The sequence below is a fragment of the Passer domesticus genome, chromosome 9 (genome assembly GCF_036417665.1).
Source record: "Passer domesticus isolate bPasDom1 chromosome 9, bPasDom1.hap1, whole genome shotgun sequence".
Taxonomy (NCBI): Eukaryota; Metazoa; Chordata; class Aves; order Passeriformes; family Passeridae; genus Passer; species Passer domesticus.
The window spans coordinates 11,460,307-11,529,559 of record NC_087482.1 but is presented as its reverse complement, the minus strand read 5'-3'; the positions used below and the strand labels follow the sequence as shown (position 1 = coordinate 11,529,559).

The 69,253-nt window shown below is 54.4% G+C and overlaps 6 long non-coding RNA genes across 7 annotated transcripts; all 6 read right to left on the bottom strand.

The window, feature by feature from the left end:
- Positions 1 to 19,479: 19,479 nt before the first annotated feature.
- LOC135308380 (uncharacterized) lies at positions 19,480 to 20,309 on the bottom strand. Its single transcript, XR_010368818.1, has 3 exons — positions 20,235 to 20,309; positions 20,046 to 20,147; positions 19,480 to 19,587 (listed from the first exon to the last, which is right to left on the bottom strand). It is a non-coding gene; the product is annotated as an uncharacterized LOC135308380 (long non-coding RNA).
- A 481-nt stretch (positions 20,310 to 20,790) lies between these two features.
- LOC135307153 (uncharacterized) lies at positions 20,791 to 21,595 on the bottom strand. The gene is made up of 3 exons (XR_010367880.1): positions 21,521 to 21,595; positions 21,332 to 21,433; positions 20,791 to 20,902 (listed from the first exon to the last, which is right to left on the bottom strand). It is a non-coding gene; the product is annotated as an uncharacterized LOC135307153 (long non-coding RNA).
- An 11,196-nt stretch (positions 21,596 to 32,791) lies between these two features.
- Positions 32,792 to 34,761, bottom strand: LOC135307152 (uncharacterized). The gene is made up of 4 exons (XR_010367879.1): positions 34,687 to 34,761; positions 34,498 to 34,599; positions 33,949 to 34,056; positions 32,792 to 32,850 (listed from the first exon to the last, which is right to left on the bottom strand). It is a non-coding gene; the product is annotated as an uncharacterized LOC135307152 (long non-coding RNA).
- Positions 34,762 to 34,840: 79 nt separating this feature from the next.
- LOC135307572 (uncharacterized) lies at positions 34,841 to 36,242 on the bottom strand. The gene is made up of 3 exons (XR_010368301.1): positions 36,140 to 36,242; positions 35,574 to 35,681; positions 34,841 to 34,918 (listed from the first exon to the last, which is right to left on the bottom strand). It is a non-coding gene; the product is annotated as an uncharacterized LOC135307572 (long non-coding RNA).
- Positions 36,243 to 36,884: 642 nt separating this feature from the next.
- LOC135307434 (uncharacterized) lies at positions 36,885 to 37,689 on the bottom strand. The gene is made up of 3 exons (XR_010368153.1): positions 37,615 to 37,689; positions 37,426 to 37,527; positions 36,885 to 36,996 (listed from the first exon to the last, which is right to left on the bottom strand). It is a non-coding gene; the product is annotated as an uncharacterized LOC135307434 (long non-coding RNA).
- Positions 37,690 to 49,996: 12,307 nt separating this feature from the next.
- On the bottom strand, positions 49,997 to 51,325 carry LOC135307183 (uncharacterized). Of its 2 annotated transcripts, none has more exons than XR_010367904.1 (4): positions 51,025 to 51,325; positions 50,751 to 50,884; positions 50,562 to 50,663; positions 49,997 to 50,095 (listed from the first exon to the last, which is right to left on the bottom strand). It is a non-coding gene; the product is annotated as an uncharacterized LOC135307183 (long non-coding RNA). The 2 variants fall into 2 exon arrangements; XR_010367903.1 differs by having other exon boundaries at positions 50,751 to 50,822.
- Positions 51,326 to 69,253: the final 17,928 nt, after the last annotated feature.

Genomic DNA, 69,253 nt, shown 5'->3' with positions numbered 1-69,253 from the left:
GTCTGCTGCTGTGGAATGCAACAGGTGCATCTTCCATTGGTCCATGTGGATTGTTTTCACTTGATGACCAATCACAGCCAACTGTGTTGAGCCTGTGAGCGGCCCAAAACCTCCATTTCAACAGCAGCCCCGGCCTGGCTTCTGCCTGCCCACACCGTGGGCATCCACAGCTCCTCCTGGGCATGGAGCTCAGTCAGTGCTGGTGCTGGGTGGGCTTTGCTGCTGCTGCCACCTGGACACTGATGTATTCTAATGCCATCCTCAAGAGCTACTGAAACCAGGAGGGGCATTGTTTCTTCCTCATCTCCTGTTAATGGGCCCATCAATGTCTTGCCACATGACTCAGAGATAACTCCCTCCCAGAGCCATTTCTGTTTCATGGCTAATCAAGGACCCACAGCATGAGGCAGAATGATATCAGCCCACTGTGAGATGCTCTGCCCATGGGGGAGGAGCTAAGCATCCCCAGCTGGATATAATCTGGGTTTTGGGACACAACAAGCAGTCTTTCCACTGGATTCCCAGAGGAACCGCCGCCCTTACCCACTGCTTTTCCAGAGGATGAGAGCTACCAGATTGTTTCTACAGGATCACCACTTCCACAAGGCCATTTCAGCTGGACTGCTACCACCACCCTAACTAGCAGGGTGTCAGCAGGCTGTATTCTGAGCCTTTCAGTGGTTTTTCTTTTGTATTATTGCATGTATTTTGGGTTTTTTTCCCTTTTCCTAATAAATTGTATTTCTAACTTGGAGTCTCTCACTGGTTTTGCTTTCAAACCACAACACAGATCCTTCTCTTTATTTCAACAGAGGAATGGGCCATTGCCTACTCTGCAAGCGGGGGGGGGGGGGGGAGGGTGGGGTGTCACCTTCAGTGCTGCTTAGAGGGCAAGGCCAGGGGGCTCAGGGGCAGAGGAAGGGATGTGTTGGTCTCAGGAGGGGCTGGAAGGTGCTGGGCTGGTCCTGGGGTCTCTAGAGGAACTCGAGTTGGCTGGGATGGGACAGATGGAGAGAAAAAAGGGATGAAGGCAGCTTGGAGAGGCCCATGGGGAGAGCAGGTGGCAGTGGGATCTACGGGGCAATAAGAGGCTTCCTCGTAGACGGTTGTTCTGGGGTCCTCTTCACAGAAGACTTGAGAGGGCTGTCCAGGCCGTTCCTGCTGCTGGAGGAGCTGCTCACGCTGTCTGGTGTGAGGTGCAGCCACCGTCTTCCAACTCCTGTCCCGAGGTGCTCCTGTGCAGAGAGGAGGTGGCTGAGGCCCCAGCTGCCAGTGGCACACAGGGACCCTCGTGCACAGCAGGGCCCAGAGCTGGCAAGGCTCCCCAGCACGGCTGGAGCTGCTGGCACAGCTGGGCCCAGCTGGACAGCTGCCCCTCAAGGCCCCGGCCAGCAGGGCACGGCTCTGGGCAGGGTCCCTGGCCAGGAGCAGGCCCCAGAGCGCCTCTGCCTTTCAAGGGCAACCTCGGCCCTGCTCTTTCTCCTCCCCACCTGCCTCTGCCTCTGCCCCGTGCCCCTGGAGCTGCTCTTGGCCAGGCAGCCTCAGTGGGAGCCAGCACTGGCTGCAGCCCCAGCGGGGCCCCCAGGACAAGGCCCAGCAATTGAGAGGCCAGTGGAAGCACTGGGCAGCAGCAGAAGCCTCAGCAGAGTTATTTGGACAATCATGGACTGGCCACAACTCCACTGCAGTCTCAATAGGAATGTTCCCTGTCCACGTTAGACTTTCAAAAGAAGCTGTTGGAGGGGGAGAGCAACAAAACACTCACTGTTTTCTGTTCCAGGAATACCCGATTCCAAAGCAGCACAACATGAAAACAAGCTCCAAACAAAGCACGCCGGCCAGTAACCCTAGCCAGCAGCCTGTTCCCTGACAGAAATCCCTTCCAAGGCCATCCTGGGCATTGGGAACAGGTCTTGTGGTGCCGGCTGCATCTGTGGGAGCGATGGGGAGCGTGAGCCCGTGCTGTGCTGCACTGCTGAGCTGGCAGCATGGTGAATACGGGCAGGACGTTCTCTGTTTCCCCCAGAGCTGGGGCCTGCAGGCACCTTGCCGGCCCTTGGCACAGGCTGTGCCAGCCAACAAAGCCCAGCAGGCCGGGAGGAGAGCCCGGGGGCAGCGCAGCTGCTTGGGCAGTGGCTGCTGCCAGGGACACGGGCCAAAGCCATCCCTGAGCAGCCACTGCCAGCCCTGGCCCTCCCTGCCCCGTGACAGCTCCCCCAGCCCCAGGGGACAGGCTCAGGCCCTGTCAGGACCCAGCGCAGCCCCTGCCCAGTCGGGAGCCAGGGCTGGCTCTGGCCCTGGGCTGGCGGCAGGGCTCCCGCTCGGGGCTGCTCCTGTGCCTTGGGCCTCTGGGCACTCAGGGCCAGCTCCGCAGCAGCTGCAGCGCCAGGGACGTTGCTGCACCAGTCGCGTTTCCCCGGGGCTCTGAACCAGCTCCAGAGGCCTGGAAGCCGAGGCGCCTCCAGCTTTGGCTGCTGCCGGGCCGGGCAAGGGCAGGCCCTGGGGGAAGAGCTGCTGCCACACAGCCCCGGCCAGGGCTGAGCCTGGCACAGCAATTACCTGCTGTGCCTGTGCCCGTGTCTGGCATCGCCTTCCTTTCTGCTGCAGGGGCTTCCAATGAGCCACTGCTTCTCCCTGGGTGCTCCTCCTTCTGCACAGCCTTTTGGTCCATCACTTGAAAAAGGAAAAAAGGGACAACTGGATCAAATGGAAATATTCCCCACTGGGGATGTGTCATCTTCATGAGGCAATGCTTGTCAAAGTCACAGGTAAAGATCAGGAAAAATCCCAGGTAATTGGGGCTGGGCCAGTGCACTCCCTTGAGAAAACAGCTGCACCTCCTGATCTTCTCAGAGACTGGGAAATGGCAGGGGATCTCAGGCCCACAGTACAGTTGGGGCACCCTATCAGCTAATGCCAAATTCCATCCTGCAGAGGCTGGGCAGAAGCTGCAGCCAGGCCTGGTTGGGAAACAGCCCTGCAGGGCGTGAAAGCAGCAGCGGGGCAGCGAGGCTGCCATGGATCCCTTCCCACTGTGCCGGGCACGGCATGTCCAGATGTGCAGCCAAAGCCCCTGGCTACTGAGTCCCAGGGGAAGCATGAGGGAAATGCACCCACCTTGTCCTCCGGGTGCTTCCTTCTGTGTTTGTGTCAGGAATTCATCTGCCTCATGAGACATTTTGGCTGCAGTATCTTGGGTCTTTCCTTTTGGAGGACCTTAAGAGAAAGTAGTTCCATTTCCCAGGAATGCATCCCACAAAATCAGGGCTCAGCCTGTGGGGTCAGCAGGGACACACTACTCACCCCTGCCATGGGAGCTGGGTTGGGGCCAAGCATCCAGCCCTGGAGCTGGAGAAGTCCTCCCTGCAGACACACCTGTAACTCAACAGCCACAGAAGCTTCTGCCATCTCTGCTGATCTGCACGGGCACCACTGAGCCGCAGGAGTGGTGAGGGGATCGTGCAGGGCGCGGGCACACACGTGCATGGTTCTGTGCTGGCACCTGCAGCGCTGCCTCCCTGGCCCAGCTTTGGGCTCTGAGCTAGCAGCTCTCCCAGGGGAAAGGCCTTGACCTACCCTCAGCATCTCCCAGAGGCTCAGTCTTGGATGTGGGGCCTTCACCGGCAGGTTCAGCTGCAAAGAAAGGCAGGACAGAAGAGCTCCTGTGGCACTGCAGGAGATCCTCAGGCTGCCCACAAGGCTCAGCCCCGGGGCACAGCCCTGGGCCCGGCCCCTTCCCTCTCTGCTCTTCTCGGTGACTGCACAGAGCACACGGAAGGACACACTGGCATTGCACACAGGAGGAAGATTGAAAGCTAAATGCTCCTTCCTCCCAATGACAGCGATCCTGTGGGATCCCTCAGGGCTCCAGAAGGGAGCAGGGCAAGATTTTCAGAATCCTTCAGCCCTTAAATAATGTTAAGGGGAATGGCTTATGAGTGAGCTCTTGTCACATTGACACTGATTATTCTGTCAAGAAAGGCACACGGAGGAATAGCCTCCAGCATCCTCCAGGAATTTCAAGCCATTTTCCAGCAGGGCTTCAAAAAAATCCAAGTCATGATTCCAGTCTAGAAGGGAGCAGAGATCAGAATGATCTCAGTGGCATTCTGGGATCCCCTTCTGCCACAGAGAACTGGGCACTGCCAGGGGGTCGGCTAAGGCCGTGGGAGCCAGACGCGAATTGACATGCCCATAGTTGCACAGGGGCCTGGGGAGCTCTGGGCTGGCTCCTGGTCACTCTCCACACTCTTTCCCTGCCCTCAGCAACATCCCTGGGAGGGGTGGCTGGAGTAGCCCAGGGCCCCGGGGCTCTCTCCCTCAGACACAGAGGAAATCCTCCCTAAAGCACGGGGGAAAACTGCAGCAGGCAGTGACACAGGTATCCATCCCTCCCTCCCTCTGTCCCTCCTGCCCTCCTTCTGCGGCGACAGCTCCCAGATCCCAAGGGCAAACAGCCAGGCCCTCTCAGGACACACTGGAGCCTTGCTCTCCCCCTCTGTCCTTTCCCCACCGTGGGCACCCCGTGCAGTCACTGCCAGGTTTCAGGACATGTCTCCCATGGAGGGACCCCAGCAGGACTGCTCAGTACCCGAGTGCCCTGAGCCTGCTCGGGATAATTCCCCTGGGCTGTGCCGCTCTAGTCCAGGCTGTGCCCGCACTGCCAAGCAGCAGAGAGGGCAGCTCAAGCCTCAGCAGGGCTCAGGCCCAGCGGCACAGCAATTACCTCCTGTGCCTGTGCCTGGCATGGCCTCTCTTCCTGCAGCAGAGGCTGGCACAGAACCACTGCTTCCTCCGGGAAATGCTTCCTTCTGCACAGGCTCAAAATCCACTTCTGGAGAAAGGAAAAGGCACAGCTGGATCAGGTGGAGTTGTTTCCCATTGGGGAGGTGACATCCTCAGGAGGCAATAATTATCAAAAAAATTTATAAGGATCAGGAAAGGTCCACGGTCTTGGGTCTGGGCCAGAGCACTTCCTCCTCCAAATAGCTGTGTCTCCTGATCTGCTCAGAGACTGGGAAATCGCAGGAGATCTCAGGCCCATGGTGCAGTTTGGGCTGCCTGTCAGCTGATGCCCAATGCCTTCCTACAGAGGCTGGGCAGAAGCTGCAGCCAGGCCAGACTGGGAAACAGCCCTGCAGGGCGTGAAAGCAGCAGCGGGGCAGCGAGGCTGCCATGGATCCCTTCCTGCTGTGCCGGGCACGGCGTGTCCAGATGTGCTGCCAAAGCCCCCGGCTGCTGAGTCCCAGGGGAAGCATGCGGGAAATCCCCCCACCTTGTCTTCTCTGCAGCATTTCCTTCAGCATTTGCCACATGATTTCAAATGGGTTCTGGAATTTCTTGTCTGCCATGCCTTTGGTCTCTTCTGGTGGAGGACCTTAAGAGAAAGTAGTTCCATTTCCCAGGAATGGATCCCACAAAAGCAGGGCTCAGCCTGTGGGGTCAGCAGGGACACACTACTCACCCCTGCCATGGGAGCTGGGCTTGGGTGCAGCATCCAAGGTAGGAGCTGGAGAAGTCCTCCCTGGAGACACATCTGTAACACAACAGCCACAGAAGCTTCTGTCACCTGGTTCCTGCCCGCTTGTCTACAATTCTTCCTTGGTGGCACGCTGAGAACATACCTGCAGGAGGCTCCAAGGGCTTCAAAACTTTCTTCATCCAAGCTGATGGAGAAGCCTTCCCAGCAACCTCATCTAGAACGGAGCACAGATGAGAACATTTTCCAGGGTGTGCTGGGATCCCCTTCTGCCACAGAGAACTGGGCACTGCAAGGGGGTCGGCTAAGGCCGTGGGAGCCAGATGTGAATAGACATGGCCAAAGCTGCCCAGGGGCCTGGGGAGCTCTGGGCTGTCTCCTGATCACTCTCCACACTCTTTCCCTGCCCTCAGCAACATCCCAGGGAGAGGTGGCTGGAGCAGTGCAGGGCCCCGGGGTTCTCTCCCTCAGACACAGAGGAAATCCTCTCTAAAACCCCGGGGAAAACTGCAGCAGGCAGTGACACAGGTATCCATCCCTCCCTCCCTCTGTCCCTCCTGCCCTCCTTCTGCGGCGACAGCTCCCAGATCCCAAGGGCAAACAGCCAGGCCCTCTCAGGACACACTGGAGCCTTGCTCTCCCCCTCTGTCCTTTCCCCACCGTGGGCACCCCGTGCAGTCACTGCCAGGTTTCAGGACATGTCTCCCACAGAGGGACCCCAGCAGGACTGCTCAGTACCCGAGTGCCCTGAGCCTGCTCGGGATAATTCCCCTGGGCTGTGCCGCTCTAGTCCAGGCTGTGCCCGCACTGCCAAGCAGCAGAGAGGGCAGCTCAAGCCTCAGCAGGGCTCAGGCCCAGAGGCACAGCAATTACCTCCTGTGCCTGTGCCTGGCATGGCCTCCCTTCCTTCAGCAGAGGCTGGCACGGAACCACTGCTTCCTCCGGGAAATGCTTCCATCTGCACAGGCTCTCCTTTCATTTCTGGAGAATGAAAAAGAGACAGCTGGATCAGATGGAAACATTCCTCATCGGGAATGGGCCATGGATCCCATCCCGCTGTGCCGGGAACCATGCGTTCAGATGTGCAGCCAAAGCCCCCGGCTGCTGAATCCCAGGGGAAGCATGAAGCAAATGCACCCACCTTGTCCTCCCTGCAGCATTTTCTTCAGCACTTGCCTCGTCTGTTTGGATGGTTCCAGGGATATCTTCTCTGTTGTGTCTTGCATCTTCCTCTTTGGAGGAACTTAGAGAAAAATATTTCCATTTCCCAGGAATGCATCCCACAAAAGCAGGGCTCAACTTGTGGGGTCAGCAGGGACACACTACTCACCCCTGCCATGGGGGCTGGTCTTGTTGGCAATAACCACCAAAGGACGTATGAATCTCCTCCCTGCAGACACACCTGTAACTCAACAGCCACAGAAGCTTCTGCCATCTCTGCTGATCTGCACGGGCACCACTGAGCCGCAGGAGCGGTGAGGGGATCGTGCAGGGCACGGGCACACACGTGCATGGTTCTGTGCTGGCACCTGCAGCGCTGCCTCCCTGGCCCAGCTTTGGGCTCTGAGCTGGCAGCTCTCCCAGGGGAAAGGCCTTGACCTACCCTCACCATCTCCCAGAGCCTCAGTCCTGGATGTGGGACCTTCACCGGCAGGTTCAGCTGCAAAGAAAGGCAGGACAGAAGAGTTCCTGTGGCACTGCAGGAGATCCTCAGGCTGCCCACAAGGCTCAGCCCCGGGGCACAGCCCTGGGCCCGGCCCCTTCCCTCTCTGCTCTTCTCGGTGACTGCACAGAGCACACAGAAGGACACACTGGCATTGCACACAGGAGGAAGATTGAAAGCTAAATGCTCCTTCCTCCCACTGACAGTGATTCTGTGGGAGCCCTCAGGCCTCCAGAAGGGAGCAGGGCAAGGTTTCCAGATTCTTTCAACCTTAAGATTATGTTAAGGGAACTGGTTAATAAGTGAGCTTTTGTTGAATTGATCCTGATTATTTACTCAGGAAAGGCAGAGTGAAAACTTGCTTCCAGCATCCTCCAGGAACTTCAAACCATGCTTCATGAGGACTTCCTGAAAACCCATGTCATGATTCCAGTCTAGAAGGGAGCAGAGATCAGAACCATTTCCACGGTGTGCTGGGATCCCCTTCTGACTTAGGGAACTGGTCACTGCAGGGGTTGGGTAAGGCTGTGGGAGCCAGAAGCGAATGGAGATGGCCAAAGCTGCACAGGGGCCTGGGGAGCTCTGGCCTGGCTCCTGGTCACTCTCCAACCTCTTTGCAGGCCCTTTGCAACATCTCTGGAGGGGTGGCTGGAGTAGCAGCCCAGGGCCCGTGGGGTCTCTCTCCCTCCCACAGAGGAAACCCTCCCTAAAGCCCTGGGCAAAACCATCCCCAGCGCTTCCCAGGGAGCAGGGAGCGCTGTCCCAGGAAAGGGCAGCCAGGCTGCCGGCTCACCTGCTCGCCACGCTTGCAGCGGAGCAGCCTGGGCAGCCCTGGCAGGCAGGGCCACGGCCAGGAGCAGCAGGAGTAGGAGGCGCAGAGCAAGGGCCATGGTGCCTTGTCCTCCGCCAGTCCCGCAGCTCTTGCTGCCACCGCTGTCCCGACACCGCTGTCCCAACGTCAGCACCGCTGCTGCCACCGCCGCTGCTGCCGCAACAGTTGTGCTCAGGGACTGACTGCTGGCTCCTTGTGCTGCTGTGCAACCACGGGGCTCTGGCACCTCTGTGACCTCAGGGCCTGCTGAGAGCTCAGCCAGCTGTGACCCCAGAGCCCTGCTGTGACCTCATGGCCTCAGCTGTACCCCCAGAGTGTGCGCCCGTCTGCATGAATGGACTGCCCTGATTGTAAATGTTTTGCTTCATCAAAGGGCCATTGCTCAGCAAAACCTTTCTTTTGCCTGCTGACATTGCTGGTCAGGCTGCGTCCCTCAAGATGCTCTTGATTGTTGCAGTTCAAATTTATTTTATTGATTCCATTTCAAGTCTTGTTTAAGGGCTCTGTTGTGCCCCCGTTTTTTTCCTGAGTTGGTTCACCTGTGGGTTTTACCCTCCCTCCAAACTGTCCCTCGTGTCCTTCCCCACCCCTTGTTCCAGCTCTTTCCCTGCCTCTCAAGGCAACCCAGCCCCTTGGTTCCCCAACCTTTGGGCAATCCCTGACTGCAACTCCCCTTTGGAATTCCCCTACTCCTGGAAGCCCCACTGGCCCTTGTGACCCATCCTCTCCACCCTCCTACCCCAATTGGCCCCAGACACTTGATGTAATCCCCTCACTCCTCTCCTGAGCATTCCCTATTGGTTCATTGTTTGCATCCACGCCATGACTTGTATGTGTACAAAACCCCTTGGGCAGTACAGCTAGGGGCTTTTCATTCTGTTCTCTTCACCTGGACTAAGCTGTTCCTTGCGGAACCTGAAGACGGGACGCCTCCTCCTTTCTCCTGTGCCTCGTCCCTGTCGTGACTTGTGTCTGGCACTGGAGAGCAAGTGGCACTAAAGGCTCTGCCTCTGGTAAATGCCCATAGCGAGGCAGTTCCCGACTCCTGCCGTAGTGCCGGAGTTGTAAGAGCTAGCCCAGGTTCCAGCACTCACTTCACTAATGTACCGAATGCCCCTTCTTCAGTGCCTGCTCTGGTGCTCTGCCAGCTCACACAGCAGAGTGAGATTCACATACTGCAGCCCAGAGTTAGGTTGTTGCAACATTGAAATGGGTGTGGTTGGCAGGATGGCTGGGCATAAATCACTACAGAACTAAAGCAAATGTGTGCACTGTCCCAGGCTGGACTTGAATAGGCACAGGAATTGTGGAAAGATGAGGACAAGATAGCAGAGACCAATGGAAACACCAGCTGAAAAGGAGGACATGCTAAAGGAGTTATTTGTGCACATTTGGGGGTATATTTTCCTTGGGTGCAAAGCAAAATCAAAAGCTTCTGAATGCCCAAAAGATGAGAACTGTGTGTGGTAAATAGATATGATTCATGCTGACAAAATTGAAACAGTAATCAATATTGATAATTAATATTTGGAAATAAAAAACCAGTTAAAGGAGTCATGCCAAGCAAGAAAGGGAGAGGAGGGGTCCACCCCCAACCTTCTCCTGCAGATGTTCAGAACAGGAGGAAGCAAGAGATAACTATGACTAAATTTCGTTGGAAGAGAGGAGAATTTGGTTGGACACCAGGCAAATGTTGATTATATGAGATTCACTGCTTTAATGTTAGAACACAGTATTGGCTTATACTGTAGCAGCTTGGTGCGCATGTGTAATCCAAAAGATGAACTACAGGACGTGGAGGAAGAGGAGAGGCCTTCCTCAAAGAAGATCCCCAAAGAGTGGTACAACTTACTTAAAGAAGTGTGGAGCATGCGTGGGGAAGGTGATGATGAGGGCAGTGATACAAGTGTGACGAATCGAAAATGGGAGGAGATGGTAATGACATACAGCATAAAAAGGGGAATTTGGGCTTGACACGCTAGTACGTGAGGTGACGGGGGTCCAAAAGCCCTGCACCCCTACCCCACGCATACCCCGCGAGGTTATTTTTGCTTATACGCTATTATCAGAAACAAATTATTCATCATTTAAAGCAAATTATATTGTCAATATTTTGAGTGTATTCAATTGTATATATATTAAGCTACATAATTAAAATTGCTGTTACATTTCATTTTGTTTGGGTTTGTTCTTTCGGTTTTTTTGATTGGATAATTGGGCAAATATAACATGTGGAATGTCCTCCACAGCAGAGTGTCAGACCTCTGGATCTTTTTAAACACTTTTATCAAGGTGGAGCTGTGGCGGCTTCAGCTGGTGCCTCTGGGGGACCTTGAACAAAGAACCCCTGAGCTTTTCTACCCTCCCAGGTGAAGTGTGATAATCTCAGGTCTTCCTGCTGTGTCCGAGTGCCGGGCCACTGGCTGGCACCACAGGTCCCCAGACCCTCTGCTGAGGCATCCCTCTCCTACAGTCAAGTTTAGTCTGTCACATTTGGCTTTTCTCTCTGATCCACCACCAGGACCAAAGATCACACGGTCCTGAGGATGTAAAAATGCCTGTTCCTTCTGGAACATTGCTGTTGTGTGACAGCCGTGCAGGCAGAGCGGGCAGCTGTAGGGATACTGACTCGTTTCCCTGGTGCCAGCCGTGCTGCATCCATCGAGCTGCTGGGTGTTGGAGCTCGCTGGGACGCGGCCCGGCCCGGCACCACGGGAGTTAGGAAGGGTCTTGAAGGAATCCCCACGCGTTAAAGCAGACGATTTAGCCGGGGATTTTAAGTTGTTTCTCAGTTAACCTTGTAAAAGGCCAAAACAAGTCTCCTATGAATTCTGTCCCTGTCAAGTTCAGTTCTGCCCCGAAATGCCCTCAGCATTCTCAGGGCAGTGGCAGGAGCCGGGTGCTGGCCCGGAGCCCCACTGGCTGGGGAGAGCACGGCCCAGAGCGAGCCCCTGCTGCCCGGGATGGCCACAGGCCCGGGGGAGCCGGGCAGGCAACGCCAGGGCCCTGTCCAGGCTCCTGGGGCTCCTCTGGCACCTGTTCCGTCCTTTCGGGCGCTGAGAGGTGCCCGTCCCGCGGGGCTGTCTGTGCCCGGCCCCAAAAGAGGCAGGGCCAAGGCTGTGGCCCCTGGGCTGGCGGTGCCGCCTGCCCGGCGCTCAGCACCGCCCGTGCCGTGCCGATGCAGCGTGACCCGGCGGGGCAGCTCCGCCTTGGCGCCTCGCCACCGCCATCCCGGCACGGCGGCTGGCCCTGGGCCGCGGCAGCCCCGAGCCGCATGGGCCCGGGAGGGACTGCCGGAGCTCCCCGTCCCCTGCGTGCCTCAGCAGACACTCCAGCCCCACTGCGTGCAGCAGGAGGGACACAAAGCACCTGCACGCTTACGAGAGTCCACAGCCCTTTCTACATGTGAAATGAGACCCCAGAACCCCGACATGTGCCTCAGGAGAGATCCCAGCACCCTGCACACCTTGGGAGAGATCCCAAACCCTCTGCATGCCTCACACAGGATTCCAAATCCCTTGCATGACTTGAAGTGGACCCCAGTGTCCTCCATGACTCAGAGGAAACCTAAAATATCCCTGGGTGTGCCGCAAGGGACCCCAGCCCCTCGTGCACCTTAGGGGGACTCCAAAGCCCCCACGTGCCTTACAGGGAAGTCCAGGCCAGCTACGCCGAGTGTTTTGACCTGGAAATCAAGCCTGGTTGCACCTGGGTTGTTGTGTCTCTGGGGCTGCTCACCAGCCCTGTTGAACCCCAAGGCCACACAGCCCTTCCCTTCCCTTCCCTTCCCTTCCCTTCCCTTCCCTTCCCTTCCCTTCCCTTCCCTTCCCTTCCCTTCCCTTCCCTTCCCTTCCCTTCCCTTCCCTTCCCTTCCCTTCCCTTCCCTTCCCTTCCCTTCCCTTCCCTTCCCTTCCCTTCCCTTCCCTTCCCTTCCCTTCCCTTCCCTTCCCTTCCCTTCCCTTCCCTTCCCTTCCCTTCCCTTCCCTTCCCTCTGGCCCTGGCTGAGAGCAGCAGACCCTGTGCAGCACCCTGCATTGGTGATGGCCCATCAATTAGGTCCTATCAAGTGTGTGTTAATTAGGGAGGAGCTTTGTTTTGCCTGCTGACATTGCTGGTCAGGCTGTGTCCCTGGAGATACTCTTGATGGCTTCCCTCTTTTCCTGGGCATGGCACTGGAGGAGGTGTGGGCCCAGATGATCCCACGGAAGGAAATGTCCCTCAGCCCAGGGACGCTCAGCATGGACTGCCCCATCCCCTCAGGGCCCCACCGCTGGTCACAGTGAAGCCATCTGCAGAATAAATAGACTCCACTGTCGCCCTGGTTTTTAATGTTCTTCTAAGCCTTCTGATGTTTACATTCTTGTAGCAAACTTTCCCAAACACTTTATGTAAATAACTTATTGTTTTGCATTCTTTTCTGCAGAGGAGAAATTTGATGGACTGTTGGTTTGTCCAGTGTCATTGGAGAGGTGGCACTTTCACCCTCCAATCCACTCTCACTTTTGGAAATCTGTAAATGTTGGAGTCAGAAATTCAACTGCCTTCTTTTTTACCTTGGAGAGATGCGTGTCTGCGTTGTTTTATTTCATGTCCTATAGCGGCACTCCACAACCTGATGTAGTTGTGAAGTGGGTATGCGTGTCAGGGCCTGGCACAAGCGAGATGGCTCTCGTGAAAACTTGTGCCCCGAGCCCTGGACTGAGCCACATCTTTGTTCACAAACATGTTCCATATGCAATACCTTACACAATCTCGCCATGCACATTCAACCCCTGGCCCCGCCTGTCCTCCCCTCACATGGCGATTAGATCCATGGCCTTCTGGGCACGCGTTGTTTCCTGTGGTGGTCACACTGGGGTCTTTGGTGGTCTCTGAGGTCGAAGGCTGTGGTCTTCCTCATGACTGAACTTTTGAGCTTTTCTCCTTTGTGCATGCACTGTGGTCCCCTGGTGCTTATCTGAGTAGGTCTGTTGGTTTGGATCAGCTTGGAGACAGAGGAGCTCCTTAGTCTAGGCTACCTGCATTCCCTGGTCTTCTCCTGGTGTTATGAGTAAAACAGTTATCTGTAGCTATGATATTTTATTAAAAATCCTTTCCTGGGATTTTTCCCCTCATGAGGAGCTGAGGGCCTCAGGAAAGAAATGGAAACAATAACTGTCTGCTGCTGTGGAATGCAACAGGTGCATCTTCCATTGGTCCATGTGGATTGTTTTCACTTGGTGACCAATCACAGCCAACTGTGTTGAGCCTGTGAGCGACCCAAAACCTCCATTTCAACAGCAGCCCCGGCCTGGCTTCTGCCTGCCCGCACCGTGGGCATCCACAGCTCCTCCTGGGCATGGAGCTCAGTCAGTGCTGGTGCTGGGTGGGCTTTGCTGCTGCTGCCACCTGGACACTGATGTATTCTAATGCCATCCTCAAGAGCTACTGAAACCAGGAGGGGCATTGTTTCTTCCTCATCTCCTGTTAATGGGCCCATCAATGTCTTGCCACATGACTCAGAGATAACTCCCTCCCAGAGCCATTTCTGTTTCATGGCTAATCAAGGACCCACAGCATGAGGCAGAATGATATCAGCCCACTGTGAGATGCTCTGCCCATGGGGGAGGAGCTAAGCATCCCCAGCTGGATATAATCTGGGTTTTGGGACACAACAAGCAGTCTTTCCACTGGATTCCCAGAGGAACCGCCGCCCTTACCCACTGCTTTTCCAGAGGATGAGAGCTACCAGATTGTTTCTACAGGATCACCACTTCCACAAGGCCATTTCAGCTGGACTGCTACCACCACCCTAACTAGCAGGGTGTCAGCAGGCTGTATTCTGAGCCTGTCAGTGGTTTTTCTTTTGTATTATTGCATGTATTTTGGGTTTTTTTTCCCTTTTCCTAATAAATTGTATTTCTAACTTGGAGTCTCTCACTGGTTTTGCTTTCAAACCACAACACAGATCCTTCTCTTTATTTCAACAGAGGAATGGGCCATTGCCTACTCTGCAAGCGGGGGGGGGGGGGAGGGTGGGGTGTCACCTTCAGTGCTGCTTAGAGGGCAAGGCCAGGGGGCTCAGGGGCAGAGGAAGGGATGTGTTGGTCTCAGGAGGGGCTGGAAGGTGCTGGGCTGGTCCTGGGGTCTCTAGAGGAACTCGAGTTGGCTGGGATGGGACAGATGGAGAGAAAAAAGGGATGAAGGCAGCTTGGGGAGGCCCATGGGGAGAGCAGGTGGCAGTGGGATCTACGGGGCAATAAGAGGCTTCCTCGTAGACGGTTGTTCTGGGGTCCTCTTCACAGAAGACTTGAGAGGGCTGTCCAGGCCGTTCCTGCTGCTGGAGGAGCTGCTCACGCTGTCTGGTGTGAGGTGCAGCCACCGTCTTCCAACTCCTGTCCCGAGGTGCTCCTGTGCAGAGAGGAGGTGGCTGAGGCCCCAGCTGCCAGTGGCACACAGGGACCCTCGTGCACAGCAGGGCCCAGAGCTGGCAAGGCTCCCCAGCATGGCTGGAGCTGCTGGCACAGCTGGGCCCAGCTGGACAGCTGCCCCTCAAGGCCCCGGCCAGCAGGGCACGGCTCTGGGCAGGGTCCCTGGCCAGGAGCAGGCCCCAGAGCGCCTCTGCCTTTCAAGGGCAACCTCGGCCCTGCTCTTTCTCCTCCCCACCTGCCTCTGCCTCTGCCCCGTGCCCCTGGAGCTGCTCTTGGCCAGGCAGCCTCAGTGGGAGCCAGCACTGGCTGCAGCCCCAGCGGGGCCCCCAGGACAAGGCCCAGCAATTGAGAGGCCAGTGGAAGCACTGGGCAGCAGCAGAAGCCTCAGCAGAGTTATTTGGACAATCATGGACTGGCCACAACTCCACTGCAGTCTCAATAGGAATGTTCCCTGTCCACGTTAGACTTTCAAAAGAAGCTGTTGGAGGGGGAGAGCAACAAAACACTCACTGTTTTCTGTTCCAGGAATACCCGATTCCAAAGCAGCACAACATGAAAACAAGCTCCAAACAAAGCACGCCGGCCAGTAACCCTAGCCAGCAGCCTGTTCCCTGACAGAAATCCCTTCCAAGGCCATCCTGGGCATTGGGAACAGGTCTTGTGGTGCCGGCTGCATCTGTGGGAGCGATGAGGAGCGTGAGCCCGTGCTGTGCTGCACTGCTGAGCTGGCAGCATGGTGAATACGGGCAGGACGTTCTCTGTTTCCCCCAGAGCTGGGGCCTGCAGGCACCTTGCCGGCCCTTGGCACAGGCTGTGCCAGCCAACAAAGCCCAGCAGGCCGGGAGGAGAGCCCGGGGGCAGCGCAGCTGCTTGGGCAGTGGCTGCTGCCAGGGACACGGGCCAAAGCCATCCCTGAGCAGCCACTGCCACCCCTGGCCCTCCCTGCCCCGTGACAGCTCCCCCAGCCCCAGGGGACAGGCTCAGGCCCTGTCAGGACCCAGCGCAGCCCCTGCCCAGTCGGGAGCCAGGGCTGGCTCTGGCCCTGGGCTGGCGGCAGGGCTCCCGCTCGGGGCTGCTCCTGTGCCTTGGGCCTCTGGGCACTCAGGGCCAGCTCCGCAGCAGCTGCAGCGCCAGGGATGTTGCTGCACCAGTCGCGTTTCCCTGGGGCTCTGAACCAGCTCCAGAGGCCTGGAAGCTGAGGCGCCTCCAGCTTAGGCTGCTGCCGGGCCGGGCAAGGGCAGGCCCTGGGGGAAGAGCTGCTGCCACACAGCCCCGGCCAGGGCTGAGCCTGGCACAGCAATTACCTGCTGTGCCTGTGCCCGTGTCTGGCATCGCCTTCCTTTCTGCTGCAGGGGCTGCCAACGAGCCACTGCTTCTCCCTGGGTGCTCCTTCTGCACAGCCTTTTGGTCCATCACTTGAAAAAGGAAAAAAGGGACAACTGGATCAAATGGAAATATTCCCCACTGGGGATGTGTCATCTTCATGAGGCAATGCTTGTCAAAGTCACAGGTAAAGATCAGGAAAAATCCCAGGTAATTGGGGCTGGGCCAGTGCACTCCCTTGAGAAAACAGCTGCACCTCCTGATCTTCTCAGAGACTGGGAAATGGCAGGGGATCTCAGGCCCACAGTACAGTTGGGGCACCCTATCAGCTAATGCCAAATTCCATCCTGCAGAGGCTGGGCAGAAACTGCAGCCAGGCCTGGTTGGGAAACAGCCCTGCAGGGCGTGAAAGCAGCAGCGGGGCAGCGAGGCTGCCATGGATCCCTTCCCACTGTGCCGGGCACGGCGTGTCCAGATGTGCAGCCAAAGCCCCTGGCTGCTGAGTCCCAGGGGAAGCATGAGGGAAATGCACCCACCTTGTCCTCCGGGTGCTTCCTTCTGTGTTTGTGTCAGGAATTCATCTGACTCATGAGACATTTTGGCTGCAGTATCTTGGGTCTTTCCTTTTGGAGGACCTTAAGAGAAAGTAGTTCCATTTCCCAGGAATGCATCCCACAAAATCAGGGCTCAGCCTGTGGGGTCAGCAGGGACACACTACTCACCCCTGCCATGGGAGCTGGGTTGGGGCCAAGCATCCAGCCCTGGAGCTGGAGAAGTCCTCCCTGCAGACACACCTGTAACTCAACAGCCACAGAAGCTTCTGCCATCTCTGCTGATCTGCACGGGCACCACTGAGCCGCAGGAGTGGTGAGGGGATCGTGCAGGGCGCGGGCACACACGTGCATGGTTCTGTGCTGGCACCTGCAGCGCTGCCTCCCTGGCCCAGCTTTGGGCTCTGAGCTAGCAGCTCTCCCAGGGGAAAGGCCTTGACCTACCCTCAGCATCTCCCAGAGGCTCAGTCTTGGATGTGGGGCCTTCACCGGCAGGTTCAGCTGCAAAGAAAGGCAGGACAGAAGAGCTCCTGTGGCACTGCAGGAGATCCTCAGGCTGCCCACAAGGCTCAGCCCCGGGGCACAGCCCTGGGCCCGGCCCTTTCCCTCTCTTCTCTTCTCTTCTCTTCTCTGTGACTGCACAGAGCACACGGAAGGACACACTGGCATTGCACACGGGAGGAAGATTGAAAGCTAAATGCTCCTTCCTCCCAATGACAGCGATCCTGTGGGATCCCTCAGGGCTCCAGAAGGGAGCAGGGCAAGATTTTCAGAATCCTTCAGCCCTTAAATAATGTTAAGGGAAATGGCTTATGAGTGAGCTCTTGTCACATTGACACTGATTATTCTGTCAAGAAAGGCACACGGAGGAATAGCCTCCAGCATCCTCCAGGAATTTCAAGCCATTTTCCAGCAGGGCTTCAAATAAATCCAAGTCATGATTCCAGTCTAGAAGGGAGCAGAGATCAGAATGATCTCAGTGGCATTCTGGGATCCCCTTCTGCCACAGAGAACTGGGCACTGCCAGGGGGTCGGCTAAGGCCGTGGGAGCCAGATGCGAATTGACATGCCCATAGTTGCACAGGGGCCTGGGGAGCTCTGGGCTGGCTCCTGGTCACTCTCCACACTCTTTCCCTGCCCTCAGCAACATCCCTGGGAGGGGTGGCTGGAGTAGCCCAGGGCCCCGGGGCTCTCTCCCTCACACACAGAGGAAATCCTCCCTAAAGCACGGGGGAAAACTGCAGCAGGCAGTGACACAGGTATCCATCCCTCCCTCCCTCTGTCCCTCCTGCCCTGCTTCTGCGGCGACAGCTCCCAGATCCCAAGGGCAAACAGCCAGGCCCTCTCAGGACACACTGGAGCCTTGTTCTCCCCCTCTGTCCTTTCCCCACCGTGGGCACCCCGTGCAGTCACTGCCAGGTTTCAGGACATGTCTCCCACAGAGGGACCCCAGCAGGACTGCTCAGTGCCCTGAGCCTGCTCGGGATAATTCCCCTGGGCTGTGCCGCTCTAGTCCAGGCTGTGCCCGCACTGCCAAGCAGCAGAGAGGGCAGCTCAAGCCTCAGCAGGGCTCAGGCCCAGCGCCACAGCAATTACCTCCTGTGCCTGTGCCTGGCATGGCCTCTCTTCCTGCAGCAGAGGCTGGCACAGAACCACTGCTTCCTCCGGGAAATGCTTCCTTCTGCACAGGCTCAAAATCCACTTCTGGAGAAAGGAAAAGGCACAGCTGGATCAGGTGGAGTTGTTTCCCATTGGGGAGGTGACATCCTCAGGAGGCAATAATTATCAAAAAAATTTATAAGGATCAGGAAAGGTCCACGGTCTTGGGTCTGGGCCAGAGCACTTCCTCCTCCAAATAGCTGTGTCTCCTGATCTGCTCAGAGACTGGGAAATGGCAGGAGATCTCAGGCCCATGGTGCAGTTTGGGCTGCCTGTCAGCTGATGCCAAATGCCTTCCTACAGAGGCTGGGCAGAAGCTGCAACCAGGCCAGGCTGGGAAACAGCCCTGCAGGGCGTGAAAGCAGCAGCGGGGTAGCGAGGCTGCCATGGATCCCTTCCTGCTGTGCCGGGCACGGTGTGTCCAGATGTGCAGCCAAAGCCCCCGGCTGCTGACTCCCAGGGGAAGCATGCGGGAAATCCCCCCACCTTGTCTTCTCTGCAGCATTTCCTTCAGCATTTGCCACATGAATTCAAATGGGTTCTGGAATTTCTTGTCTGCCATGCCTTTGGTCTCTTCTGGTGGAGGACCTTAAGAGAAAGTAGTTCCATTTCCCAGGAATGGATCCCACAAAAGCAGGGCTCAGCCTGTGGGGTCAGCAGGGACACACTACTCACCCCTGCCATGGGAGCTGGGCTTGGGTGCAGCATCCAAGGTAGGAGCTGGAGAAGTCCTCCCTGGAGACATATCTGTAACACAACAGCCACAGAAGCTTCTGTCACCTGGTTCCTGCCCGCTTGTCTACAATTCTTCCTTGGTGGCACGCTGAGAACATACCTGCAGGAGGCTCCAAGGGCTTCAAAACTTTCTTCATCCAAGCTGATGGAGAAGCCTTCCCAGCAACCTCATCTAGAACGGAGCACAGATGAGAACATTTTCCAGGGTGTGCTGGGATCCACTTCTGCCACAGGGAACTGTGCAGTGCCAGGGGGCCGGGTAAGGCCATGGGAGCCAGATGTGAATAGACATGGCCAAAGGTGCACAGGGGCCTGGGGAGCTCTGGGCTGGCTGCTGGCCACTCTCCACACTCTTTCCCTGCCCTCAGCAACATCCTTGGGAGGGGTGGCTGGAGCAGCACAGGGCCCTGTGGCTCTCTCTTCACATACAAAAGAAATCCTCCCTAAAGCCCAGGGGAAAAATTGAGCAGGCAGTGCCACAGCTATCCCTCCATCCCTCCCTCTGTCCCTCCTGCCCTCCTTCTGCGGCGACAGCTCCCAGATCCCAAGGGCAAACAGCCAGGCCCTCTCAGGACACACTGGAGCCTTGCTCTCCCCCTCTGTCCTTTCCCCACCGTGGGCACCCCGTGCAGTCACTGCCAGGTTTCAGGACATGTCTCCCATGGAGGGACCCCAGCAGGACTGCTCAGTACCCGAGTGCCCTGAGCCTGCTCGGGATAATTCCCCTGGGCTGTGCCGCTCTAGTCCAGGCTGTGCCCGCACTGCCAAGCAGCAGAGAGGGCAGCTCAAGCCTCAGCAGGGCTCAGGCCCAGAGGCACAGCAATTACCTCCTGTGCCTGTGCCTGGCATGGCCTCCCTTCCTGCAGCAGAGGCTGGCACAGAACCACTGCTTCCTCCTGGAAGTGCTTCCTTCTGCACAGGCTCTCCTTTCATTTCTGGAGAATGAAAAAGAGACAGCTGGATCAGATGGAAACATTCCTGACTGGGAATGGGGATGGGGACAATTTCAGGAGGCATCACTTGTGAAAGGAATGGATAAGGATCAGAAAACACCCAGGATTTTGGGACAACCCAAGGCTGCTTCCTTCCCCAAACAGCCCCAACATCTGATCTGCCTGGACACCAGGAAATTGCAGGGGATCTGAGGGTGGGCATGGACTGTGGTGCAATTGGGGCTGTCTGCCAGCTGATGCCAAATGCCTTCCTGCAGAGGCTGGGCAGAAGCTGCAGCCAGGCCAGGTTGGGAAACAGCCCTGCAGGGCGTGAAAGCAGCAGCGGGGCAGCGAGGCTGCCAGGAATCCCTTCCCGCTGTGCCGGGCACGGCGTGTCTAGATGTGCAGCCAAAGCCCCCGGCTGCTGAGACCCAGGGGCAGCATGAGGGAAATGCACCCACCTTGCCTTCTCTGCAGACATTCCTTCAGCATTTGCCACATGACTTCTAATGGGTCCTGGAATTTCTTGCCTGCCATGCCTTTGGTCTCTCCTGTCGTAGGACCTTAAGAGAAAGTAGTTCCATTTCCCAGGAATGGATCCCACAAAAGCAGAGCTCAGCTTGTGGGGTCAGCAGGGATACACTGCTCACCCCTGTGATGGGAGCTGGGCTTTTGTGCAGCATCCAAGGTAGGAGTTGGTGAGGTCGTCCCTGCAGACACATCTGTAACAAAACAGCCACAGAAGCTTTTGTCAACTGGTCCTGACCAGTCAGTCAAACATTACGCCTTGGTGGGACAGTGAGAACATACCTGCAGAATGCTCAGAGTGCTTCACAACTTCAGAGCGCCAGGCTAATGGAGAATCCTTCCCAGCATCCCAGTCTGGAAGCAAACCAAGATGAGAACTGTTTCCATTGTGTGCTAGGGCTGGCTCTGGCCCTGGGCTGGCGGCAGGGCTCCCGCTCGGGGCTGCTCCTGTGCCTTGGGCCTCTGGGCACTCAGGGCCAGCTCCGCAGCAGCTGCAGCGCCAGGGACGTTGCTGCACCAGTCGCGTTTCCCTGGGGCTCTGAACCAGCTCCAGAGGCCTGGAAGCCGAGGCGCCTCCAGCTTTGGCTGCTGCCAGGCCGGGCAAGGGCAGGCCCTGGGGGAAGAGCTGCTGCCACACAGCCCCGGCCGGGCCTGAGCCCGGCACAGCAATTACCTGCTGTGCCTGTGCCCGTGTCTGGAATCGCCTTCCTTCCTGCAACAGGGGCTGGCACCGAAGATGGAGTGCTTCCTTCAAGAAATGCCACCTTCCACTGAAGCACTATGTCCATCTCTTGACAAAGGAAGGGAGACAGCTGCATCAGATGGGGCTGTTTCCCACTTGGGCGGTGGCATCAGAGGTAATATTTGTGAAATTTATGGTGCAGGAAAATGGCCAGATTACAGTGGCATGATGAGAGCACTTCCAGCTCCAAACAGACACCCTTTTCCTAATCTGCAGGGCTGGATATAGTGGGGGATCTCAGGGTGTGTTACAGTTTGGGCTGCCTGTCAGCTGATGCCAAACGCCTTCCTACAGAGGCTGGGCAGAAGCTGCAGCCAGGCCAGGCTGGGAAACAGCCCTGCAGGGCGTGAAAGCAGCAGCGGGGCAGCGAGGCTGCCATGGATCCCTTCCCGCTGTGCCGGGCACGGCGTGTCCAGATGTGCAGCCAAAGCCCCCGGCTGCTGAGTCCCAGGGGAAGCATGAGGGAAATGCACCCACCTTCTCTTGTCTGCAGGGGTTCCTTAAGCTCTCGCCTCATGTGTTTGGATGGTTCCAGGGATATCTTATCTGTTGTATCTTGGATTTTCCCTGTTGGAGTACCTTAGAGAAAAATATTTCCATTTCCCTGGAATGGATCCCAGAAAAGCAAGGCTCAGCCTGTGGGGTCAGCAGGGACACACTACTCACTCCTGTGATGGGAGCTGGGCTTGAGTGCAACATCCAAGGTAGGAGCTGGAGAAGTCTTCCCTGTAGACACATCTGTAACACAACAGCCACAGAAGCTTCTGTCACCTGGTTCCTGCCCGCTTGTCTACAATTCTTCCTTGGTGGCACGCTGAGAACATACCTGCAGGAGGCTCCAAGGGCTTCAAAACTTTATTCATCCAAGCTGATGGAGAAGCCCTCCCAGACACCTCATCTAGAATGGAGCACAGATGAGAACATTTTCCAGGGTGTGCTGGGATCCCCTTCTGCCACAGAGAACTGGGCACTGCAAGGGGGTCGGCTAAGGCCGTGGGAGCCAGATGTGAATAGACATGGCCAAAGCTGCCCAGGGGCCTGGGGAGCTCTGGGCTGTCTCCTGATCACTCTCCACACTCTTTCCCTGCCCTCAGCAACATCCCAGGGAGAGGTGGCTGGAGCAGTGCAGGGCCCCGGGGTTCTCTCCCTCAGACACAGAGGAAATCCTCTCTAAAACCCCGGGGAAAACTGCAGCAGGCAGTGACACAGGTATCCATCCCTCCCTCCCTCTGTCCCTCCTGCCCTCCTTCTGCGGCGACAGCTCCCAGATCCCAAGGGCAAACAGCCAGGCCCTCTCAGGACACACTGGAGCCTTGCTCTCCCCCTCTGTCCTTTCCCCACCGTGGGCACCCCGTGCAGTCACTGCCAGGTTTCAGGACATGTCTCCCACAGAGGGACCCCAGCAGGACTGCTCAGTACCCGAGTGCCCTGAGCCTGCTCGGGATAATTCCCCTGGGCTGTGCCGCTCTAGTCCAGGCTGTGCCCGCACTGCCAAGCAGCAGAGAGGGCAGCTCAAGCCTCAGCAGGGCTCAGGCCCAGAGGCACAGCAATTACCTCCTGTGCCTGTGCCTGGCATGGCCTCCCTTCCTTCAGCAGAGGCTGGCACGGAACCACTGCTTCCTCCGGGAAATGCTTCCATCTGCACAGGCTCTCCTTTCATTTCTGGAGAATGAAAAAGAGACAGCTGGATCAGATGGAAACATTCCTCATCGGGAATGGGCCATGGATCCCATCCCGCTGTGCCGGGAACCATGCGTTCAGATGTGCAGCCAAAGCCCCCGGCTGCTGAATCCCAGGGGAAGCATGAAGCAAATGCACCCACCTTGTCCTCCCTGCAGCATTTTCTTCAGCACTTGCCTCGTCTGTTTGGATGGTTCCAGGGATATCTTCTCTGTTGTGTCTTGCATCTTCCTCTTTGGAGGAACTTAGAGAAAAATATTTCCATTTCCCAGGAATGCATCCCACAAAAGCAGGGCTCAACTTGTGGGGTCAGCAGGGACACACTACTCACCCCTGCCATGGGGGCTGGTCTTGTTGGCAATAACCACCAAAGGACGTATGAATCTCCTCCCTGCAGACACACCTGTAACTCAACAGCCACAGAAGCTTCTGCCATCTCTGCTGATCTGCACGGGCACCACTGAGCCGCAGGAGCGGTGAGGGGATCGTGCAGGGCACGGGCACACACGTGCATGGTTCTGTGCTGGCACCTGCAGCGCTGCCTCCCTGGCCGAGCTTTGGGCTCTGAGCTGGCAGCTCTCCCAGGGGAAAGGCCTTGACCTACCCTCACCATCTCCCAGAGCCTCAGTCCTGGATGTGGGACCTTCACCGGCAGGTTCAGCTGCAAAGAAAGGCAGGACAGAAGAGTTCCTGTGGCACTGCAGGAGATCCTCAGGCTGCCCACAAGGCTCAGCCCCGGGGCACAGCCCTGGGCCCGGCCCCTTCCCTCTCTGCTCTTCTCGGTGACTGCACAGAGCACACAGAAGGACACACTGGCATTGCACACAGGAGGAAGATTGAAAGCTAAATGCTCCTTCCTCCCACTGACAGTGATTCTGTGGGAGCCCTCAGGCCTCCAGAAGGGAGCAGGGCAAGGTTTCCAGATTCTTTCAACCTTAAGATTATGTTAAGGGAACTGGTTAATAAGTGAGCTTTTGTTGAATTGATCCTGATTATTTACTCAGGAAAGGCAGAGTGAAAACTTGCCTCCAGCATCCTCCAGGAACTTCAAACCATGCTTCATGAGGACTTCCTGAAAACCCATGTCATGATTCCAGTCTAGAAGGGAGCAGAGATCAGAACCATTTCCATGGTGTGCTGGGATCCCCTTCTGACTTAGGGAACTGGTCACTGCAGGGGCTGGGTAAGGCTGTGGGAGCCAGAAGCGAATGGAGATGGCCAAAGCTGCACAGGGGCCTGGGGAGCTCTGGCCTGGCTCCTGGTCACTCTCCAACCTCTTTGCAGGCCCTTTGCAACATCTCTGGAGGGGTGGCTGGAGTAGCAGCCCAGGGCCCGTGGGGTCTCTCTCCCTCCCACAGAGGAAACCCTCCCTAAAGCCCTGGGCAAAACCATCCCCAGCGCTTCCCAGGGAGCAGGGAGCGCTGTCCCAGGAAAGGGCAGCCAGGCTGCCGGCTCACCTGCTCGCCGCGCTTGCAGCGGAGCAGCCTGGGCAGCCCTGGCAGGCAGGGCCACGGCCAGGAGCAGCAGGAGTAGGAGGCGCAGAGCAAGGGCCATGGTGCCTTGTCCTCCGCCAGTCCCGCAGCTCTTGCTGCCACCGCTGTCCCGACACCGCTGTCCCAACGTCAGCACCGCTGCTGCCACCGCCGCTGCTGCCGCAACAGTTGTGCTCAGGGACTGACTGCTGGCTCCTTGTGCTGCTGTGCAACCACGGGGCTCTGGCACCTCTGTGACCTCAGGGCCTGCTGAGAGCTCAGCCAGCTGTGACCCCAGAGCCCTGCTGTGACCTCATGGCCTCAGCTGTACCCCCAGAGTGTGCGCCCGTCTGCATGAATGGACTGCCCTGATTGTAAATGTTTTGCTTCATCAAAGGGCCATTGCTCAGCAAAACCTTTCTTTTGCCTGCTGACATTGCTGGTCAGGCTGCGTCCCTCAAGATGCTCTTGATTGTTGCAGTTCAAATTTATTTTATTGATTCCATTTCAAGTCTTGTTTAAGGGCTCTGTTGTGCCCCCGTTTTTTTCCTGAGTTGGTTCACCTGTGGGTTTTACCCTCCCTCCAAACTGTCCCTCGTGTCCTTCCCCACCCCTTGTTCCAGCTCTTTCCCTGCCTCTCAAGGCAACCCAGCCCCTTGGTTCCCCAACCTTTGGGCAATCCCTGACTGCAACTCCCCTTTGGAATTCCCCTACTCCTGGAAGCCCCACTGGCCCTTGTGACCCATCCTCTCCACCCTCCTACCCCAATTGGCCCCAGACACTTGATGTAATCCCCTCACTCCTCTCCTGAGCATTCCCTATTGGTTCATTGTTTGCATCCACGCCATGACTTGTATGTGTACAAAACCCCTTGGGCAGTACAGCTAGGGGCTTTTCATTCTGTTCTCTTCACCTGGACTAAGCTGTTCCTTGCGGAACCTGAAGACGGGACGCCTCCTCCTTTCTCCTGTGCCTCGTCCCTGTCGTGGCTTGTGTCTGGCACTGGAGAGCAAGTGGCACTAAAGGCTCTGCCTCTGGTAAATGCCCATAGCGAGGCAGTTCCCGACTCCTGCCGTAGTGCCGGAGTTCTAAGAGCTAGCCCAGGTTCCAGCACTCACTTCACTAATGTACCGAATGCCCCTTCTTCAGTGCCTGCTCTGGTGCTCTGCCAGCTCACACAGCAGAGTGAGATTCACATACTGCAGCCCAGAGTTAGGTTGTTGCAACATTGAAATGGGTGTGGTTGGCAGGATGGCTGGGCATAAATCACTACAGAACTAAAGCAAATGTGTGCACTGTCCCAGGCTGGACTTGAATAGGCACAGGAATTGTGGAAAGATGAGGACAAGATAGCAGAGACCAATGGAAACACCAGCTGAAAAGGAGGACATGCTAAAGGAGTTATTTGTGCACATTTGGGGGTATATTTTCCTTGGGTGCAAAGCAAAATCAAAAGCTTCTGAATGCCCAAAAGATGAGAACTGTGTGTGGTAAATAGATATGATTCATGCTGACAAAATTGAAACAGTAATCAATATTGATAATTAATATTTGGAAATAAAAAACCAGTTAAAGGAGTCATGCCAAGCAAGAAAGGGAGAGGAGGGGTCCACCCCCAACCTTCTCCTGCAGATGTTCAGAACAGGAGGAAGCAAGAGATAACTATGACTAAATTTCGTTGGAAGAGAGGAGAATTTGGTTGCACACCAGGCAAATGTTGATTATATGAGATTCACTGCTTTAATGTTAGAACACAGTATTGGCTTGTACTGTAGCAGCTTGGTGCGCATGTGTAATCCAAAAGATGAACTACAGGACGTGGAGGAAGAGGAGAGGCCTTCCTCAAAGAAGATCCCCAAAGAGTGGTACAACTTACTTAAAGAAGTGTGGAGCATGCGTGGGGAAGGTGATGATGAGGGCAGTGATACAAGTGTGACGAATCGAAAATGGGAGGAGATGGTAATGACATACAGCATAAAAAGGGGAATTTGGGCTTGACACGCTAGTACGTGAGGTGACGGGGGTCCAAAAGCCCTGCACCCCTACCCCACGCATACCCCGCGAGGTTATTTTTGCTTATACGCTATTATCAGAAACAAATTATTCATCATTTAAAGCAAATTATATTGTCAATATTTTGAGTGTATTCAATTGTATATATATTAAGCTACATAATTAAAATTGCTGTTACATTTCATTTTGTTTGGGTTTGTTCTTTCGGTTTTTTTGATTGGATAATTGGGCAAATATAACATGTGGAATGTCCTCCACAGCAGAGTGTCAGACCTCTGGATCTTTTTAAACACTTTTATCAAGGTGGAGCTGTGGCGGCTTCAGCTGGTGCCTCTGGGGGACCTTGAACAAAGAACCCCTGAGCTTTTCTACCCTCCCAGGTGAAGTGTGATAATCTCAGGTCTTCCTGCTGTGTCCGAGTGCCGGGCCACTGGCTGGCACCACAGGTCCCCAGACCCTCTGCTGAGGCATCCCTCTCCTACAGTCAAGTTTAGTCTGTCACATTTGGCTTTTCTCTCTGATCCACCACCAGGACCAAAGATCACACGGTCCTGAGGATGTAAAAATGCCTGTTCCTTCTGGAACATTGCTGTTGTGTGACAGCCGTGCAGGCAGAGCGGGCAGCTGTAGGGATACTGACTCGTTTCCCTGGTGCCAGCCGTGCTGCATCCATCGAGCTGCTGGGTGTTGGAGCTCGCTGGGACGCGGCCCGGCCCGGCACCACGGGAGTTAGGAAGGGTCTTGAAGGAATCCCCACGCGTTAAAGCAGACGATTTAGCCGGGGATTTTAAGTTGTTTCTCAGTTAACCTTGTAAAAGGCCAAAACAAGTCTCCTATGAATTCTGTCCCTGTCAAGTTCAGTTCTGCCCCGAAATCCCCTCAGCATTCTCAGGGCAGTGGCAGGAGCCGGGTGCTGGCCCGGAGCCCCACTGGCTGGGGAGAGCACGGCCCAGAGCGAGCCCCTGCTGCCCGGGATGGCCACAGGCCCGGGGGAGCCGGGCAGGCAACGCCAGGGCCCTGTCCAGGCTCCTGGGGCTCCTCTGGCACCTGTTCCGTCCTTTCGGGCGCTGAGAGGTGCCCGTCCCGCGGGGCTGTCTGTGCCCGGCCCCAAAAGAGGCAGGGCCAAGGCTGTGGCCCCTGGGCTGGCGGTGCCGCCTGCCCGGCGCTCAGCACCGCCCGTGCCGTGCCGATGCAGCGTGACCCGGCGGGGCAGCTCCGCCTTGGCGCCTCGCCACCGCCATCCCGGCACGGCGGCTGGCCCTGGGCCGCGGCAGCCCCGAGCCGCATGGGCCCGGGAGGGACTGCCGGAGCTCCCCGTCCCCTGCGTGCCTCAGCAGACACTCCAGCCCCACTGCGTGCAGCAGGAGGGACACAAAGCACCTGCACGCTTACGAGAGTCCACAGCCCTTTCTACATGTGAAATGAGACCCCAGAACCCCGACATGTGCCTCAGGAGAGATCCCAGCACCCTGCACACCTTGGGAGAGATCCCAAACCCTCTGCATGCCTCACACAGGATTCCAAATCCCTTGCATGACTTGAAGTGGACCCCAGTGTCCTCCATGACTCAGAGGAAACCTAAAATATCCCTGGGTGTGCCGCAAGGGACCCCAGCCCCTCGTGCACCTTAGGGGGACTCCAAAGCCCCCACGTGCCTTACAGGGAAGTCCAGGCCAGCTACGCCGAGTGTTTTGACCTGGAAATCAAGCCTGGTTGCACCTGGGTTGTTGTGTCTCTGGGGCTGCTCACCAGCCCTGTTGAACCCCAAGGCCACACAGCCCTTCCCTTCCCTTCCCTTCTCTTCCCTTCCCTTCCCTTCCCTTCCCTTCCCTTCCCTTCCCTTCCCTTCCCTTCCCTTCCCTTCCCTTCCCTTCCCTTCCCTTCCCTTCCCTTCCCTTCCCTTCCCTTCCCTTCCCTTCCCTTCCCTTCCCTTCCCTTCCCTTCCCTTCCCTTCCCTTCCCTTCCCTTCCCTTCCCTTCCCTTCCCTTCCCTTCCCTTCCCTTCCCTTCCCTTCCCTTCCCTTCCCTTCCCTTCCTTCTGGCCCTGGCTGAGAGCAGCAGACCCTGTGCAGCACCCTGCATTGGTGATGGCCCATCAATTAGGTCCTATCAAGTGTGTGTTAATTAGGGAGGAGCTTTGTTTTGCCTGCTGACATTGCTGGTCAGGCTGTGTCCCTGGAGATACTCTTGATGGCTTCCCTCTTTTCCTGGCCATGGCACTGGAGGAGGTCTGGGCCCAGATGATCCCACGGAAGGAAATGTCCCTCAGCCCAGGGACGCTCAGCATGGGCTGCCCCATCCCCTCGGGGCCCCACCGCTGGTCACAGTGAAGCCATCTGCAGAATAAATAGACTCCACTGTCGCCCTGGTTTTTAATGTTCTTCTAAGCCTTCTGATGTTTACATTCTTGTAGCAAACTTTCCCAAACACTTTATGTAAATAACTTATTGTTTTGCATTCTTTTCTGCAGAGGAGAAATTTGATGGACTGTTGGTTTGTCCAGTGTCATTGGAGAGGTGGCACTTTCACCCTCCAATCCACTCTCACTTTTGGAAATCTGTAAATGTTGGAGTCAGAAATTCAACTGCCTTCTTTTTTACCTTGGAGAGATGCGTGTCTGCGTTGTTTTATTTCATGTCCTATAGCGGCACTCCACAACCTGATGTAGTTGTGAAGTGGGTATGCGTGTCAGGGCCTGGCACAAGCGAGATGGCTCTCGTGAAAACTTGTGCCCCGAGCCCTGGACTGAGCCACATCTTTGTTCACAAACATGTTCCATATGCAATACCTTACACAATCTCGCCATGCACATTCAACCCCTGGCCCCGCCTGTCCTCCCCTCACATGGCGATTAGATCCACGGCCTTCTGGGCACGCGTTGTTTCCTGTGGTGGTCACACTGGGGTCTTTGGTGGTCTCTGAGGTCGAAGGCTGTGGTCTTCCTCATGACTGAACTTTTGAACTTTTCTCCTTTGTGCATGCACTGTGGTCCCCTGGTGCTTATCTGAGTAGGTCTGTTGGTTTGGATCAGCTTGGAGACAGAGGAGCTCCTTAGTCTAGGCTACCTGCATTCCCTGGTCTTCTCCTGGTGTTATGAGTAAAACAGTTATCTGTAGCTATGATATTTTATTAAAAATCCTTTCCTGGGATTTTTCCCCTCATGAGGAGCTGAGGGCCTCAGGAAAGAAATGGAAACAATAACTGTCTGCTGCTGTGGAATGCAACAGGTGCATCTTCCATTGGTCCATGTGGATTGTTTTCACTTGGTGACCAATCACAGCCAACTGTGTTGAGCCTGTGAGCGGCCCAAAACCTCCATTTCAACAGCAGCCCCGGCCTGGCTTCTGCCTGCCCACACCGTGGGCATCCACAGCTCCTCCTGGGCATGGAGCTCAGTCAGTGCTGGTGCTGGGTGGGCTTTGCTGCTGCTGCCACCTGGACACTGATGTATTCTAATGCCATCCTCAAGAGCTACTGAAACCAGGAGGGGCATTGTTTCTTCCTCATCTCCTGTTAATGGGCCCATCAATGTCTTGCCACATGACTCAGAGATAACTCCCTCCCAGAGCCATTTCTGTTTCATGGCTAATCAAGGACCCACAGCATGAGGCAGAATGATATCAGCCCACTGTGAGATGCTCTGCCCATGGGGGAGGAGCTAAGCATCCCCAGCTGGATATAATCTGGGTTTTGGGACACAACAAGCAGTCTTTCCACTGGATTCCCAGAGGAACCGCCGCCCTTACCCACTGCTTTTCCAGAGGATGAGAGCTACCAGATTGTTTCTACAGGATCACCACTTCCACAAGGCCATTTCAGCTGGACTGCTACCACCACCCTAACTAGCAGGGTGTCAGCAGGCTGTATTCTGAGCCTGTCAGTGGTTTTTCTTTTGTATTATTGCATGTATTTTGGGTTTTTTTTTCCCTTTTCCTAATAAATTGTATTTCTAACTTGGAGTCTCTCACTGGTTTTGCTTTCAAACCACAACACAGATCCTTCTCTTTATTTCAACAGAGGAATGGGCCATTGCCTACTCTGCAAGCGGGGGGGGGGGGAGGGTGGGGTGTCACCTTCAGTGCTGCTTAGAGGGCAAGGCCAGGGGGCTCAGGGGCAGAGGAAGGGATGTGTTGGTCTCAGGAGGGGCTGGAAGGTGCTGGGCTGGTCCTGGGGTCTCTAGAGGAACTCGAGTTGGCTGGGATGGGACAGATGGAGAGAAAAAAGGGATGAAGGCAGCTTGGGGAGGCCCATGGGGAGAGCAGGTGGCAGTGGGATCTACGGGGCAATAAGAGGCTTCCTCGTAGACGGTTGTTCTGGGGTCCTCTTCACAGAAGACTTGAGAGGGCTGTCCAGGCCGTTCCTGCTGCTGGAGGAGCTGCTCACGCTGTCTGGTGTGAGGTGCAGCCACCGTCTTCCAACTCCTGTCCCGAGGTGCTCCTGTGCAGAGAGGAGGTGGCTGAGGCCCCAGCTGCCAGTGGCACACAGGGACCCTCGTGCACAGCAGGGCCCAGAGCTGGCAAGGCTCCCCAGCACGGCTGGAGCTGCTGGCACAGCTGGGCCCAGCTGGACAGCTGCCCCTCAAGGCCCCGGCCAGCAGGGCACGGCTCTGGGCAGGGTCCCTGGCCAGGAGCAGGCCCCAGAGCGCCTCTGCCTTTCAAGGGCAACCTCGGCCCTGCTCTTTCTCCTCCCCACCTGCCTCTGCCTCTGCCCCGTGCCCCTGGAGCTGCTCTTGGCCAGGCAGCCTCAGTGGGAGCCAGCACTGGCTGCAGCCCCAGCGGGGCCCCCAGGACAAGGCCCAGCAATTGAGAGGCCAGTGGAAGCACTGGGCAGCAGCAGAAGCCTCAGCAGAGTTATTTGGACAATCATGGACTGGCCACAACTCCACTGCAGTCTCAATAGGAATGTTCCCTGTCCACGTTAGACTTTCAAAAGAAGCTGTTGGAGGGGGAGAGCAACAAAACACTCACTGTTTTCTGTTCCAGGAATACCCGATTCCAAAGCAGCACAACATGAAAACAAGCTCCAAACAAAGCACGCCGGCCAGTAACCCTAGCCAGCAGCCTGTTCCCTGACAGAAATCCCTTCCAAGGCCATCCTGGGCATTGGGAACAGGTCTTGTGGTGCCGGCTGCATCTGTGGGAGCGATGGGGAGCGTGAGCCCGTGCTGTGCTGCACTGCTGAGCTGGCAGCATGGTGAATACGGGCAGGACGTTCTCTGTTTCCCCCAGAGCTGGGGCCTGCAGGCACCTTGCCGGCCCTTGGCACAGGCTGTGCCAGCCAACAAAGCCCAGCAGGCCGGGAGGAGAGCCCGGGGACAGCGCAGCTGCTTGGGCAGTGGCTGCTGCCAGGGACACGGGCCAAAGCCATCCCTGAGCAGCCACTGCCACCCCTGGCCCTCCCTGCCCCGTGACAGCTCCCCCAGCCCCAGGGGACAGGCTCAGGCCCTGTCAGGAGCCAGCGCAGCCCCTGCCCAGTCGGGAGCCAGGGCTGGCTCTGGCCCTGGGCTGGCGGCAGGGCTCCCGCTCGGGGCTGCTCCTGTGCCTTGGGCCTCTGGGCACTCAGGGCCAGCTCCGCAGCAGCTGCAGCGCCAGGGATGTTGCTGCACCAGTCGCGTTTCCCTGGGGCTCTGAACCAGCTCCAGAGGCCTGGAAGCTGAGGCGCCTCCAGCTTAGGCTGCTGCCGGGCCGGGCAAGGGCAGGCCCTGGGGGAAGAGCTGCTGCCACACAGCCCCGGCCAGGGCTGAGCCTGGCACAGCAATTACCTGCTGTGCCTGTGCCCGTGTCTGGCATCGCCTTCCTTTCTGCTGCAGGGGCTGCCAACGAGCCACTGCTTCTCCCTGGGTGCTCCTTCTGCACAGCCTTTTGGTCCATCACTTGAAAAAGGAAAAAAGGGACAACTGGATCAAATGGAAATATTCCCCACTGGGGATGTGTCATCTTCATGAGGCAATGCTTGTCAAAGTCACAGGTAAAGATCAGGAAAAATCCCAGGTAATTGGGGCTGGGCCAGTGCACTCCCTTGAGAAAACAGCTGCACCTCCTGATCTTCTCAGAGACTGGGAAATGGCAGGGGATCTCAGGCCCACAGTACAGTTGGGGCACCCTATCAGCTAATGCCAAATTCCATCCTGCAGAGGCTGGGCAGAAACTGCAGCCAGGCCTGGTTGGGAAACAGCCCTGCAGGGCGTGAAAGCAGCAGCGGGGCAGCGAGGCTGCCATGGATCCCTTCCCACTGTGCCGGGCACGGCGTGTCCAGATGTGCAGCCAAAGCCCCTGGCTGCTGAGTCCCAGGGGAAGCATGAGGGAAATGCACCCACCTTGTCCTCCGGGTGCTTCCTTCTGTGTTTGTGTCAGGAATTCATCTGACTCATGAGACATTTTGGCTGCAGTATCTTGGGTCTTTCCTTTTGGAGGACCTTAAGAGAAAGTAGTTCCATTTCCCAGGAATGCATCCCACAAAAGCAGGGCTCAGCCTGTGGGGTCAGCAGGGACACACTACTCACCCCTGCCATGGGAGCTGGGTTGGGGCCAAGCATCCAGCCCTGGAGCTGGAGAAGTCCTCCCTGCAGACACACCTGTAACTCAACAGCCACAGAAGCTTCTGCCATCTCTGCTGATCTGCACGGGCACCACTGAGCCGCAGGAGTGGTGAGGGGATCGTGCAGGGCGCGGGCACACACGTGCATGGTTCTGTGCTGGCACCTGCAGCGCTGCCTCCCTGGCCCAGCTTTGGGCTCTGAGCTAGCAGCTCTCCCAGGGGAAAGGCCTTGACCTACCCTCAGCATCTCCCAGAGGCTCAGTCTTGGATGTGGGGCCTTCACCGGCAGGTTCAGCTGCAAAGAAAGGCAGGACAGAAGAGCTCCTGTGGCACTGCAGGAGATCCTCAGGCTTCCCACAAGGCTCAGCCCCGGGGCGCAGCCCTGGGCCCGGCCCCTTCCCTCTCTTCTCTTCTCTTCTCTGTGACTGCACAGAGCACACGGAAGGACACACTGGCATTGCACACGGGAGGAAGATTGAAAGCTAAATGCTCCTTCCTCCCAATGACAGCGATCCTGTGGGATCCCTCAGGGCTCCAGAAGGGAGCAGGGCAAGATTTTCAGAATCCTTCAGCCCTTAAATAATGTTAAGGGAAATGGCTTATGAGTGAGCTCTTGTCACATTGACACTGATTATTCTGTCAAGAAAGGCACACGGAGGAATAGCCTCCAGCATCCTCCAGGAATTTCAAACCATTTTCCAGCAGGGCTTCAAATAAATCCAAGTCATGATTCCAGTCTAGAAGGGAGCAGAGATCAGAATGATCTCAGTGGCATTCTGGGATCCCCTTCTGCCACAGAGAACTGGGCACTGCCAGGGGGTCGGCTAAGGCCGTGGGAGCCAGATGCGAATTGACATGCCCATAGTTGCACAGGGGCCTGGGGAGCTCTGGGCTGGCTCCTGGTCACTCTCCACACTCTTTCCCTGCCCTCAGCAACATCCCTGGGAGGGGTGGCTGGAGTAGCCCAGGGCCCCGGGGCTCTCTCCCTCACACACAGAGGAAATCCTCCCTAAAGCACGGGGGAAAACTGCAGCAGGCAGTGACACAGGTATCCATCCCTCCCTCCCTCTGTCCCTCCTGCCCTCCTTCTGCGGCGACAGCTCCCAGATCCCAAGGGCAAACAGCCAGGCCCTCTCAGGACACACTGGAGCCTTGCTCTCCCCCTCTGTCCTTTCCCCACCGTGGGCACCCCGTGCAGTCACTGCCAGGTTTCAGGACATGTCTCCCACAGAGGGACCCCAGCAGGACTGCTCAGTACCCGAGTGCCCTGAGCCTGCTCGGGATAATTCCCCTGGGCTGTGCCGCTCTAGTCCAGGCTGTGCCCGCACTGCCAAGCAGCAGAGAGGGCAGCTCAAGCCTCAGCAGGGCTCAGGCCCAGCGCCACAGCAATTACCTCCTGTGCCTGTGCCTGGCATGGCCTCTCTTCCTGCAGCAGAGGCTGGCACAGAACCACTGCTTCCTCCGGGAAATGCTTCCTTCTGCACAGGCTCAAAATCCACTTCTGGAGAAAGGAAAAGGCACAGCTGGATCAGGTGGAGTTGTTTCCCATTGGGGAGGTGACATCCTCAGGAGGCAATAATTATCAAAAAAATTTATAAGGATCAGGAAAGGTCCACGGTCTTGGGTCTGGGCCAGAGCACTTCCTCCTCCAAATGGCTGTGTCTCCTGATCTGCTCAGAGACTGGGAAATGGCAGGAGATCTCAGGCCCATGGTGCAGTTTGGGCTGCCTGTCAGCTGATGCCAAATGCCTTCCTACAGAGGCTGGGCAGAAGCTGCAACCAGGCCAGGCTGGGAAACAGCCCTGCAGGGCGTGAAAGCAGCAGCGGGGTAGCGAGTCTGCCATGGATCCCTTCCTGCTGTGCCGGGCACGGTGTGTCCAGATGTGCTGCCAAAGCCCCTGGCTGCTGACTCCCAGGGGAAGCATGCGGGAAATCCCCCCACCTTGTCTTCTCTGCAGCATTTCCTTCAGCATTTGCCACATGAATTCAAATGGGTTCTGGAATTTCTTGTCTGCCATGCCTTTGGTCTCTTCTGGTGGAGGACCTTAAGAGAAAGTAGTTCCATTTCCCAGGAATGGATCCCACAAAAGCAGGGCTCAGCCTGTGGGGTCAGCAGGGACACACTACACACCCCTGCCATAGGAGCTGGGCTTGGGTGCAGCATCCAAGGTAGGAGCTGGAGAAGTCCTCCCTGGAGACATATCTGTAACACAACAGCCACAGAAGCTTCTGTCACCTGGTTCCTGCCCGCTTGTCTACAATTCTTCCTTGGTGGCACGCTGAGAACATACCTGCAGGAGGCTCCAAGGGCTTCAAAACTTTATTCATCCAAGCTGATGGAGAAGCCTTCCCAGCAACCTCATCTAGAACGGAGCACAGATGAGAACATTTTCCAGGGTGTGCTGGGATCCACTTCTGCCACAGGGAACTGTGCAGTGCCAGGGGGCCGGGTAAGGCCATGGGAGCCAGATGTGAATAGACATGGCCAAAGGTGCACAGGGGCCTGGGGAGCTCTGGGCTGGCTGCTGGCCACTCTCCACACTCTTTCCCTGCCCTCAGCAACATCCTTGGGAGGGGTGGCTGGAGCAGCACAGGGCCCTGTGGCTCTCTCTTCACATACAAAAGAAATCCTCCCTAAAGCACGGGGGAAAACTGCAGCAGGCAGTGACACAGGTATCCCTCCATCCCTCCCTCTGTCCCTCCTGCCCTCCTTCTGCGGCGACAGCTCCCAGATCCCAAGGGCAAACAGCCAGGCCCTCTCAGGACACACTGGAGCCTTGCTCTCCCCCTCTGTCCTTTCCCCACCGTGGGCACCCCGTGCAGTCACTGCCAGGTTTCAGGACATGTCTCCCATGGAGGGACCCCAGCAGGACTGCTCAGTACCCGAGTGCCCTGAGCCTGCTCGGGATAATTCCCCTGGGCTGTGCCGCTCTAGTCCAGGCTGTGCCCGCACTGCCAAGCAGCAGAGAGGGCAGCTCAAGCCTCAGCAGGGCTCAGGCCCAGAGGCACAGCAATTACCTCCTGTGCCTGTGCCTGGCATGGCCTCCCTTCCTGCAGCAGAGGCTGGCACAGAACCACTGCTTCCTCCTGGAAGTGCTTCCTTCTGCACAGGCTCTCCTTTCATTTCTGGAGAATGGAAAAGAGACAGCTGGATCAGATGGAAACATTCCTGACTGGGAATGGGGATGGGGACAATTTCAGGAGGCATCACTTGTGAAAGGAATGGATAAGGATCAGAAAACACCCAGGATTTTGGGACAACCCAAGGCTGCTTCCTTCCCCAAACAGCCCCAACATCTGATCTGCCTGGACACCAGGAAATTGCAGGGGATCTGAGGGTGGGCATGGACTGTGGTGCAATTGGGGCTGTCTGCCAGCTGATGCCAAATGCCTTCCTGCAGAGGCTGGGCAGAAGCTGCAGCCAGGCCAGGTTGGGAAACAGCCCTGCAGGGCGTGAAAGCAGCAGCGGGGCAGCGAGGCTGCCAGGAATCCCTTCCCGCTGTGCCGGGCACGGCGTGTCTAGATGTGCAGCCAAAGCCCCCGGCTGCTGAGACCCAGGGGCAGCATGAGGGAAATGCACCCACCTTGCCTTCTCTGCAGACATTCCTTCAGCATTTGCCACATGACTTCTAATGGGTCCTGGAATTTCTTGCCTGCCATGCCTTTGGTCTCTCCTGTCGTAGGACCTTAAGAGAAAGTAGTTCCATTTCCCAGGAATGGATCCCACAAAAGCAGAGCTCAGCTTGTGGGGTCAGCAGGGATACACTGCTCACCCCTGTGATGGGAGCTGGGCTTTTGTGCAGCATCCAAGGTAGGAGTTGGTGAGGTCGTCCCTGCAGACACATCTGTAACAAAACAGCCACAGAAGCTTCTGTCAACTGGTCCTGACCAGTCAGTCAAACATTACGCCTTGGTGGGACAGTGAGAACATACCTGCAGAATGCTCAGAGTGCTTCACAACTTCAGAGCGCCAGGCTAATGGAGAATCCTTCCCAGCATCCCAGTCTGGAAGCAAACCAAGATGAGAACTGTTTCCATTGTGTGCTAGGGCTGGCTCTGGCCCTGGGCTGGCGGCAGGGCTCCCGCTCGGGGCTGCTCCTGTGCCTTGGGCCTCTGGGCACTCAGGGCCAGCTCCGCAGCAGCTGCAGCGCCAGGGACGTTGCTGCACCAGTCGCGTTTCCCTGGGGCTCTGAACCAGCTCCAGAGGCCTGGAAGCCGAGGCGCCTCCAGCTTTGGCTGCTGCCAGGCCGGGCAAGGGCAGGCCCTGGGGGAAGAGCTGCTGCCACACAGCCCCGGCCGGGCCTGAGCCCGGCACAGCAATTACCTGCTGTGCCTGTGCCCGTGTCTGGAATCGCCTTCCTTCCTGCAACAGGGGCTGGCACCGAAGATGGAGTGCTTCCTTCAAGAAATGCCACCTTCCACTGAAGCACTATGTCCATCTCTTGACAAAGGAAGGGAGACAGCTGCATCAGATGGGGCTGTTTCCCACTTGGGCGGTGGCATCAGAGGTAATATTTGTGAAATTTATGGTGCAGGAAAATGGCCAGATTACAGTGGCATGATGAGAGCACTTCCAGCTCCAAACAGACACCCTTTTCCTAATCTGCAGGGCTGGATATAGTGGGGGATCTCAGGGTGTGTTACAGTTTGGGCTGCCTGTCAGCTGATGCCAAACGCCTTCCTACAGAGGCTGGGCAGAAGCTGCAGCCAGGCCAGGCTGGGAAACAGCCCTGCAGGGCGTGAAAGCAGCAGCGGGGCAGCGAGGCTGCCATGGATCCCTTCCCGCTGTGCCGGGCACGGCGTGTCCAGATGTGCAGCCAAAGCCCCCGGCTGCTGAGTCCCAGGGGAAGCATGAGGGAAATGCACCCACCTTCTCTTGTCTGCAGGGGTTCCTTAAGCTCTCGCCTCATGTGTTTGGATGGTTCCAGGGATATCTTATCTGTTGTATCTTGGATTTTCCCTGTTGGAGTACCTTAGAGAAAAATATTTCCATTTCCCTGGAATGGATCCCAGAAAAGCAAGGCTCAGCCTGTGGGGTCAGCAGGGACACACTACTCACTCCTGTGATGGGAGCTGGGCTTGAGTGCAACATCCAAGGTAGGAGCTGGAGAAGTCTTCCCTGTAGACACATCTGTAACACAACAGCCACAGAAGCTTCTGTCACCTGCTTCCTGCCCGCTTGTCTACAATTCTTCCTTGGTGGCACGCTGAGAACATACCTGCGGGAGGCTCCAAGGGCTTCAAAACTTTATTCATCCAAGCTGATGGAGAAGCCCTCCCAGACACCTCATCTAGAATGGAGCACAGATGAGAACATTTTCCAGGGTGTGCTGGGATCCCCTTCTGCCACAGAGAACTGGGCACTGCAAGGGGGTCGGCTAAGGCCGTGGGAGCCAGATGTGAATAGACATGGCCAAAGCTGCCCAGGGGCCTGGGGAGCTCTGGGATGTCTCCTGATCACTCTCCACACTCTTTCCCTGCCCTCAGCAACATCCCAGGGAGGGGTGGCTGGAGCAGTGCAGGGCCCCGGGGTTCTCTCCCTCAGACACAGAGGAAATCCTCTCTAAAACCCTGGGGAAAACTGCAGCAGGCAGTGACACAGGTATCCATCCCTCCCTCCCTCTGTCCCTCCTGCCCTCCTTCTGCGGCGACAGCTCCCAGATCCCAAGGGCAAACAGCCAGGCCCTCTCAGGACACACTGGAGCCTTGCTCTCCCCCTCTGTCCTTTCCCCACCGTGGGCACCCCGTGCAGTCACTGCCAGGTTTCAGGACATGTCTCCCACAGAGGGACCCCAGCAGGACTGCTCAGTACCCGAGTGCCCTGAGCCTGCTCGGGATAATTCCCCTGGGCTGTGCCGCTCTAGTCCAGGCTGTGCCCGCACTGCCAAGCAGCAGAGAGGGCAGCTCAAGCCTCAGCAGGGCTCAGGCCCAGAGGCACAGCAATTACCTCCTGTGCCTGTGCCTGGCATGGCCTCCCTTCCTTCAGCAGAGGCTGGCACGGAACCACTGCTTCCTCCGGGAAATGCTTCCATCTGCACAGGCTCTCCTTTCATTTCTGGAGAATGAAAAAGAGACAGCTGGATCAGATGGAAACATTCCTCATCGGGAATGGGCCATGGATCCCATCCCGCTGTGCCGGGAACCATGCGTTCAGATGTGCAGCCAAAGCCCCCGGCTGCTGAATCCCAGGGGAAGCATGAAGCAAATGCACCCACCTTGTCCTCCCTGCAGCATTTTCTTCAGCACTTGCCTCGTCTGTTTGGATGGTTCCAGGGATATCTTCTCTGTTGTGTCTTGCATCTTCCTCTTTGGAGGAACTTAGAGAAAAATATTTCCATTTCCCAGGAATGCATCCCACAAAAGCAGGGCTCAACTTGTGGGGTCAGCAGGGACACACTACTCACCCCTGCCATGGGGGCTGGTCTTGTTGGCAATAACCACCAAAGGACGTATGAATCTCCTCCCTGCAGACACACCTGTAACTCAACAGCCACAGAAGCTTCTGCCATCTCTGCTGATCTGCACGGGCACCACTGAGCCGCAGGAGCGGTGAGGGGATCGTGCAGGGCACGGGCACACACGTGCATGGTTCTGTGCTGGCACCTGCAGCGCTGCCTCCCTGGCCCAGCTTTGGGCTCTGAGCTGGCAGCTCTCCCAGGGGAAAGGCCTTGACCTACCCTCACCATCTCCCAGAGCCTCAGTCCTGGATGTGGGACCTTCACCGGCAGGTTCAGCTGCAAAGAAAGGCAGGACAGAAGAGTTCCTGTGGCACTGCAGGAGATCCTCAGGCTGCCCACAAGGCTCAGCCCCGGGGCACAGCCCTGGGCCCGGCCCCTTCCCTCTCTGCTCTTCTCGGTGACTGCACAGAGCACACAGAAGGACACACTGGCATTGCACACAGGAGGAAGATTGAAAGCTAAATGCTCCTTCCTCCCACTGACAGTGATTCTGTGGGAGCCCTCAGGCCTCCAGAAGGGAGCAGGGCAAGGTTTCCAGATTCTTTCAACCTTAAGATTATGTTAAGGGAACTGGTTAATAAGTGAGCTTTTGTTGAATTGATCCTGATTATTTACTCAGGAAAGGCAGAGTGAAAACTTGCCTCCAGCATCCTCCAGGAACTTCAAACCATGCTTCATGAGGACTTCCTGAAAACCCATGTCATGATTCCAGTCTAGAAGGGAGCAGAGATCAGAACCATTTCCATGGTGTGCTGGGATCCCCTTCTGACTTAGGGAACTGGTCACTGCAGGGGCTGGGTAAGGCTGTGGGAGCCAGAAGCGAATGGAGATGGCCAAAGCTGCACAGGGGCCTGGGGAGCTCTGGCCTGGCTCCTGGTCACTCTCCAACCTCTTTGCAGGCCCTTTGCAACATCTCTGGAGGGGTGGCTGGAGTAGCAGCCCAGGGCCCGTGGGGTCTCTCTCCCTCCCACAGAGGAAACCCTCCCTAAAGCCCTGGGCAAAACCATCCCCAGCGCTTCCCAGGGAGCAGGGAGCGCTGTCCCAGGAAAGGGCAGCCAGGCTGCCGGCTCACCTGCTCGCCGCGCTTGCAGCGGAGCAGCCTGGGCAGCCCTGGCAGGCAGGGCCACGGCCAGGAGCAGCAGGAGTAGGAGGCGCAGAGCAAGGGCCATGGTGCCTTGTCCTCCGCCAGTCCCGCAGCTCTTGCTGCCACCGCTGTCCCGACACCGCTGTCCCAACGTCAGCACCGCTGCTGCCACCGCCGCTGCTGCCGCAACAGTTGTGCTCAGGGACTGACTGCTGGCTCCTTGTGCTGCTGTGCAACCACGGGGCTCTGGCACCTCTGTGACCTCAGGGCCTGCTGAGAGCTCAGCCAGCTGTGACCCCAGAGCCCTGCTGTGACCTCATGGCCTCAGCTGTACCCCCAGAGTGTGCGCCCGTCTGCATGAATGGACTGCCCTGATTGTAAATGTTTTGCTTCATCAAAGGGCCATTGCTCAGCAAAACCTTTCTTTTGCCTGCTGACATTGCTGGTCAGGCTGCGTCCCTCAAGATGCTCTTGATTGTTGCAGTTCAAATTTATTTTATTGATTCCATTTCAAGTCTTGTTTAAGGGCTCTGTTGTGCCCCCGTTTTTTTCCTGAGTTGGTTCACCTGTGGGTTTTACCCTCCCTCCAAACTGTCCCTCGTGTCCTTCCCCACCCCTTGTTCCAGCTCTTTCCCTGCCTCTCAAGGCAACCCAGCCCCTTGGTTCCCCAACCTTTGGGCAATCCCTGACTGCAACTCCCCTTTGGAATTCCCCTACTCCTGGAAGCCCCACTGGCCCTTGTGACCCATCCTCTCCACCCTCCTACCCCAATTGGCCCCAGACACTTGATGTAATCCCCTCACTCCTCTCCTGAGCATTCCCTATTGGTTCATTGTTTGCATCCACGCCATGACTTGTATGTGTACAAAACCCCTTGGGCAGTACAGCTAGGGGCTTTTCATTCTGTTCTCTTCACCTGGACTAAGCTGTTCCTTGCGGAACCTGAAGACGGGACGCCTCCTCCTTTCTCCTGTGCCTCGTCCCTGTCGTGACTTGTGTCTGGCACTGGAGAGCAAGTGGCACTAAAGGCTCTGCCTCTGGTAAATGCCCATAGCGAGGCAGTTCCCGACTCCTGCCGTAGTGCCGGAGTTGTAAGAGCTAGCCCAGGTTCCAGCACTCACTTCACTAATGTACCGAATGCCCCTTCTTCAGTGCCTGCTCTGGTGCTCTGCCAGCTCACACAGCAGAGTGAGATTCACATACTGCAGCCCAGAGTTAGGTTGTTGCAACATTGAAATGGGTGTGGTTGGCAGGATGGCTGGGCATAAATCACTACAGAACTAAAGCAAATGTGTGCACTGTCCCAGGCTGGACTTGAATAGGCACAGGAATTGTGGAAAGATGAGGACAAGATAGCAGAGACCAATGGAAACACCAGCTGAAAAGGAGGACATGCTAAAGGAGTTATTTGTGCACATTTGGGGGTATATTTTCCTTGGGTGCAAAGCAAAATCAAAAGCTTCTGAATGCCCAAAAGATGAGAACTGTGTGTGGTAAATAGATATGATTCATGCTGACAAAATTGAAACAGTAATCAATATTGATAATTAATATTTGGAAATAAAAAACCAGTTAAAGGAGTCATGCCAAGCAAGAAAGGGAGAGGAGGGGTCCACCCCCAACCTTCTCCTGCAGATGTTCAGAACAGGAGGAAGCAAGAGATAACTATGACTAAATTTCGTTGGAAGAGAGGAGAATTTGGTTGCACACCAGGCAAATGTTGATTATATGAGATTCACTGCTTTAATGTTAGAACACAGTATTGGCTTGTACTGTAGCAGCTTGGTGCGCATGTGTAATCCAAAAGATGAACTACAGGACGTGGAGGAAGAGGAGAGGCCTTCCTCAAAGAAGATCCCCAAAGAGTGGTACAACTTACTTAAAGAAGTGTGGAGCATGCGTGGGGAAGGTGATGATGAGGGCAGTGATACAAGTGTGACGAATCGAAAATGGGAGGAGATGGTAATGACATACAGCATAAAAAGGGGAATTTGGGCTTGACACGCTAGTACGTGAGGTGACGGGGGTCCAAAAGCCCTGCACCCCTACCCCACGCATACCCCGCGAGGTTATTTTTGCTTATACGCTATTATCAGAAACAAATTATTCATCATTTAAAGCAAATTATATTGTCAATATTTTGAGTGTATTCAATTGTATATATATTAAGCTACATAATTAAAATTGCTGTTACATTTCATTTTGTTTGGGTTTGTTCTTTCGGTTTTTTTGATTGGATAATTGGGCAAATATAACATGTGGAATGTCCTCCACAGCAGAGTGTCAGACCTCTGGATCTTTTTAAACACTTTTATCAAGGTGGAGCTGTGGCGGCTTCAGCTGGTGCCTCTGGGGGACCTTGAACAAAGAACCCCTGAGCTTTTCTACCCTCCCAGGTGAAGTGTGATAATCTCAGGTCTTCCTGCTGTGTCCGAGTGCCGGGCCACTGGCTGGCACCACAGGTCCCCAGACCCTCTGCTGAGGCATCCCTCTCCTACAGTCAAGTTTAGTCTGTCACATTTGGCTTTTCTCTCTGATCCACCACCAGGACCAAAGATCACACGGTCCTGAGGATGTAAAAATGCCTGTTCCTTCTGGAACATTGCTGTTGTGTGACAGCCGTGCAGGCAGAGCGGGCAGCTGTAGGGATACTGACTCGTTTCCCTGGTGCCAGCCGTGCTGCATCCATCGAGCTGCTGGGTGTTGGAGCTCGCTGGGACGCGGCCCGGCCCGGCACCACGGGAGTTAGGAAGGGTCTTGAAGGAATCCCCACGCGTTAAAGCAGACGATTTAGCCGGGGATTTTAAGTTGTTTCTCAGTTAACCTTGTAAAAGGCCAAAACAAGTCTCCTATGAATTCTGTCCCTGTCAAGTTCAGTTCTGCCCCGAAATCCCCTCAGCATTCTCAGGGCAGTGGCAGGAGCCGGGTGCTGGCCCGGAGCCCCACTGGCTGGGGAGAGCACGGCCCAGAGCGAGCCCCTGCTGCCCGGGATGGCCACAGGCCCGGGGGAGCCGGGCAGGCAACGCCAGGGCCCTGTCCAGGCTCCTGGGGCTCCTCTGGCACCTGTTCCGTCCTTTCGGGCGCTGAGAGGTGCCCGTCCCGCGGGGCTGTCTGTGCCCGGCCCCAAAAGAGGCAGGGCCAAGGCTGTGGCCCCTGGGCTGGCGGTGCCGCCTGCCCGGCGCTCAGCACCGCCCGTGCCGTGCCGATGCAGCGTGACCCGGCGGGGCAGCTCCGCCTTGGCGCCTCGCCACCGCCATCCCGGCACGGCGGCTGGCCCTGGGCCGCGGCAGCCCCGAGCCGCATGGGCCCGGGAGGGACTGCCGGAGGTCCCCGTCCCCTGCGTGCCTCAGCAGACACTCCAGCCCCACTGCGTGCAGCAGGAGGGACACAAAGCATCTGCACGCTTACGAGAGTCCACAGCCCTTTCTACATGTGAAATGAGACCCCAGAACCCCATGTGCCTCAGGAGAGATCCCAGCACCCTGCACACCTTGGGAGAGATCCCAAACCCTCTGCATGCCTCACACAGGATTCCAAATCCCTTGCATGACTTGAAGTGGACCCCAGTGTCCTCCATGACTCAGAGGAAACCTAAAATATCCCTGGGTGTGCCGCAAGGGACCCCAGCCCCTCGTGCACCTTAGGGGGACTCCAAAGCCCCCACGTGCCTTACAGGGAAGTCCAGGCCAGCTACGCCGAGTGTTTTGACCTGGAAATCAAGCCTGGTTGCACCTGGGTTGTTGTGTCTCTGGGGCTGCTCACCAGCCCTGTTGAACCCCAAGGCCACACAGCCCTTCCCTTCCCTTCCCTTCCCTTCCCTTCCCTTCCCTTCCCTTCCCTTCCCTTCCCTTCCCTTCCCTTCCCTTCCCTTCCCTTCCCTTCCCTTCCCTTCCCTTCCCTTCCCTTCCCTTCCCTTCCCTTCCCTTCCCTTCCCTTCCCTTCCCTTCCCTTCCCTTCCCTTCCCTTCCCTTCCCTTCCCTTCCCTTCCCTTCCCTTCCCTTCCCTTCCTTCTGGCCCTGGCTGAGAGCAGCAGACCCTGTGCAGCACCCTGCATTGGTGATGGCCCATCAATTAGGTCCTATCAAGTGTGTGTTAATTAGGGAGGAGCTTTGTTTTGCCTGCTGACATTGCTGGTCAGGCTGTGTCCCTGGAGATACTCTTGATGGCTTCCCTCTTTTCCTGGGCATGGCACTGGAGGAGGTGTGGGCCCAGATGATCCCACGGAAGGAAATGTCCCTCAGCCCAGGGACACTCAGCATGGGCTGCCCCATCCCCTCGGGGCCCCACCGCTGGTCACAGTGAAGCCATCTGCAGAATAAATAGACTCCACTGTCGCCCTGGTTTTTAATGTTCTTCTAAGCCTTCTGATGTTTACATTCTTGTAGCAAACTTTCCCAAACACTTCATGTAAATAACTTATTGTTTTGCATTCTTTTCTGCAGAGGAGAAATTTGATGGACTGTTGGTTTGTCCAGTGTCATTGGAGAGGTGGCACTTTCACCCTCCAATCCACTCTCACTTTTGGAAATCTGTAAATGTTGGAGTCAGAAATTCAACTGCCTTCTTTTTTACCTTGGAGAGATGCGTGTCTGCGTTGTTTTATTTCATGTCCTATAGCGGCACTCCACAACCTGATGTAGTTGTGAAGTGGGTATGCGTGTCAGGGCCTGGCACAAGCGAGATGGCTCTCGTGAAAACTTGTGCCCCGAGCCCTGGACTGAGCCACATCTTTGTTCACAAACATGTTCCATATGCAATACCTTACACAATCTCGCCATGCACATTCAACCCCTGGCCCCGCCTGTCCTCCCCTCACATGGCGATTAGATCCACGGCCTTCTGGGCACACGTTGTTTCCTGTGGTGGTCACACTGGGGTCTTTGGTGGTCTCTGAGGTCGAAGGCTGTGGTCTTCCTCATGACTGAACTTTTGAACTTTTCTCCTTTGTGCATGCACTGTGGTCCCCTGGTGCTTATCTGAGTAGGTCTGTTGGTTTGGATCAGCTTGGAGACAGAGGAGCTCCTTAGTCTAGGCTACCTGCATTCCCTGGTCTTCTCCTGGTGTTATGAGTAAAACAGTTATCTGTAGCTATGATATTTTATTAAAAATCCTTTCCTGGGATTTTTCCCCTCATGAGGAGCTGAGGGCCTCAGGAAAGAAATGGAAACAATAACTGTCTGCTGCTGTGGAATGCAACAGGTGCATCTTCCATTGGTCCATGTGGATTGTTTTCACTTGGTGACCAATCACAGCCAACTGTGTTGAGCCTGTGAGCGGCCCAAAACCTCCATTTCAACAGCAGCCCCGGCCTGGCTTCTGCCTGCCCACACCGTGGGCATCCACAGCTCCTCCTGGGCATGGAGCTCAGTCAGTGCTGGTGCTGGGTGGGCTTTGCTGCTGCTGCCACCTGGACACTGATGTATTCTAATGCCATCCTCAAGAGCTACTGAAACCAGGAGGGGCATTGTTTCTTCCTCATCTCCTGTTAATGGGCCCATCAATGTCTTGCCACATGACTCAGAGATAACTCCCTCCCAGAGCCATTTCTGTTTCATGGCTAATCAAGGACCCACAGCATGAGGCAGAATGATATCAGCCCACTGTGAGATGCTCTGCCCATGGGGGAGGAGCTAAGCATCCCCAGCTGGATATAATCTGGGTTTTGGGACACAACAAGCAGTCTTTCCACTGGATTCCCAGAGGAACCGCCGCCCTTACCCACTGCTTTTCCAGAGGATGAGAGCTACCAGATTGTTTCTACAGGATCACCACTTCCACAAGGCCATTTCAGCTGGACTGCTACCACCACCCTAATTAGCAGGGTGTCAGCAGGCTGTATTCTGAGCCTGTCAGTGGTTTTTCTTTTGTATTATTGCATGTATTTTGGGTTTTTTTTTCCCTTTTCCTAATAAATTGTATTTCTAACTTGGAGTCTCTCACTGGTTTTGCTTTCAAACCACAACACAGATCCTTCTCTTTATTTCAACAGAGGAATGGGCCATTGCCTACTCTGCAAGCGGGGGGGGGGGGAGGGTGGGGTGTCACCTTCAGTGCTGCTTAGAGGGCAAGGCCAGGGGGCTCAGGGGCAGAGGAAGGGATGTGTTGGTCTCAGGAGGGGCTGGAAGGTGCTGGGCTGGTCCTGGGGTCTCTAGAGGAACTCGAGTTGGCTGGGATGGGACAGATGGAGAGAAAAAAGGGATGAAGGCAGCTTGGGGAGGCCCATGGGGAGAGCAGGTGGCAGTGGGATCTACGGGGCAATAAGAGGCTTCCTCGTAGACGGTTGTTCTGGGGTCCTCTTCACAGAAGACTTGAGAGGGCTGTCCAGGCCGTTCCTGCTGCTGGAGGAGCTGCTCACGCTGTCTGGTGTGAGGTGCAGCCACCGTCTTCCAACTCCTGTCCCGAGGTGCTCCTGTGCAGAGAGGAGGTGGCTGAGGCCCCAGCTGCCAGTGGCACACAGGGACCCTCGTGCACAGCAGGGCCCAGAGCTGGCAAGGCTCCCCAGCACGGCTGGAGCTGCTGGCACAGCTGGGCCCAGCTGGACAGCTGCCCCTCAAGGCCCCGGCCAGCAGGGCACGGCTCTGGGCAGGGTCCCTGTCCAGGAGCGGGCCCCAGAGCGCCTCTGCCTTTCAAGGGCAATCTCGGCCCTGCTCTTTCTCTTCCCCACCTCCCTCTGCCTCTGCCCCGTGCCCCTGGGGCTGCTCTTGGCCAGGCAGCCTCAGTGGGAGCCAGCTCTGGCTGCAGCCCCAGCGGGGCCCCCAGGACAAGGCCCAGCAATTGAGAGGCCAATGGAAGCACTGGGCAGCAGCAGAACCCTCAGCAGAGTTATTTGGACAATCATGGGCTGGCCACAACTCCACTGCAGCCTCAATGGGAATGTTCCCTGTCCATGCTGGACTTTGAAAAGAAGCTGTTGGAGGGGGCGGGCAATAAAACACTCACTGTTTTCTGTTCCAGGAATACCAGATTCCAAAGCAGCAGAATAGGAAGACAAGCTCCAAATAAAGCATGCCTGCCAGAAACCCTAGCCAGCAGTCGGTTCCCTGACAGAAGCCCCTTCCGAGGCCATCCTGGGCATTGGGAACAGGTCTTGTGGTGCCGGCTGCATCTGTGGGAGCGATGGGGAGCGTGAGCCTGTGCTGTGCTGCACTGCTGAGCTGGCAGCACGGTGGATACAGGCAGGACGTTCTCTGTTTCCCCCAGAGCTGGGGCCTGCAGGCACCTTGCCGGCCCTTGGCACAGGCTGTGCCAGCCAAGAAAGCCCAGCAGGCCGGGAGGAGAGCCCGGGGGCAGCGCAGCTGCTTGGGCAGTGGCTGCTGCCAGGGACACGGGCCAAAGCCAGCCCTGAGCAGCCACTGCCACCCCTGGCCCTCCCTGCCCCGTGACAGCTCCCCCAGCCCCAGGGGACAGGCTCAGGCCCTGTCAGGACCCAGCGCAGCCCCTGCCCAGTCGGGAGCCAGGGCTGGCTCTGGCCCTGGGCTGGCGGCAGGGCTCCCGCTCGGGGCTGCTCCTGTGCCTTGGGCCTCTGGGCACTCAGGGCCAGCTCCGCAGCAGCTGCAGCGCCAGGGACGTTGCTGCACCAGTCCCGTTTCCCCGGGGCTCTGAACCAGCTCCAGAGGCCTGGAAGCCGAGGCGCCTCCAGCTTTGGCTGCTGCCGGGCTGGGCAAGGGCAGGCCCTGGGAGAAGAGCTGCTGCCACACAGCCCCGGCCAGGGCTGAGCCCAGCACAGCAATTACCTGCTGTGCCTGTGCCCGTGTCTGGCTTTGCCTTCCTTCCTGCAGCAGGGGCTGCCAATGAGCCAGTGCTTCTCCCTGAGTGTTCCTCCTCCTGAACAGCCTTTTGGTCCATCACTTGAAAAAGGAAAAAAGGGACAACTGGATCAAATGGAAATATTCCCCACTGGGGAGGTGGCAACTTCAGGAGGCAATGCTTGTCTAAGTCACAGGTAAAGATCAGGAAAAAGCCCAGGTAATTGGGGCTGGGCCAGTGCACTCCCTTGTGCAAACAGCTGCACCTCCTGATCTTCTCAGAGACTGGGAAATGGCAGGGGATCTCAGGCCCACGGTACAGTTGGGGCACCCTATCAGCTAATGCCAAATTCCATCCTGCAGAGGCTGGGGAGGAATTGCAGCCAGGCCAGGTTGGGAAACAGCCCTGCAGGGCGTGAAAGCAGCAGCGGGGCAGCGAGGCTGCCATGGATCCCTTCCTGCTGTGCCGGGCACGGCGTGTCCAGATGTGCAGCCAAAGGCACCGGCTGCTGAGTCCCAGGGGAAGCATGAGGGAAACGCACCCACCTTGTCCTCCGGGTGCTTCCTTCTGTGTTTGTCTCAGGAATTCATCTGAGTCATGAGACTTTTTGGCGGCAAAAACTTGGGTCTTTCCTTTTGGAGGACCTTAAGAGAAAGTAGTTCCATTTCCCAGGAATGCATCCCACAAAAGCGGGACTCAGCCTGTGGGGTCAGCAGGGACACACTACTCACCCCTGCCATGGGAGCTGGGTTGGGGCCAAGCATCCAGCCCTGGAGCTTGAGAAGTCCTCCCCGCAGACACACCTGTAACTCAACAGCCACAGAAGCTTCTGCCATCTCTGCTGATCTGCACGGGCACCACTGAGCCGCAGGAGCGGTGAGGGGTTCGTGCAGGGCACGGGCACACACGTGCATGGTTCTGTGCTGGCACCTGCAGCGATGCCCCCCTGGCCCAGCTTTGGGCTCTGAGCTGGCAGCTCTCCCAGGGGAAAGGCCTTGACCTACCCTCAGCATCTCCCAGAGCCTCAGTCCTGGATGTGGGACCTTCACCGGCAGGTTCAGCTGCAAGGAAAGGCAGGACAGAAGAGCTCCTGTGGCACTGCAGGAGATCCTCAGGCTGCCCACAAGGCTCAGCCCCGGGGCACAGCCCTGGGCCCAGCCCCTTCCCTCTCTGCTCTTCTCTGTGGCTGCACAGAGCACACGGAAGGACACACTGGCACAGCACACGGGAGGAGGACTGAAAGATCAATGCTCCTTCCTCCCACTGACAGCGATCCTGTGGGATCCCTCAGGGATCCAGAAGGGAGCAGGGAAAGATTCTCAGAATCCTTCAGCCCTTACATAATGTTAAGGGAAATGGTTTATAAATGAGCTTTTGTTGCATTGATCCTGATTATTCACTCAGGAAAGGCAGAATGAAAACTTGCTTCCAGCATCCTCCAGGAACTTCAAACCATCCTTCATCAGGACTTCCTGAAAACCCATGTCACGATTCCAGTCTAAAAGGGAGCAGAGATCAGAACCATATCTGTGGCATGCTGGGAACCCCTAATGCTACAGGGAAAAGGGCACTGCAAGGGGGTCGGGTAAGGCTATGGGACCCAGATGGGAATGGACATGGCCAAACCTGCCCAGGGGCCTGGGGAGCTCTGGGCTGGCTCCTGATCACTCTCCACACTCTTTCCCTGCCCTCAGCAACATCCCTGGGAGGGGTGGCTGGAGTAGCCCAGGGCCCTGGGGCTCTCTCCCTCAAACTCACAGAAAATCCTCCCTAAAGCCCTGGGGTAACTGCAGCAGGCAGTGCCACAGCTATCCATCCCTCCCTCCTACACTCCCTCCTGCCCTCCTTCTGCTGGGACAGCTCCCAGATCCCAAGGGCAAACAGCCAGGCCCTCTCAGGACACACTGGAGCCTTGCTCTCCCCCTCTGTCCTTTCCCCACCGTGGGCACCCCGTGCAGTCACTCCCAGGTTTCAGGACATGTCTCCCATGGAGGGACCCCAGCAGGACTGCTCAGTGCCCGAGTGCCCTGAGCCTGCTCGCGATAATTCCCCTGGGCTGTGCCTCTCTAGTCCAGGCTGTGCCCGCACTGCCAAGCAGCAGAGAGGGCAGCTCAAGCCTCAGCAGGGCTCAGGCCCAGAGGCACGGCAATTACCTCCTGTGCCTGTGCCTGGCATGGCCTCCCTTCCTGCAGCAGAGGCTGGCACGGAACCACTGCTTCCTCCGGGAAATGCTTCCTTCTGTACAGGCTCTCCTTTGATTTCGGAAAATGGAAAAGAGACAGCTGGATCAGATGGAAACATTCCTCACTGGGAATGGGGAAGGTGACAATTTCAGGAGGCATCACTTGTGAAAGGAATGCATAAGGATCAGAAAACACCCAGGATTTTGGGACAACCCAAGGCTGCTTCCTTCTTCAAACAGCCTCAACATCTGATCTGCCTGGACACCAGGAAATTGCAGGGGATCTGAGGGTGGGCATGTCCGGTGGTCCAGTTTGGGCTGTCTGTCAGCTGATGCCAAATGCCTTCCTGCAGAGGCTGGGCAGAACCTGCCGCAAGGCCAGGATGGGAAACAGCCCTGCAGGGCGTGAAAGCAGCAGCGGGGCAGCGAGGCTGCCATGGATCCCTTCCCGCAGTGCCGGGCACGGCGTGTCCAGATGTGCAGCCAAAGCCCCCAGATGCTGAGACCCAGGGGAAGCATGAGGGAAATGCACCCACCTTCTCCTGCCTTCTGCATTTCCTTCAGCATTTGCCTCATGTTTTCAGATGGATCAAGGGGTTTCTGGTGTCCTGTAGCTTTGTTCTTTCCCCTCAGAGGACCTTGGAGCAACAGAATTCCATTTCCCAGGAACAGATCCCACAAAAGCAGGGCTCAGCCTGTGGGGTCAGCAGGGACACACTACTCACCTCTGGGATGGGAGGCAGGCTTCCGTGTAAGAATCAGCAAAGGAGTTGGAGAAGTCCTCCCTGCAGACACACCTGTAACTCAACAGCCACAGAAGCTTCTGCCATCTCTGCTGATCTGCACGGGCACCACTGAGCTGCGGGCGTGGTGGGGGAATCACACAGGGCGAGGGCACACACGTGCATGGTTCTGTGCTGGCACCTGCAGCGATGCCCCCCTGGCCCAGCTTTGGGCTCTGAGCTGGCAGCTCTCCCAGGGGGAAAGGCCTTGACCTACCCTCAGCATCTCGCAGAGCCTCAGTCCTGGACGTGGCTTGGGAAGCTGCACCACCTTCACCAGCAGGTTCAGCTGCAAAGAAAGGCAGGACAGAAGACCTGTAAATCCACCAACAGAAACACCAGCCAAACCTCACTAAAAAAGTCACCACTACTCCTTGAAGTAAAATAGACTGATGCATGTTCAGACCTAAGCTTGTAAGCTGTAAAACCCATTGTTAGGAGAAGTAAAATATTTTATTTTAAACTGTATTATTCATGAGATTGTTTTAAGTGAACTGAATATTTAAGGTGTGATATGCAAATTTATTTCAAAAAATTAAATATTTTAGTGCTTTTGTTATAACAGACAAAAGAAATAGAAGTAAAAGCTAATGAAACACTGTAAAGAATATATTAGAACAATAATATGATTCGTGAAAAATCGGAAAAAAATTAAGTATATAAGATACAAACCAGATTTAAGTTCCAAGAAACACTAAAAGTAACATTAAATCAGATAGGATATAACAAAAGCCGTTAGATATTTAATAAGGATCAAATTAAAATAAAGGAAAAAAGCCAAGTATAGCTGAAAGAAAGAGAAGTGTACAGACTAATTACAACTTTAGAGCTAAAATGTCAAAGAAATAAAACTATAACAATTAGAAATAAGCAGATGCTATCCTAAATCCTGAAAAACAATTTAAAAGGCTCTTATAAATCTTATGAAGTAAATACTGAGAATGAGACGAAGGACACCAGTGACTAGATCCCAAGGTGTAAGCTCTGCTACCAAGAAGATACACATCTTGGCCCTTTGGCTGCAACCCAAAGGGGCTTTGAGAGAGCTAGAGTGTTAAAACTGCAGAGGATTATTGTCACTGTATCAGTCATCCAAGCCCAAAAAGAATGAGCCATATGCACACTCCCAAGTTAGTGTAGTACGCTATAATTTTAACAAATTCAGAAGGTGCACTATGAGTAGTAAAAGACACTGCAATAAAGAAAATGTGAAATAGAGCAAAAAGAATAAAATGGCAAAATTTGTAAGCAATATATTAAAACTTTTTGTTCTGTAAGAGATAGAGAAGAAATAAATCCTGAGAGTAGAATAAAGCAAATTGCTCAAGAATTAGAAAACAAGAACATGAGACAGTTATAAAGACACATTTTAGCAGGCAACATAAGGAAACATGAAAAACTTATTTTACAAATATTACCAGCCTTAAACGACTATGGAGTCAAAATATATCTAAATTACAATAAGCACATGCATTGATATAAAAAAATATAATTGACAATCCAAAGAAAAGAAATTAAAGATTTAGAATAATCTACCTTATGAGAAGAGCTGTTAATTTTATACCCTGACTAGTAGTATAAAAGCGTAGTTGTTAAGTTTTATAAATACTAAACATAAAATTAGAAAATAAGTAAGCTTTGTCAAAGTGTATCCTAAAAGTACAAATTTAATAAATTAATAGAGAAAGGGAGGGATTCTGATAGATTGTATGCACAAATTCATGCTGAGACTACAGTAATCTCGCCTAATGAAAATCCTAGCATACCAGAAGAGGGTTCCGGGCAATCAACATGCACCAAAATCCTAGCCTGAATATTCGTCCCCAGAAATGCTGATTCCAGAAGATTATTTCTCTGACCAAACCTCAGCAATGTGCATTCGATTTGCATCATCTATAAGATAAATGTGTGCCTCCTAGAATGCATATTGCAGGAGATTTTCCTCTAACAAAGTGAATTTTTTACCAGTTTTGGGGAAACTCTCAGCAAGAGCTGCAGCAAGAAAGGAAAAAATACATGAATATGCAAAAAGGATAAAAACAACCATAAGAAAGCAGAAAAACTCCTGCCCTCCACACCGCTTGGAGCTTGGAAATGGACAAAAAAGACTTTGAGAGAGCTGTCCCTTCGTGATGCACAGGGGAGAGAAATGCCCCACCTGTCTCACCTGACGCTGTTAGCCTGCTTCAGGGCCAATCTGATATTTGCTTCTAGATTTTCTACGACTGAATTTTAATTATGGAATAAATTCTCCTTATTAATCAAAAAAAGCTAATTCATTTAAAACATGCGGGACTCCTGGAACCCTCATCAGGCAACCCAAAATATCCCTTTGTGCCTCTTCAGGTCCAGGCCCAGATGATCCCACAGAAGGAAATGTGCCCTCAGCCCAGGGATGCTCAGCATGGGCTCCCCCATCCTCTCGGGGCCCCGCCGCTGGGCACAGCAGCCCCTGCCTGGCTCCTGCCTGCCCACACCGTGGCCATCCACGGCTGCTCCTGGGCACGGAGCTCAGCCACTGCTGGTGCCGGGTGGGCTTTGCTGCTGCTACCACCCAGACATAACTGTGAAAACTCCAACTCTTTATTTGAATATAAAATGTGGGCCACGCCCTGCCCTGCCAGGCAAGGGCTGCCCACCTTCAGTCCTGGCCGGGGAACAGGACCAGGGGGCTCAGGGGCAGAGGTTCTCGTTGAGGAGCGGTGGGTTTTGGGATGGCCTCGTGACACTGCTGCAGCCATGGCAGGGCAGATAGGGGCAGAAGTGGAGAGCTGAGGTCATGGCTCAAATTCTCGCTGCCTGCGTTGTTAGGCTGGTCTTCTGGAGATGGAGAGGAGCACCTGTGTAGAGAGGAGGTGGCTGAGGCCCCAGCTGCCAGTGGCACACAGGGACCCTCCTGCACAGCTGGGCCCAGTCCTGGCCTCCACGGCTGCTCCTGGACATGGAGCTCAGGCAGTGCTGCTGCCAGGTGGGCTTTGCTGGTGCTACCTCCCAGGCACTCGCGTGACAACTGCATCTCTTTATTGCAGCAGAAGAGCTGATTTGGGAAGTGCTCTGCTGCCCCATTTCTTCAGCCCCACTAGCTGCCCACACCCACAGTGGCACTGGGCCGCCCCCAGAAAACTGTCGAATCTGGGCTGTGGCTGCAGGGCACAGCTGCTCTACAGCACAGGTGGACTGCCTTGGGGGTAGGACTGCCCTGAGGGTAGGGACAAGGAACAGGGTGAGGTCTGCTCTATGATTTCCTAAGCTGATTATTCTACAGACCATCAGGGGCAGGCCAACACTGCACTAAAGGCATACACCAACTTCCAAACTTGGCAGGGTCCCAGGGGAGGATCCAATCTTTAGCCAATTGGGAGAAACTGAGGGTGGAACACCAGGCGGGGAATACAAGGTTTAAACCAATTGGGGATTACAGGGGAGGGGAAGAACTTAAACAAACCAATGGGGTTCCGAAGGATACAAAATTGATAGGAAAATTTCTAGAGCAAGGGGCAAGCTTGGAGAGGGACTGACATGCAATGGGAGGAGGAACAGTGAACAAAAGGGCAGGTCTTTGGGGAAATGGACAAGTGGAGCAAAACCAACACATGGGGTAAAGGGGCAAGCCCTTGGTAATAAAATATGCTATAACAATAGAAAATAAGGGGAGGGGTATAAAACTGACTGCTAGGACCGAATTACAATCAAAGACATGAACTGCAGTGCCGAAACTCTGAGTTGAGGTTCAGTTGAGCACTTCCAAATAATTTCCTGGCAGAAACAGATAGCCAGACTTGCCCTTATCACATGCAAACAGAGGGTTCCCCAACAGCAACCCATTCTGAGGCTCTTCTGGGCATGGGAAACACGTGTTGTGGGGTCGGCCGCATCTGTGGGAGCGATGGGGAGCGTGAGCCCGTGCTGTGCTGCACTGCTGAGCTGGCAGCACGGTGGATACGGGCAGGACGTTCTCTGTTTCCCCCAGAGCTGGGGCCTGCAGGCACCTTGCCGGCCCTTGGCACAGGCTGTGCCAGCCAACAAAGCCCAGCAGGCCGGGAGGAGAGCCCGGGGGCAGCGCAGCTGCTTGGGCAGTGGCTGCTGCCAGGGACACGGGCCAAAGCCATCCCTGAGCAGCCACTGCCAGCCCTGGCCCTCCCTAACAAATTCTAGGTTACATCTGTGAATTTCATGCTACACTTTCCTTCATGTTTTTCCCAATACCAGGACGTTTCTATGTATAGTAATGCCCTTGAGAATCTCTGATTATTTTCAGGTTTTATTTTCTTTTTTTTTTTTTTTTTTAGTTGAGACAGATGAAACAGCCTTATTGGTTTTAGTTTTGGCAGGTCTGTTTTTTTTCTTTGCATGATGGTTTACTTATTATCTACATTTAAGCTTGTTTTTATTTATGGGTTTTTTGTTCCCCAAGCAATTATTTTGACAGTCTTTTGTTCACTTCTTACTTAATGTTCCATAGATGAATAGTTTGGACTCTCTTTTTATAGGAATATAAAGATCTCAGAAAGCTCTATTTTTAATTTTGATAACATTCTCTCTCCCCGCTCCTAGCCTTCACAATGATCGTTTTTGAAACATCACTGAGGATAGGTAGAGTTATTTGGGAAATAACCAATAGGCTTGGCTTAACCTGGGTATTGGATTATTATTTTCAGTGCTATAAACCTACATTGCTTCAAGGTTCACACCATGGTCCTGATTTGTGGCTCACTGCATGGATGACTGTCTGAATTAAAACAATGTTTGTGAGGCAGCTGAAGAGCTTAGACCCCAGAGATTAAAATTCCTAGGAGGAGGAGGAGAAAGAAGAAAGGATAAAATCCTGATTCAAAGGGTTTTTTCTCACTTTCAGTATGTCAGAAGTATGGTAGACTACACCTGTCTTCAGATGTCATTTAGTTACAGAACAACTCTCTACAGTGTCAGACTCCAGGAGAAATGACTGAACACTTTGCCTCCCAATGCATCAGCTTTAATTCTAGTGAAAGGTAGGCCTTAATTACAGTCCAATTGGAGCAAATCAACAAAGCAGTCTTGCCATGGTGAGAGTGGCAAGAGGAATTTGCTTGTGAACAGATGAATAATGTCCCACTCAGTAATGAACAAAAATTGCCTTGACTTGGAAGAGAGTATACAAGGAGCAATGCAGTATTTGGGGTTTATCCAGGGATAAATGGGGCAAGAAGCTATAACAACTTACCTGTTTTACAGAACACAAGTACTGATACGGCCAATAATGAACCCACATGAAGGGATCTTCAGGACATTCCTTTATTTCTCTAACCAGGAATGGGCAGCAAAATGCTGGCATTTATCTGAACTGGAAGCCGTGTTGCTCTCCTTTTTCTCCTTGAGCACACTGAGTGTTATTTGCAGACTTCACCGTCCAGCCCATCAATCCTCTTGTGGCCAATCGCTAAATGGCACAAGTACCAAAATACAGGTGCCAGCACAACCAGCCCAGCACTAATGCAGCACTGCTTTGATGGTGCACAGAAGCACAGAATGGCTTGGCTTGGAAGGGACATTTAAAGGCCATCTAGTCCCAATGGCCTGCAGTGAGCAGGGACACCTTGAACTAGGTCAGGTTGCTCAGAGCAGGAGCTTGAATGTCTGCAGGGATGGATGTCCACCTCTCTGGGCAACCTGTGCCAGGGTTTCAAAAGCAATAGTTTAAAATATGTGCTTCTTTCATCTAGTCTGAATTGACCATCTTATAGATTAAAAGACCCTCGGTCTGGTCACAAAAGGCTCTACTAAAAATTCTGTCCCATCTGTTTACAAGCCCCCATAAGGCCCTGAAAGGCAGCAATCAGGTGTCCCTGGAGTCTTCTCTCTTCCAGGCTGAACACTGCCAGCTCTCCTAGCCTGTCTCCAAAGCAGAAGGGCTCCAGCCCTCAGAGCATGTTGTCCCTCCTCTGGACTTGATCCTTCCTGTCTTGGGGACCCAGAGCAGGATGCAGTACTCTGTCGTGGTAGAGACCGAGACACTACAAAGCAACACACTCCATTTCCAGAAGGCTTCCAACCCTGTTTTTATTCTAGCCTGCATGCCTTTTCTACATTCTTACAAAGCTCTTCTTGGAATAGACCATTGCAGGTTTCTCTTATTTATCCTTCTTTCTTTCTTGGTTTCTATGTCAATGACATAGAAAATTGGCAGAAAATTATTTCCAGGGTTAACGTGGATCCTCTTATCAAACATCTTGATGGCTCACAGAGGTCACTGTAAAACCTCCTCCACAGTACTCCAGGTGGGGTCTCACCAGAGCAGAGAGGTGGAATCACCTCCTTCAGCCTGCTGGGCACTCTCCTTTGGATGCACATGGCTGCCTCACGTCCAGCCTCTCTTCTAGCAGCAACCCCAAGTCCATCCTGGCAGAGCTGCTCTGCATCCCTTCATGCCCCAGCCTGTGAGATCAGCTGAGCTGGGACTGTGTCACAGCCCTTGGGCAGAGCAGCTGGGCAGGATGAGCTCCCTCCCGAAGAAGGCAGATCCACCTTCCCAAACAATTCCACCCTGGCCATGATGTCAGAGCAGGCTCTGAGGTCCCAGAGCCCCGTGGTTGCACAGCAGCACAAGGAGCCAGCAGTCAGTCCCTGAGCACAACTCTTTTGGCAGCAGCGGCGGTGGCAGCAGCGGTGCTGACGTTGGGACAGCGGTGTCAGGACAGCGGTGGCAGCAAGAGCTGCGGGACTGGCAGAGGGCAAGGCACCATGGCCCTTGCTCTGCGCCTCCTACTCCTGCTGCTCCTGGCCGTGGCCCTGCCTGCCAGGGCTGCCCAGGCTGCCAGGTTTGTTTTTACCCCAACTGGCTTCAGCAAGGGCATTGAAACAATGAGATTGAGTTGGATATTGGCTGAGTAAAGAAACTAATGCCACATCCACTGCAATCAGTGATATGCTGACAGATGTTAATAGTGTTAGACATGCTACCCTTCAAAACAGGGCAGCAGTAGATTTTCTTTTACTGGCACATGGACACGGTTGTGAGGAATTTGAAGGATTCTGTTGCATGATCCTGTCAGAGCATTCTGAATCCATCCAAACAGCATACAAAAGCTGAAAGATTTGACAGCTCAAATTAAAGAAGATGGTCTGTCATAGTTAGATGATTTGTTCCAAGAATGGAGCTTTGCACCTTGGCTAAGGGAACTCTGTAAGATAGGTCTATATGTGCTGAGTGTTTTGGTGGCCATACTAGTAGTGACACCTTGCAGACTTCTGTGCGACAAATGATGGAGAAAATTATCAAAGAAGTTTTTGTCATACAAGAGAGAAAAGTAGGAAATAGATTCACAGAAAGTTGTCAAAATCTTACAGAGATGGTAGATGAAGGTATAGCCATAGAAAAAATGTTTTGAATTAAAACCTTAGAACAGGCGAGATTTTTTGAACAATGAGTTGTAATTGTTATCAGACATGACTTATGCCCTTTGAACTGACTGGACTCTCACAGCATTAAAATTGCTGTGTTGTAATATAGCAATACTTAATGTGAGCAAAAAGGAAGCTTTAAGCAAGTAACAAGCAGATATATTATAGGAAATCTACAAAATGCAAGGGAGTTAATAAAGGAGACAGTTAGGAAAGTTTCTTTTTAGTTGAACCAAGAGGGGGAATTGTGGGAATCCATAGAATCTGAGGGTTTTGGGAAAGCTGCAAAAGGCAAGCCTCAGTGACAGCAGAACTGCAATTAGAGCTAAAAAGTAATCATAAGATTTCCCAGCAGAAAAATTGTATAAGAAGTAGGCAAGTAAAGACTTAGAGAGCAATGGTCTATGTATTAACACTTGTCTAGAACAACTCCTTAACCTGCAGAAACGTCTATCTAGTTGAACGTGAGGAAGTTCTAAGCTTAATAATGGAGCTCTGTGCGTTGTATTTTAAGCAGATATTGTATTTGAAATAAGCAAGCATTACTTTAGCCAAAGGAATGTGTGCTTACATTAATTGGATGGAACTACTGTCAATAGGTTTTGGGTTTTGTGATTGGCCAGGAAACTTTTAAAGTAAGTTGCAACATTAAGTTCTTGGTCTGCTGCTTGGGATGTGAAATGCTTGCATCTTCCCATTGTCATAACTATATAATGAGACTAATGCTGGAAAATGAAACGGCTGAAGGCACATTCCGGAGTAGTACTGTCCTGTTTGTGATTTCTACATAGATCCAGATCCAGCAATAAGGGGCAGCTGTCCAGCTGAGCCCAGCTGTGCCAGCAGCTCCAGCCGTGCTGGGGAGCCTTGCCAGCTCTGGACCCTGCTGTGCCGGAGGGTCCCCGTGTGCCACTGGCAGCTGGGGCCTCAGCCACCTCCTCTCACCACAGGGGCAGCTCTGGACAGGAGTTGAAAGACGGTGGCTGCACTTCATACCCAGACAGCGTGAGCAGCTCCTCCAGCAGTAATAAGGGCCTGGACAGCCCTCTCAGGTGGTCTGTGAAGGGGACCCCAGAACAGCCATCTGCAAGGGAACCTCCTCCTACCCTGTAGATCCCACTGCCACCTGCTCTCCCCATAGGTCTCCCCAAGATGCCTTCATCCCTTTTTTGGTCTCCCTGTATCCTGTCCCAGCCATTTCTCAAGTTCTTCTAGAGACCCCAAGACTAGCCGAGCAGCCTCCAGCCCCTCCTGAGACCAACGCATCCCTTCCTCTGCCCCTGAGCTCCCTGGCCTTGCCCTCTAAACAACACTGGAGTTAAGCCCTGCTGCCCCACCATTGGGCCATTGTGAGTCAGTGAGGAGCAAGGGGTGCAGCTACCTGAGTTGCTGCTGAGTGGCTGATTATAAGAGGTGTCTGGGGAGCGGGGCGAACAGGAGCGAGCAAACAGGGGTGTGGTGAGTCTCTGGGGCTTATACAAGGCAGTTTGCGCGGCAGTTCCCACAGGCAGGGCAAACAGGCAGGGTTGCCAACTTTCTTGCTAGTAAGGAGTCCTCTGTGTTGTTTGAGGTTTTTCTGCTGCCTGCTTGTGTTTGAGGTGTCTGTTAGTAATGGTTTCTACACGGTCAAAAACTGTGGCTGGTATAAGTGTAAGTGAGTTGAGCCCTCCAAAAAGGATGTGTCTGCACAGACCCATCCAAGCCCAGAATGTTTGAGCTTATCGGTGGCTTCAGGGAGTGTTGTGGAGGAGACCTGCCTGCGGTGTGAACAGGTGAACAACCTCCTTTCACTGGTGGCTGAGCTTAGGGAGGAAGTTGAAAGGTTAAGGAGTATCAGGGAAAGTGAAATGGAAATAGGTTGGTGGAGCTGGGCCCTTCCATCTTTAAGGGAGGCCTCTGACCGAGAGACTGAGGACTTCTATGCCTCCCGCTGTCAGGCCATAGAAGGGCACCTGGTGGATGAAGAGGAGTGGAAATGGGTCCCCATTTGGGGAAGTAATAACAAAAACTCCTCCCCATCCCCATCATCCTGGCAGGTCCCACTACAGAATAGGTATGAGGTCCTGGAACTAAAGACCCAACTAGATGATTTAGAAGAAAACTGTCTGCCCAGTGAGCCCCCCAATTATGATTCATCTGTAAGATGGATCACTACCTCTAACATCAAGAAGAAAAGAAGGGTAATCGTAGTAGGTGATTCCCTTCTGAAGGGAACTGAGGGCCCCATATGTCGATCAGACCCATCCCACAGGGAGGTCTGTTGCCTCCCTGGGGCCCGGGTACAAAATATCACTGAGAGACTTCCTGGGCTGATTCAGCCCTCTGATTATTATCCACTGCTGATACTCCAGGCTGGCAAGGATGAGATTGAAAAGAGGAGTGTCAAGGCAATTAGAAAGGACTTTAGGGTACTGGGTCAGGTAGTTGATAGGGCAGGAGCACAGGTAGTGTTCTGCTCAGTCCCTTTGGTGGCGGAGGAAAATGATGAAAGAAACAGGAGAATCCGCATCACCAACAAATGGCTTAAGGGTTGGTGTCATCGGCAACATTTTGGATTCTTTGATGATGGGGAAACTTTTACAGCATCTGCTCTGCTGGAACCAGATGGGGTACATCTCTCTGTTAAGGGCAAAAGGTTTTTAGCTCGTGAACTGGCAGAGCTCATTGAGAGGGCTTTAAACTAGGTTTGAAGGGGGAAGGGGATGCAGCTGGGCTGTCTGGAAGCAGGCCCAAGAGTTGCAAGGCTAAGTTAGGGGTGAAGTCAGTAGCCCAGCTGAGATGCGTGTATACCAATGCACGCAGCTTGGGCAACAAACATGATGAGCTGGAGGCCATGGTGCAGCTGCAGAGCTAGGATGTAGCTGCCATCACGGAAACATGGTGGGATGCCTCACATGGCTGGAGCGCTGCACTGGATGGCTACAAGCTCTTCAGAAGAGACGGGAAAGGAAGAAGAGGTGGAGGGGTGGCCCTTTATATTAAGCAGACTTTTGATGCCATAGAAATTAAAACTAAGGAAGCTGGAGTTGAATGTCTATGGGTAAGAATTAAGGGGAAGGCCAACAAGGCTGACACCCTACTGGGAGTCTGTTATCGTCCACCCAAGCAGGAAGAAGAGGTAGATGACTTATTCTATAAGCAGCTAGGTAATGTTTCAGGATCATCAGCCCTTGTTCTTGTGGGTGACTTCAACCTACCAGACATCTGCTGGGAACTTAATAGAGCAGTAAAGAGGCAGTCCAGGAAATTCTTAGAGTGTATGGAGGACAACTTTTTGTCGCAGCTGGTGGGTGAACCCAGCAGGGGAGGGACTATGTTAGATCTGCTGTTTGCAAATAGAGATGGGCTGGTGGGAGATGTGGTGGTTGGAGGTCGCTTGGGGCAGAGTGATCATGACATAATAGAGTTCTCAATATTTGGTGAAGTCAGGAGGAGCACCAGTAAGACTCTTGCACTGGACTTCCAGAGAGCAGACTTTGGCCTGTTTAGGAGACTTATTCAGAGCGTCCCTTGGGAGGCAGCCCTTAAAAACAAAGGAGTCCAGGAAGGGTGGGCATGCCTCAAAACAGAGATCTTGAGGGCACAGGAACAGACTGTCCCTGTGTGCCGAAAGATAAGTCAGTGGGGTAAACGTCCAGCCTGGCTGGGCAAGGAGGTTTAGGAGGAACTTAGGAATAAAAAGAGGATGTATCAGCTTTGGAAGGAGGGTCAGGTCTCTAAGGAAGTATTCAAGAGGGCTGCTAGAGCATGCAGGAAAAAAATTAGGGAGGCCAAAGCTCAGTTGGAATTTAGAATGGCGACTTCTGTAAAGGATAATAAAAAATATTTTTACAAATACATTAATGCTAGAAGGAAGGGTAAGACCAGCCTTTGTTCTTTATTGGGCAAGGGAGGGAACTTAATATCTGCAGATGAGGAGAAGGCAGAAGTGCTTAATGCCTACTTTGCCTCAGTTTTTAGTGGGAAGAGGACTTGCCTTCAAGACACCTGTCCGCCTGGGCTGGTTGATGGTGTCAGGGAGCAGAATGGTCCCCCCCATTATCCAAGAGGAGGCAGTCAAAGAACTACTGAAATGCTTGGATGTTCATAAATCTATGGGACCTGACGGGATCCACCCCAGGGTAAGGGGAGAGCTGCCACATGAGCTTACAAAGCCACTCTCCATCATTTACCAACAGTCCTGGCTCACTGGTGAGGTTCCAGATGACTGGAAGCTGGCCAATGTGACACCCATTCACAAAAAGGGCACAAAGGAGGATTCTGGTAATTATAGACCAGTCAGCCTGACCTCAGTACCTGGCAAAATAATGGAACAGTTTCTATTAAGTGCCATCACACAGAATTTATAGGATGGCCAGGGTATCAGGCCCAGTCAGCATGGGTTTAGGAGGAGTAGGTCATGTTTAACCAACCTGGTCACCTTCTATGACCATGTAACCCGCCTAGTGGATGCAGGGAAGGCTGTAGATGTTGTTTATTTGGATTTCAGCAAGGCCTTTGACACCGTCTCCCACATCATACTCCTTGATAAACTGGCAGCCCGTGGCTTGGACAAGAGCACTCTGTGCTGGGTTAGGAGCTGGCTGCATGGCCGGGCCCAGAGAGTGGTTGTGAATGGTGCTGCATCCAGCTGGCGGCCAGCCACCAGGGGTGTCCCTCAGGGGTCTGTGCTGGGGCCAGTTCTGTTTAATATTTTTATTGATGATATGGATGAGGGTTTAAAATCTTTTATTAGTAAATTTGCAGATGACACTAAGCTGGGAGCATGTGTGGATCTGTTAGAGGGACGGAGGGCTTTGCAGAGGGACTTGGAACGGTTGGATGGATGGGAAGAATCTAATGGGATGAAGTTTAATAAGTCCAAGTGCCGAGTCCACCACTTTGGCCACAATAACCCCCTGCAACGTTATAGGCTGGGGACAGTGTGGCTGGACAGTGCTCAGGTGGAAAGGGACCTGGGGGTGCTGGTTGACAGTCGGCTGAACATGAGCCACCAGTGTGCCCAGGTGGTCAAGAAGGCCAATGGCATCCTGGCCAGTATCAGGAGTAGTGTGGCCAGCAGGAGCAGGGAGGTCATTCTTCCCCTGTACTCGGCACTGGTGAGGCCACACCTTGAGTACTGTGTCCAGTTCTGGGCCCCTCAGTTTAGGAGGGATGTTGAGATGCTTGAGTGTGTCCAAAGAAGAGCAACGAGGCTGGTGAGGGGCTTGGAACACAAGCCATACGAGGAACGGCTGAGGGAGCTGGGATTGTTTAGCCTGGAGAAAAGGAGACTCAGAGGTGACCTTACCACTCTCTTCAACTTCCTGAAGGGTGGCTGTGGTGAGCTGGGTGTCGGTCTCTTTCTCCGGGCAACAACAGCTAGAACAAGAGGATACAGTCTCAAGCTGCACCAAGGGAGATACAGGCTAGACTTAAGGAGGGAGTTTTTCACAGCAAGAGTGGTCAAACACTGGAATCATCTGCCCAGGGAGGTAGTGGAGTCACCATCCCTGGATGTGTTTAAAAAAAGACTGGATGTGGCACTTTGGTGCCATGATCTAGTTGAGGTGCTAGAACATGGGTTGGACTCGATGATCTTAAAGGTTTCTTCCAACCTAGAAATTCTGTGATTCTGTGATTCTATGAATCAGTAGGTGATGGCCCCTTCTTCTGTTGCAATAGAGAGATGGAGCTGTCACCCCAGTGTCTGGGAGGTAGCAGCAGCAAAGCCCACCTGGCAGCAGCACTGGCTGAGCTCCATGCCCAGGAGCAGCCGTGGATGGCCACGGTGTGGGCAGGCAGGAGCCAGGCAGGGGCTGCTGTGCCCAGCGGCGGGGCCCCGAGGGGATGGGGGAGCCCAGGGGGCAGGCAGCAGCATGGGGCTCCTGAGAACAAGCCACCCCATTTTGCCTTTGTTTTGAATTTTTAGAAATGAGAAAGTTTTAGAAATATTTTAAAATTTATTTATTGTAGAGAGACTACCTGAAATATTTATTCCTGAGTACTACAGAATTTAAGGACTTTTCAAGGACTAAGGACTTCACTCCTAAAGCAGTTTTAGAATCCTGAAAAAGCAACCCTATTTTATCTTCACTTCTAATTTTTAGAAATATTTAGAAATGCTTCTTGTAGAGACAGTTCACCAGATGGTTCATCCCTTTTTCCACAATATGTTTCTATTTTTGAAAGTAGTCTTACAGTTCTGGAAAATTCTTTACACTTATACAATAAAAAATAAAGTGGCATTTCAGTGGTAATGTTTACTCTGCAAAGAAGTAAGGCACCCTAAGACACCCAGCCTGCTTCAGAGGCAAAGATCTTTTCCCACAGGAACTTTGTACCTACTCACAACCACGTTATGTAAAACCTTTTCCCAGATATTTCCTGGGATTCTTGACAAGCTCACCTCTTAGTCTTCAGAGGCAAACTTTGAGCACAGTGGGAATCTCTTCAAGTCACCATCTTTGTTTGCTTCTGCAAGAACAGCCTCAGTTCCAGAGCAGGGGCTTCTCTTAGCTTCCTGCTGCCCCCGGGCTCTCCTCCCGGCCTGCTGGGCTTTGTTGGCTGGCACAGCCTGTGCCAAGGGCCGGCAAGGTGCCTGCAGGCCCCAGCTCTGGGGGAAACAGAGAACGTCCTGCCCGTATCCACCTTGCTGCCAGCTCAGCAGTGCAGCACAGCACGGGCTCACGCTCCCCATCGCTCCCACAGATGCAGCCAGCACCACAACACGTCTTCCCCATGCCCAGAAGGGAATTGGTTTCTGCCAGGGAACACACTGCTGGCTAGAGTTAATGCCAAGCCTGGCTTTTCTATGGCATGCAGGGCATTGGGGGACCCCTGTAAGGATGGCACTTGGCCGGGGTCCCTCATGAGGCACAGCAGCTGGAAGGGGGGTTTTGTAGGTGTTGGGTTTTGCAGGAAGGCATGCAGGGCTTTGCGTCCTTTGTAAGTGGTGTGTGGGGCTGGGGTTCCTCGTGAGGTTCTTGGGGGATTTGAGATCTGTGGCGTACAGGTGACTGGAGACATCTGTAAGGCTGGCAGGGGCTTGAGTTCCTCGTGATTAACGTGGCAGTTTAGTGCCTGCCATCAAGGTGTGGGAGAGGAGCTGAGTCCTTCCTAAGGTGGGTGTTATGAATAGAAAGCTATACATTTTTTTTTGGTTGCAGAGTTAAAAACAAGTCAGACCAGTTGTTGTAAGTTAGTTTCACTGCCAAAGAAAAGTTCTTCAATTACCTGTTAATGGCTGGTGATTAACCATTGTCCCCCTGATGCTGGCCGCTTGCCAGGGAGGGACATGGGACAGACCCTCCAAGTACGAGGAAAATATCAGTGACATCACAGCCAGTATGCAGATGAGAAATGCATTGCGCCCCGGATTTTTACAGTTTTCCCAGGAAAACCCCTAAAATTACGAGCCAACAAGTGACCTAAGTGACGCCTAAGGATGGGAGCGTAGTCCCATACCTGCTTGGATCCTTTTTTCTTCTCACCATAACCTGAAAAGATGTTGATTAAAGAGACGTCCCGAGGTGTTAGACAAAAAAGATAGGAATCTCCTATTCTCTGGTGAGGACGGAATCCCCAGCTCTGTCTGCAGACCAGTGGACAAAGCTGCATCACCCTCCTTCTCCGTGCCACGCCTGGGAGCAGCGGCGGCGTGGGCGCGACCCATCGATTTCTCCCCACCTGAGCTGATTCTTCTTAATAAAGGCATTAAAAAGGACAAAGATCTCCTGCCCATTTATTTCAGTGGGCAGGAGGTTAGGCTCTTTTGCGAGGCACAAAAGGCTGTCCTGGGGTCTCTGCATTGGTGTGCATGGATTCCCTGTGAGGCACACAGGGATATTTTGGGGTCTCTGCTGAGGGGTGCAGGGATCCCTCAGGAGGCACAAAGGAGTATTGATGGTCTCTACTAAGGTGTGCAGGGATCCCTCATGAGATGTGCAGCGGGGTTTTTCAGTCTCCTCAGGGCAGCAAAGGGCCACTCTGGGTGGAGGCTGTGCAAAGTGGGCAGAAAGCTTCCTGCCAAGCCTTGCGGCCGGCGGGCGGGCGGAGCCCATCCTTGGGGGTCGGGCGGGGCCTCTGGAGCCGCCGCGCCCTTGTCGGGCAGGTCCCGGCCCCGGCGGGGAAGGGCCCCGGCCCCGGGCTCCAGCGGCGCTGCCGAGCAGTGGCGGAGGCACAACAAGGGCCCCGCTCCGGCCTGGCCCTGTGCTGCAGCCGAGCACAGGGACAGCCACGGCCGCTCCCTGCACCACAGGCGGCACCGGGGCTGCAGCTGAGGCCATGCCTGCTGCCACTGAGGAAGGAGCTCCTTGCAATGCCCACTTCCCTAAAGCACGTGGGCAAGCCAGCACGGCATGGAGACGCTTCTGAACTGTGCTCCCATGGACACTGTAGATTGAGAGATGGATTGACTGGAAGTCCTGGCCAGTCACAGTGTGAAGATCATGCTGGATGCTGGAGGCGACTTCTCCATGTCCCTTTGCTGACAGAACAATCACAGATTAGCAATTGTGGCCAAGAGCAGCCCCAAGGGCACAGGGCAGAGGCAGAGGGAGGTGGGGAGGAGAAAGAGCAGGGCCGAGATTGCCCTTGAAAGGCAGAGGCGCTCTGGGGCCCGCTCCTGGCCAGGGACCCTGCCCAGAGCCGTGCCCTGCTGGCCGGGGCCTTGAGGGGCAGCTGTCCAGCTGGGCCCAGCTGTGCCAGCAGCTCCAGCCGTGCTGGGGAGCCTTGCCAGCTCTGGACCGTGCTGTGCACGAGGGTCCCTTTGTGCCACTGGCAGCTGGGGCCTCAGCCACCTCCTCTCTTCACAGGAGCGCCTCTGCAGCTTCACAAGACCGGCCAAAGAGTTCCATCAGGGAGACCTGTACCTGTACCTGTACCTGTCATCAGCCATCCCCAAGCCTGTGTCAAACATCCCTGCCACAGCTGCATTACCAGCTTGTTGCTAGGGACATGCTGCCACCACCCAGAACAGGAGCCTCTGTCCCCAAAGCTGCTGGCCCTGGTGTCCGGCCAGGACTGAAGATGGGCCCACCCCTGCTAGGAAAGGGCTTGAGCAATCCCTTTGGGCTTCACTTCTGCTCTCTGGCTGGTAGCAGCAGCACTGGCTGAGCACAGCCAGGAGTGTGCAGGCTGGAGCCGGGCATGGGGCTCCTGAGCCACCATGTTTTGTCTTCATTTTTCTTTTTTAGAAATTAGAAATTTTTAAAAATATTCAGACTTTTCTTTTTTGTAGAAAGAAATCCCCAAATATTTCTCCCCTTTTTCCATAGTAGCATAAGATTTTCAAAGTAGTTTTAGAATAGGGAATAATGTAGAACATTTTTGCCCTTCTAGAATAAACACCAGAATTTAATAGCCAATTTTTACTCCAGGAAAAACTAAGACATCTCAAGACACCTAGTCTACTGGAGAAGCCACTTTCCCTCTGGAGATTTTTACTTAGTCACAACAACCAATGAAAAACCTTTTTCTTGATATTTTTCAGAATATCTGACAAGCTTAGCTCTTAGTCTTCAGCAGAAAACTTTGAGTACAATACTAATCTGCTGCTGTGCAGGTAGGTCTCTGTTGTTATCTTGGTTTAGGGCAGATTTGGGAGATAACCTCCAAAGGCATTCTCTAGGAATCACATTCAAGAGGCCCCTCCCCCAACTAGATTGGGAAAAAGATTTTTTTTTTTGTGAAAATGGGATAAAAACCCTCTTTATTTAATAGGCAAGGAATTCACCATCAGAAAAAATGATGAACAATGTTAAACAATAAAACCTCTCGCCACTTAGAAGAGATGACATGCTCAGAAAGTCACCTCCGTGGGCTATAGCTCTCCTAACTCATTCTCTTCTCAGTCCCTCTGGCACTGGAAATGCTGCAAGCCTGGCCCAGCCCAGTGGGCCACAGCAGTGAGCTGCTGGTGCTCTTCTGGGTTTTCAGTCCAGAGGAGGTTTAAACAGTTCCACGAAAAAAGAAAAACCACAGTCCAGAGAAATTCTCTGCCTTAGCTAGCTAAAACTAACTAAAAATCAAAGTAGAGCTCTATCCTGTTGTCTGTCCTTGCCTCAGACAACACAGTGCAGGAGAAGGATGCAGAGGTGCAAGTGCAGTTTCTGATAACAAACTCCACGATTCTTCTTGTTCCCCCTTCACTCTTGGAACCAGACCTAAAGGTGCAAAACTTATTTCTGGGCTCAACCCACAAATGGGGATAGAAGCATCATAAAGTCATGCCAGGACAGTGTCCCAGTTGCAACTGGGGCTGCAGCTACCTCCTCTCTCAACAGCTACCCCTCTGCAAGTTCACAAGAACAGCCAAACACCTCAGTCTGGGACACACCTGGCACACACTTCCCATCTCCATGCCCATGCCTGATGTCCCTGTCACAGCTGCATTACCAGCATGCTGCCGTGCAGATGCTGCCTCCACCCAAACAAGACCCTGTGTCCCTGCAGGTTTTGCTGAGCAATGGCCCTTGGATGAAGCAAAGCAATTACAATCAGTGTAATAGCCTTAATGGGGGATGCGGGACTCCAGGCAGCTCTGCATAATGCACTTTCTTACATCCAAGACATTACAGCAGTCCAGGGTCGTGGGTGACAGAGCCTGTGCCTGCAGCTGTCAGCTCCAGCTGCACACAAGCCTGAAGACCCTTTAGTTTTGCTGACAATGCATTATGTACTTTTCTTTGCTGGGCATCTTAAGAGAGAAGAACCAGTCGGTACCTTAACATTTACCTATAAGCTGTCATAACTACTGTAATTACCACATTCATGTTATTGTTCTCCAATCAGTAAAAGTTAGTACATTACAGTTTAAACTAGAAGTTGTTGAAAATTCTGAGAGCTTCTTTCTACTTGCAACATCACCCGTCTTGTTCCCTGTGCTATCTTCATGACTGGTGAAAGCATCTACTTCTTTCAAGTGGGTTTCTCCTTTGCTCCAGATCATAAAGCCCCCTTCGAACTAACACACCATTTACCTTCTTAGTTATCCACTAAGAGTAGCTCAGCAATTCTTTTATTCTATATCAAAACTTGCTTCCATCTCTATTTCTTCTTCAGATTCCACATTCAAAAATCTCTCT